The 60,948-nt window shown below is 52.4% G+C and overlaps 1 protein-coding gene across 5 annotated transcripts; it reads right to left on the bottom strand.

The window, feature by feature from the left end:
- Window positions 1-6,621: 6,621 nt before the first annotated feature.
- Window positions 6,622-53,464, bottom strand: ADCYAP1R1 (ADCYAP receptor type I). Of its 5 annotated transcripts, XM_044246321.1 has the most exons (17): window positions 53,356-53,464; window positions 52,354-52,459; window positions 37,922-38,029; window positions 35,776-35,796; window positions 34,712-34,753; window positions 32,267-32,379; window positions 31,530-31,627; window positions 30,915-31,047; window positions 29,844-29,997; window positions 29,364-29,424; window positions 28,769-28,838; window positions 24,456-24,547; window positions 21,608-21,691; window positions 17,570-17,653; window positions 14,359-14,488; window positions 12,949-12,990; window positions 6,622-11,421 (listed from the first exon to the last, which is right to left on the bottom strand). In XM_044246321.1, the coding sequence occupies exons 1-17, from the start codon at window positions 53,404-53,406 to the stop codon at window positions 11,233-11,235; spliced, it is 1,578 nt and encodes a 525-aa protein (XP_044102256.1). In that variant the 5' UTR covers window positions 53,407-53,464; the 3' UTR covers window positions 6,622-11,232. The 5 variants fall into 5 exon arrangements, with proteins under 5 accessions (XP_044102256.1, XP_044102258.1, XP_044102257.1 ...); XM_044246323.1 differs by lacking the exon at window positions 17,570-17,653; XM_044246322.1 differs by lacking the exon at window positions 21,608-21,691.
- Between the last annotated feature and the right edge of the window lie 7,484 nt (window positions 53,465-60,948).

Below are 60,948 nucleotides of genomic sequence, written 5' to 3'. Positions count from 1 at the left end.
CTTATCAAGGGGGTACCCTCGGAGAAATCGAAGGGGAATGAGGAAAGCAGGGAGCAGCACAGGAAGGACCTGGGCAGAGATGTCTTTTCAGCTGAATTGGTCTCCTCCCAGCCCTGCAGGGAGCTCTGGCATGTACCCCACCCCACGGAGCTCGTCCCACCCAGAGGTTAGGGGCCTGGGCTCTCCTACCACATAGGCCACCCCAGTTGGGAAGTGTGGAGGGAGGGTGGTGTTACCCCTTGGGTATCCGTCAGCGATCATCTGGCGAAGGGGGCAGATGAGTGCCATGAACAGCCCACACCTGCAGCCGCTGAACCTGGGTAGGCAGAAATAACACCCGCCAGGGCACGTCTCCCTGCTTGCCTTTCTCCGGCAGATTTATTAACTTCCTCACAACCAGCAAGCTCCTAGCAGTCAGAGTCCTTATCTCTTTCACTTTGGTGTCCTTGAGGGAGGACGTAGGAAACACCTCAGTGGCAATCTGAGGAACGGATGAATGAGTCAATGAGTACATTCATGTTTACGATTGAGTGTGAAAACCCTCGGGCCCCTATTCACTTCCTAAGGGACACCAAACATACATATGTTTCTTATATTTATGTGGTTTTCAGAAATAAACTTTCTGTATGATGGGGAGTGGGCGGGGGGTTGGGGGGGGTAGACGGGGGGTGTGGGGAGTAAGCTAATACTTCACAACTGAAAATGCAAGGGGTGAAACCCACTGCCAAATCTTCTTTGGGCTACATTCTCTCCACAGACGATTTAAGATGTAAGTTTTTCCTCCTGATGTTAATTATGGTAAATATTTTAGCTTGCTCTTGCCCCTCATTATCTCATTTATGAGTCACTGTGTGGAAACAAGCCCGGATGGCTGAGAAATAGGCGCTGGGAAGGGTTCCTGCAAGTTCCAAAAGGGAGCCCTGCGCTGCCTTGCTGATAATTCAGTGACCAGCAGGGGGCAGTGCAGAACCACGCACTGATTTTCCTCTCGCCATTTTGGCTAGAAGAGTTGGTTCTGAGTGCCTGGACTTTTTATATTTGCTGTTGCCTCACCTGCTCATTCAGGAAATGACAGGTTGGGTCATGACTTGTTTTAAGTATTTCTCTATTCGAGATGCAGACGTATGAGGAGGGAGGGCCACCCACTGGGTCATTTGCAGAGCCCAGGACACCTATCTTCTGCGCTCTGTGCTTCCATGTTGCCTGCTCTGTGGGACAGTCTTGGATTCTGTTGTTGCTGGGAGGACTCAGTCCAGCCTGGATCTCACTCTTCTAGCCTTTCCAATGGTTCTGTGAGCCTCTAATGCCCCCTGTTAAAACTCCCCATACTTGGAATGCCCACAATAGCTTCTCTTTTCCTGACTCCCTAATGATGGCCAGTGACATTAAAAGCTGACCATTCTGTACAAGAACTCTTCAAGACTCCTCCCCAGTCTGCCCATCTGTCCTCATCTCCATGAATAGAACCCCCACCCCAGCCATTGCTCCAGCAGAGAACCTAATCATTGTCTTTCCCTTATCATACCCAACCCAAAAGCAACTCCCGTCGATTTAAGCTCCAAATGCCCCCGATTCAGTCATTTCTCACCATGTCTAGTGCTACAGCTCCACTCCAAGCTACAAGATCATCCTTTGCATCTGGACAATGGCAGCAAAACTCCAGATCAGCCTACATCCTGTTCTCTACAAGGCATCCAGAGTGGTTTGAACATATAAACTGCACAACCTAACTCTCCAGCTTAAAACTCTCTCAAGATACTCCATTGCACTTGAGAAATATTCCAGATTTTTTTTTTTTTTTATCATGGCCTACAAGATGCTACTTGACCTGGTCACTGCCTGCTTCTCAAACAGCCTGACCCTCCCCCTCGCTTGCTGCCCTCATTGCTTTATCTTTTATATCTCTCCTTATTTCCATCACCTGGAGATCTCCTTTTCTTTTTTCTTTTTTTTTTTAAATTTCTTTTCAGGGTAACAGAATTCATTGTTTATGTACCACACCCAGTGCTCCATGTAATACATGCCCTCCATAATACCCACCACCTGGCTCCCCCAACCTCCCACCCCCCACCCGGTCCCTTCAAAACCCTCAGATTGTTTTTCAGAATCCATAGTCTCTTATGGTTCATCTGAGATCTCCTTTTCTTATATTGGTTCTGCTAGATTTCTAAACATATACATAAGTGTGTGTGTGCGCACGCGTGTATAATACAATTCTTTCAGAATTTCTATGTATTTGAAATTGAAGTTTGCTTAACAGTCTTTTTGACCAGACATTCTAGCCACACTGGTCTTTTTTCTGTTTCTAGAAACACCGCTTTGTCTGCACCTACATCAGGATTTTTTGCACCTTTCAGAATATTACTCTTTTGATCTTTGAATGACCATATCCTTGTCATTTAGGTCTCAACTCAATTGTCACCTTCTTGAGAGGCCTATCTGGAGCATCCTATTAAAATCTTCTCTATCCCATTACCTTCTGTTGTTTTCTATATAGTACTACCTGAAATTATTTTATTATTTGTTCGCCTATATACTTTCTGCTTTCCTGATTAGAATGTATTCCCTGCAAGAAAAAAACAAATCTTCTTCTTCACTCATGGTTTTATCCCAGGCATCTAAAGCACATAGAACTTAACAGACTTGCCATTAATATTTCTGGCACGAGTGCTCAAAGTCAGTGCGACTTAGTACAAAATTCTATGAGAAAACATCAGGGAGGCATTTCACCAGATTTGGGATCATGGGAAGCTTTTCAGAAGGAAGTGAAGCAGTCTTTGCTAATCCTATTATCTCTGCTTCTAATGGCTTTCCACCCCACCCCTCTCTTCATAGCGTTTGCTCATCAATACTTGGGCTCCAGAGCAATTCTTTTGGAAAAGTTTACTTACCAAACCCCTCCCCCAGCTATTATCAGGTGCCTGTAACAGTACAGATACTATATGTTACAAGACACTGAAAACCTGACACCATCTCACATATTGGGGAGACGGTGAGAATTTGGGGGATCTAGCTAAAGGCAAGTTAAGTTAGAGATACATTCAGTTTGGCTTACAATTAAGTAGCATATTGTTGCTTCATTATATAGATTATTACTAAGTCATCTAGGAATGCTCCTATATTTCATTCAGCATTACATTGCAAAAACAGAGGACTAGAGATCACATCATAACATGAAAGTGTCTGGCATTGTGATTAATTGTGGAGAAAAAAGGTTTGACATATATGGAGCCAGGCACTAGTCTATGAAAATAATCTTTCAATTTATCAGGTATGTGAAATTTTAAATGGGAGATTCTGTTCTCATTGGTACTGAGTCCAAATTATCAATACTAAAACACAAATTTTGATGAACCATGTGACTGAATTATATTTCAATTATCTTTATAGAGAATGATAGAAAAATTATTATTCAATAAAGACAGAATCAAAGAGTGAATTGCAAAAAAAAAAGACAGAAGGGCCATAGAGTAATTAATACACATTATAAATTTTTTTTTTTTGGATTTTGAAACATTTGTGATAGTTGTCAACTTTTCTCATTCTCAAAAGAAAAAGTCATTTTTATACCAGTTTTAATTTAAATCTTTGCTTTTTTTTCTCTTTTATTTTTTTAATTAACATTTAATGTATTATTTGCCCCAGGGGTACAGGCCTGTGAATCATCAAAAATCTTTGCATTTTTTATTAAAGAGGATCCCCTCCCCCAAATTTTGTGTGTTTCACACCCTAAAAATCCTAGATCTGCTTTTGTTCAAGTTGGATAAATTGGCCACACAAAGATTTGGCTCTCAAGTAGGTATAGTATCTTGGAACTGTCTGTGGTGCTGGACCTGAGGTTCACTCAGCTTTCCCCAAGGTACTTATTGCACAAACCCCTCCCCTAACCCACACAGGCCTATGCCAATAGATTGTGCCTGGAAATGAAGAATCAACTGAGGTCATGGTTAATGAATATGAACGAGTGCTTTTGCCCATGGAGAGAGTGTCTAAAAATAAGAGGGTTGAGGAGGAAACCACAGATGACTCAAGTGTCAAGGAAACCCAAAGGACCAAAGGACAGGGACACCAAGAGGGTATCAGGTCAAGGAAAACATTGAGCACCAAGCCATGCCTGAATCTAGATCAAGTGCAGAGAGGAAGGACCCAGAGTGAAGGAAAAGTAAAGAGAATAAAATAAATCAGGGGTTGGACTATCTGGAAGGAGAACAAGAGAGAATGACAGAAAGGGGTGGCCTGAGAGAAAGCCTGGAAGGCCAGAACAAAGACCTTCTCCAATGAGTTGGTGGGACTTCACTCCCAAATCCCCATGTGAAGGTCTGTAGGAGTTGGAATAGATGTAAGCGATGGTTTTGTACAAGTCTTCTGGCATCCATGAGTATGTGTAACTGACTATCAGAATATTTTTTCAGTTTCCCTTTGCTTCTGCTTTGGAAAGGAGACTCAGTGTCTTTGGATTCTGGGGCTATTTGGAGAATGAAAGAAGGTCAATGTCTAGCCTTCCTCAATGGATTTCATCCAGCTTCACCTGCTGAGACTGGGCCCCCTAAGCGTTTGGATGCTGCTGTGGGAATTGTGATCTGGAAGGCAGTGGAATCCTAGAAGCCAGCCAATTTCCATGGGAAACATGAGAAATGCTCAACGAAGAACCAGACCAGAGCTGGCTGGGCCAGCACTGATGCACATTTATTACAGTGGTCTGGGAAGAAAAGACGATGGCCTGGGAAGAAAAGTCAATTAAACCTTATGGTGCTGATGTCTGCGCTGGTCCTCCGCCTCTAAGGAAGTTAATCATTGTCCAGGTCCAAGGTTCACAAAAAGGGACAGCGATGTCTAGCCAGTATCCTCAGTAGAATATCCAGAACAGTGGTTCCTAAAGTATTGTCTCCAGACCAAAAACAGCCATAGCTGCAGCACCTGGGAACTTTTTAGAAAGGCAAATTATCAGGCAGGCCTTACCTCAGACCTACTGGACCAGAAATTTTGGTCCAGCAATCTGTGTTTTAACCACACCTCTGGTGATTCTCACGCATCCTAATGCTTGCAAACCACAGGGAACCCGAGAGGGATTGCTCATGCTACCATTAGCAAAGAGCATCATCAGGAGTAACCAGGGTTGAAGGCATTCTTTTAGGAGGCTTGGGAGAAAAGGGGACTGGAACCGTTGAGAGATGTGGTGGAAGGGATAAGAGAGGATTTAGTAAGTGTTCATAGACTGAGTAGTTTGATAATCTTCATAGCTGCAGGTGCCAAGAAATTCAAGTCTAATACAGAATTCAAGGCTTTCAGCTTACTTTTGGCTCCTTATCTTTGCTTCTTGAATGTGACCTCCCTCTAAGAATGAAGCCTATGGAACCTCAATGTATCATGGTCAAACCGGTGAGGATATTTTTCTAGACACTAGAGACGTCTTCTGCCTGAGCGGTCAGCCATCTGACACGCCAAGAGATCGATTTCCCCCTGTTGAGGGTGGGTTCCATTTTGGAAGCAGCTTAAGGTACCTGCTAAGTGGGTCGAGTGATATAGCTGGTAATAACCTTTAGGCGTTAGGTGGACCTGGAGAGGAGAGAGCAGGGGCAATCTCAGGAAACAGAAACACCTGGGGAACAGCCCCACTAGACACCTGGTGCCTTTGGCAAGTTGCCTATCAAGTTTGTAGGGCTCCCATGTTATCTGGTTGGGATGTATCTTTTCATTGTCTTGACTTTGTCCTCGTAGCCCACTGATCACTGGCGGGAGCTGGCTCCACAACAGGCCTGCTGGGACGGGCATTTGTTATTTTAAGGCTTTCTAATACTATTGTTAAGTTCCAAACATCTCCAGATTTAGCAGCCTGAGTTCCCCAACGTAGAATCTGGAAACGTGAAATTTACAGCCTCCCTGGCAACCAGAACACAGCTAACCTAATGGACTTGTGTGGGCTGCTGGCCGCAGCAGACAACAGCTTCGTCACCAGCTCTGCAGCATGCTCGGGCTTGAGCCACCTTTGCTGGTTTCTGCAGCCCTGAGAGAATTCTAGGAGATGCCCTGTATGTTTTCCCTAAACCCCATCTTTGCTCTGTCAGCCAAAATTACCTTCTGTTGCTAGCAACTGTAAATTCTGACGAATACAAGAATGGGCACTGGAGGATATGACCATCAGTAGAAACTCAAGGAAATGGAGGTTACCTGGAATTGGTTAACTGGTCTGGCGTGGGCTGATGGCTCAGAATACCCAGATGATGGGGTGGGACTCTGGCAGCCAAGATGCATCTGTACTTACCTAGGATGAAGTTTTCACTGTAGACCAGCTCCGAGATATCCGGTAACCACGCACATAAACATCAGGCCATAAGGCATCGAAAACCTGGGATGAGCTACTTCCATTTCTAGGAACTCAAAACATCCAACAGGACTTGTTTCCACTAAGTTTGCATGATGCTCGGAGATCCTTTTGAGGCCACGACTTTGTTTTTCCAAGCCCGTAGTTCTAAGCTCATTCGTGCTTGTTCTCACACCTCTCCCTTGGAATCCAGAAGGCCACAGGATTGTGTGGACTGGATCACTCGGGGTGATCAGATTTCCTCCCCTTCCACCTCCTCTCCTCCCTGCCCGCCACTTCTGCCAAGTTACAGCCACCAGGAAAAATGATAAGACATTTATTGAGTCATCTACAGCACGGTGACATCCTTAAAATCCCGGACAAGATCGTGAGCACAGCGTTAACGGCGGCAGCGGTAGCAGTGAGGTCTTCGGGCTTGTCTTTATTGTGGGAGATGAAATATGGGAGTGGGGGTCTGGTTCCATAAGTGAGCCTAGAGCCACATCTGGGATGCTGGGGACTGGCCCACTTCAGCCCTCGGCAGGGGCAAACCACACAACACAGAAATAAGACAAGACACAAATGGCCAAGCACAGACACATCCCAGGACCTCACATATTTAGGGAAAGAATAAAAGAGCCCATAGCCCACTTGAGGAATGTCCCAGAACCTTGAAGGATTCCCATGGAGGTGACAGGGAAATCACCACCCACGTGAAATTCTCCCCATCCTAAGCCCAAGAGCAAACTGAATCCATTGACAGAGATAAGCCTGGAACCCTGTGTCCCTCACAGCCCACTGGCCTCCCTCTTGCCCCCAGTGCTGGTGGTTTTACAAATGGGGCAAAGGTTAACCCAGGATGGCTCAAAGCAGTTGACAAATAGCACAGGGTCCCTTTCAGGGGTCTTCACCCCAGTACCAGCCCATACCTGTGTAGTACCCAAAGCCCTTTTACACACAAGGATGTCTCACTTCAACCTCATCTCTGGGCTGGGGAGCAGACTGCAAATCATGTCCTCCCATTTCTCAAATTAGGAAGCAGAGGCTCAGAGAGGCGGAGTCTTGGGGCACAAGACTCCAAGAAAATCCCAGGCTAGAACACGGTTCTCCCCATCCCACACTGACTCTATTGCTCTTCCTGCGATTTGAAATCCTAAACACTTCGGTAGCCAGAGCTACTTTCTTACACGTGTCTGAATGTTTTCTGTATGGATGCTCTCGTTGGGCTCACATGCAGGGCTGGGCACATGCTGGTGGGCCCCTTGCCTCATTCAGGCTTGTGAAGCATCTTGGATCCCAGCACAGTACAGGCACTGTGCTAAGCCTGCCAGTAAGGGATTTCTCATCAGCCCAATGGGGAGGTTTGACCTGCAGATCTCTGTTTTTCTTCCCAGCTCTAGTGCTTTGTGAGTCTTCCTAAAGAAATGCAGGGAAGGGGTCAAGGCCAAACAGCAGGTCACTGGCAAAGCTGAGAGAAATCCAGGTTCCCCACTCCCTGCTCAGAGACCTCCTCCCAGGCTTCCATGGTCACTGAGCTCAAGGAGGAATTTATGATGGCAAAGCACTCACTGCTTTCACTTTGGAGTGGTCTTGAGGGGATCAAGGGTACTCACAAAATCACAAAGGAAGCTTCTGCTAGCTTTCCTTTCAGGAAGGGCAATGGTCAGAGGGAGGAGGTGAGTCAGAACACTTCGTGGGTGATGATGTGTATTTCAGGCCTTGGGCCCGGCTCCAGCTCGCTGTTCCCCGAAGAAGCTGGTTTGGGAAGGAGTGAGGGTAAGAAGAGGAATCACTGCAGACCACTGGCTAGGTCAAGGAGAGTCACAGGGCCACCCAATGAGACAGAAAACGTGGCCTAGCCTCACGTATGGTAGGGAGTTAAGAAGCCCCCAGTGCGGGGACCACCAAGAAGCTACTGAACCCCCTCCCACTCCCAAATCGCACACTCTGTCCTCTCACAGGTTCCTTGGCAGCCTCAGCATCCCTAACTTGGATTCCCACTTCCCCCGGGGTTGGAGACTCTCTTCTAACATGGCCTGTCCCATGGCGGAGCATTCATTAAAAAATCTGAAAAATCTCTTCATTCCAAGAACTCAGCCTCCCCTGGGTGACTGTTGACCTTTAGGATTACATAAAATTAGAAAAAAACCCTCCTGGTAATGATCTTCTAGAGTCATGAAGATGGAGAACTCTGTTCCTCTCCAGAATGACCATTCCTGAAGACCTCAAATCCCTCCCAGCTCACAACTCTTTCTTACCCCTTCCCGGGGAGGCCAATGTAACTCTGCCTGAAGCCCATTCCCAGTAAGTAGATGGCTGGTGTTTAGACAGAGAATTCCAGAGATGCAATGGGCTCTACAGATCACCTAGTCCTACTGCCCATTTTACAGATTTGAAAACAAAGACTCAGAGAGGGAAAGGTTTTGTCCAGACCTTATGCTATCCATCCCCCTCCCCCACCCACTGCCTATGACCCTGCAGGCCAGCTGCTTAACCTTCTGGAACATTCGAAATACATGGGGTACATCTGTTCACAAGATGGACAATATTTCATCCAGATAGAAAAATAAACCAACAAACCAACAGGAACCCGGAACCTCTACAAGGATGCACCCCAGGGCTCAGGTGGCAACACAGCCTATAGGATTCTAAGCTGATGATGTCTTTGCTGTTTTATGAGGATATCTGTATAAAATCAAAGTCTCTTTTTCCACAGTGAAGCAGAGCTGCTGGTGGGGACTGGGACGAAGGAATGAGGTCCACTCAGGGCACCACTCCTAGGATCTGGAGGTAGCCACTGTCCAAGCAGCCTTGGCACCCTGCCCAGGCTAGGGACATGGCTGGACCTACACATCATGCCCGAGGCCCCTGTCCAACTGTCCCTGGCATGATCCCTCCCTCCAGCCCACCAGCTCCCACTATGGTGTCCCAGTGGAAGAGACAGAAGTTTCTTTTCTAAGAAAGGGAAAATAAATGGCGTTCTCCCCTCCCAGCACATATACACGAACACATACACTTCAAAGCCTTAGATGATACATATTAACAATGATGCATGCCCTTTTATCTGCTTAGCTTTGAAAGCAACAATTGCTGAAGTGCAGAGATTGGAGAAGCTTTGGAAGCCACTTCATCTCACATATGTAACAACTGAGACCCCGAACAGGAGCTCTGTGTCCATAGTCTGAGCAGAAGAGGCCCAGTGGGGGGCAGATTCTAGGTTTGCCAAAGACCCAGGGGTCTACAGTGCTTCACTGGCCAAGGACACAGGGCTCATCTCTAAACCATGCAACTAAGTCCTTCTCCAGTCATCTAGAGGATCTCTCCAAACACGGACCCCAAGGTCCCCCAGGCCCTGTGCTCCTCATAAAAACAAGCTAAGCAACATTCCCTCTCCACCCAAGTTCCCCAAGCATTCCAGAACACGATCACGGAACAAGTCTGCAAACACACTTGGACAGGAACAACACCAAAAGTTGACATGGAATGAAATGGGCCCCCCACATGGGCCACGGCACTCTAGCACTTTCTCCCACCTTCCCTCACGATCTGGTTCTACACCATTTTGAATTCTTAGACTGTGGCCAAGCAACTTGCAACTGGAGAACCACAACGGGAGCTGGGGAGCTGCCATGCCTTCAATCTGTGGCTTCTTCTAATAGGCATGGTGGGTGTGGTTCTCCTCCCAATATCCTAGGCCACGCTAGCATCTGTGGTGATTCAATGTCAAGAATACACAGAGGGAAGTCTTTGCAAAGGTCTCAGAGACAGTTCAGTAGCTGAGCTCAAGCCCAAGGAACTGTTGGCCGGGGCTTTTCATTGTCCATGAGGGTGGGGGGCAGGGGAGTTATGAGGGCCCTGACTCAGGCGCAAGGAGGTAAGGTGATTCGGGATTCATTGACATCACAGGAAGGCGGCTGGTTCATCCTATTCATGGCTTTGACTTGAGGAGAAATAAGGAGGGGGAGGGTTTAGGGGCTCCTTGTGGTAGGTAGGGATGGGAAGCAGTCTCTCTGAGGCATGAGTCTCTCACCTCCCGCAGCTGATGCCTAGGGATGGGAAGCATAGAAGGGAGGCTACCCGAGGAACCCCCACCCACCTCGAGTGGGGATCGAAGTAATGGAGCCAGTGAAGGTCTTCTTCCACAGGCCCCCAAACTCCTTCCATCTCCTTTCCGATCACATCCACATTGCTGGATCTTGGCAATTTTTCTTCTACCAAATGAAGAGCACCAGAACATGCCGGGACCCTGAGCCCCACACCCAAAATGAAGTCTCTGATTGGAAGAGCCCTGGAGCTGTCCACTGCCCTGACACCCAGAAGCTGGGTACCTGGACACCAAGGTGCTGGGGGCGGAGGATGGGGGAGTCCCTGCTCAGGTCTCACCTCCACTAAAGGATGCTCAGAGCACCCAAGCTGGATCTCTGGCAGGCCTCAGGGACTGGGCCCGGCCTGAGAAGAGTGTCAGGTGGTGAGCAGACTCAAGGAGTCCACACTGAAAGTTAGACACTGTGGGGGCTCTCGGGCAGGCCCCTCCCTAATCCCCCCCTCCAAAGCAAGGTCTATAGGTCGTCAGCCTCAGCTCACAAGGCCTCATTCACAAGGGCAAGGAGATCACTAAGGCTGGTGGAAACAGGATAGGGTGAAGCTGGGGACTTGCCGGAGGTGGTCAGGGGGTGGGGATAAGACAACTTTTCAAAATTGGTAGAGTATTTACAGGTTGGGATCAGGGCCCAGGGGCCCAGGGGGGTGGGGGGACAGTGCCAGATGGGGAGGGGCAATACCCGGGTTCGCCCTGCATCCTTCTCCCACCTCGGGGAGCCCGGCCTCCAGCCCAGGGCCTGCCTGAAGTGAGAAAAGAAGCTGAACATGCGTGGGCCGGCGCCCGCCTGCAGCCCCAGCCTGTGTGTGGAGAGAAGGAGGGGAGGACAGGCTCAGGTGGCCAGGTTGTCAGCTGGGAGTCCGGACATGCGGATCTGGGAGCTGCTCTTGCTCAGGATGGAGAGTTGGGTGCCCCCGTTCACCCCGCTGCTGGCCAGGGACGGGTGCCGGTGCTTGAAGTCCACGGCAAAGTAGCGGTTCACCTTCCAGCTCCTCCACTTACGCTTGATCTCCGCCTGCACCTGCAGGGAGCAACTGGGATGGTCACTTCCAGACAGCCTCTTCTACCTGACTGCTCTGCCGAGCTCCTCCCCGGCACCCACTGCCACCTCCCTACAATACCCACAGATTCAGACGAAGGCTTGCAGCCCTCTAGGCCAGCAGTGGGGAAAGGAATGCCTCTGAGGAGCTGACTTTTGCTCCCTTCCCAAGGCACTGCCTGAGCAAGGAGCTCTAATGGCTTCTTGTTCTCAGCGGGCTTCTAGTCCTGGGCCTTGGTATTCCCCAGGCCATTGCAGGCTCACAGGATCTTTCGGGGAATCTTAAAAAGCAGTCGCTTGGGGCAGACAGACCAGGGAAGGAGCCCCTCTCTCTCAGACCATTAACAGTGGGCTGCGCATCAGAATTACCTAGAGAGCTTTACAAATCCAGAGGCCACGACCACAGCCCAAAGTAATGACATCAGAATCTCTGGGGTGAGGCATCCATATGTTGTCAAGTTCCCCAGGGATTCCAATATGCAGTCAGGCTCGAAAACGGCTAACTAAGGTGCTGTCTGAGTGAACACACCCCCCATGTTGCCGTTAGCCTGGTATGCACAGGGCATGGCCAGCTTCAGCCTCTCTACACCCTCCCCAGTTCAGCATCTCTGTGTGGAGCCCAGACTGCACGCCTGCAAGTGAGTGGTCCCAGCACCCAGCCCTCCAGCTCCAACTCCCACCTTCCCCACTGGTCTCCTGGCCAGCTCCCTGTGCTCCCAGCCCCTGCCTCCCCTAGCGGCTCGCTGCTTGGCGCTGGCGCCTCTCCTTATCTGACCTTGCCGGAGGCTGTCTTGGCAATCTCCGAACCCAATCTTTGTGTTTCTCAGACGCAAAAAGGGGAAGAGCCTGCTGTGCTGAGCCAAGACCCAAGCACAGGTACAATGACTCCTGGTCACTCCGCACACCCATCCCACCCACTCAGCCCCCGCTCCTGTCCCAGCACCTGTGTTCTGGGCTCTGTTAAAGCATCACCTTCACAAACAGGAGCAGGAGGCCCTGAGACCATAGCTCTGGAAATGACACGCTATGAGAAGGTGCCAGGCCTCTCCCAGGGTTTCTCGCAAGTTCCAGAGTCCACCCCACTCTACAGGGGATGGGTTTGGGCAGACAGGCAGGCCTGGTGGAGGCAGTGCTGAACTTTGGGTAGCTCCCCACTTGGCACTCCTGCCTGGCACAGCCTCATAAACTATAGGTACCATTTTTTGTGCCTTTCTCTTTCCATCTCTCTTTACTAAGGTGTGTGTTATAAGCAGGGTTGTGCTCAGCAGGGGATGCCTTTACAAGTCCACATGATGCTTTGCACAGCAGGCGAAGTGAGAGAGATTCTGGCCCAGGACAGAGGCTTCCTGGAGACTCTAGCACCACTGCCTTCCCCCTCCTCCAGGTGCTGGGAGCCTGGCGTGGCCCTGGTCAGGAGCATCAGCTCTGGTGGGCAGCAGGCTATGCCCCTGTCTGCTCCCCAGCAATTTCCACCTCCATTGCTAAGAAGCCAGAGGGCCAGAATCTTACCTCGCCATTCAGAAAACAGTAGAGAACAGCCACCACAAAGCCCTATGGAGAGAAAGCAAAAATAACCTGAGAACACTAGCAAGGGACCTTGGGCACAGTGAGGTAGGAGGCAGCAGAAATGTGGAATGACCCCAGGAATCAGAAACACACCTGGATGGGGGGCCCTTGCCCAGGAATCTGCAGTAAGATGGGAAACGTTCTGCTGCACCATGATGGCCATGCTCAGGAGGCCAAGTGGCTACAACCTGGCTTTGGATCTCACATTCCCTAGGTCAGATCCTTCCCATTCCCAACCGCCAGCTCCATCCCATGTGCTGCCAAGAAGCCTTTCATGGATGTCCCCAGGATGTTCTCAGGCTCCCTAACCAGCCTGCAGGACCCTGAGGGTAGCACCCCTCCAGGATAGAATGGACCCATGTCTTTATCCCCACCCCCTCCCCATCCCACACTTCCTTGGTCAGACACTCTTAACAGCACACAAAACACCATGACTAATTGCCTGACACAGAGGAGGCAATATTGCCGGCTCCCCTGCATATGGCCTTTACATGTACTCTTTGCCTTTAGAATTCCTGTGCTAAGACGGGTACCCTGGGCTCTGACTCCGAGGCTGGGGCTACAGCCACACAGCTCCCAGCCATGCCAAGCTAAGAACCATTAACAGGGAAAATACCTTGAATCAAAACTGGGGGAGGGAGAGTAAGAGTAAGCTTACTCTTACTCTTGCTTACAGAGTAAGCTCCTGACCCTCAAGAAGCTGGAGCAAACAGCTGGGTTAGGGCGAGGTGCTTTACCAGGGGACACTCAAGTTTGCCCCTGGAGCCCCTTCACGGACCCACTTGTGCAGTCGTCCATTAATTTACTCACTAGGTACCCTCACACCCACTTGCTCACTCCTTCACTCACACGCTGACAACCCCATCCACTTATGCCTTCAGGGAGGGAGTCATGGTCCCTCTCTATTCGCTGGATCATCTGTATCTCTCTTTGCTCATCCACCTCTTTAGTTCTCTTTGGCCAGGTCCTGTGCTGGGGACACCAGAGTAGGTAAGACTGAGCTCCAGGGCTCCTAAGAGGCGTGGTCTACAGGCTGGAGTCAGGGTGTCAACACAGAGGTCTCCGGAGAGCACCCTACTCCCCGCCCCCCAGGATGAAGGGGAGGGGGTACCCAAGGAAGGCCTTGCTCAGAACCCCCAGAGGCAGCCGTGGGAAGATACCAGCACCTGTTCTCACAGGAGCCCATGGTATAGACAGCAGATCGGGCTCTCCCAGCTCTCTTCCTTCTACTGCTATTCCAGACATGGAAACACAAGGCTGGGTCTAGGTTACAGAACTTAGAACCACCAGCAGATTAGAGACCGGGGCCCTGGATCCCCACAAGAACCCACCTGCCCTACCCACCACACCTACCTGGAAGGAGCCCAGCCCCAGCTCAAACACAAGTCTCTCCCTCTTGCTGACATTCTCCGGGGAGAAGGCGAATACCGTGTAGTGGATTCCAAACAGTGGGATGAGCAGCAGGGTGGACCGGGCTAGCCGTCTGTTGGGAGAGAGTGAGAGTGCTTGCTCTTAGTGTGGCCAGGCCTTGACACTGGAGCCATGGAAGGCAGAGAGGCTAAGTCCCAGCTCCCTGCTCTCCCCCAGAGCTGGGGCTCCTGTCCACAGACTCTCTCAGGATTCTCTCCTGAGGGCTGGGGGAGAGGGTGGCCAACCCAGCAGGACTTCCAGAACCCCCTGGGACGTTTTGGGTGGACATCCCATTCCTCTAGGCCATCTCAGTGTCCTGTAGAACCACTAAATGTGAGTGTGGGGTTTACAGACACCCTTAATGGAAGGTACAAAACCCTTGGCAAAAGGGAGATGGGGACCAATGCGGGATTTGGAAGGTTTGTGACATCATGGACCCTCAAGCAAAGCAAACTGTCCCCTGCTCTGGATGGTAGCTCCACATGCTTGGAAAGAACAGCCCCTGGGGGGCCACGGAGGCAGCGGGCTTTTCTGAGCCTGGGGTTGCCACACACATGGGGAGTGATGGGGAAGTGCTGATGAGGGAGGGGGTGGGGGCACCGGGGGTGGACCACAAAAGGAGAGACCCAGGAGGGATCCAAGGAAAGACTGCCTGCCTCTGGGAATCAACAAGCACTGGCTAAGCCAGAGGAATCCACCACCTGGGGAACAGTCAAGGGAGAGGAGGCTGCCTGCTTGGAATATGAGGGGAGAGAGAGATGGAGCCAAAGGGCCCTCCTTGCATCCTGAGGCTGCTCTTCTGGGATTCCTCTGCTTGCCGCTGGTTACTAGGCCCAGCAAGGTGGGGCTCTGCTCTGAGGGGTAGGGGCACAGAAGCCACAATATGACGTCCAAAGGGTCCACACTGCATGTGCTTGTGGGTCCTATTCTGTCGGAAGGGATGTTCCCAGAGGGTCTCCAAGTGGGACCCCAGCTTTGCCCACCACAGGGTACTGGCTCCCTCTGGATCTCCTGGAAGACCCAGCCCTGCCCTTGTAGGTGCGGTCTGCCCCCTGAGCCATCAGAGTGGGGGCAGTAAGTGGGAGGTATGGCTCCCCTCCTTCTCAGTTCCTGTCCACGGGGGAGGACATTGAAGGGTGAGGAGGGTAGCCCTTTGATTTGGGGGCATTGCATGAGCCCTGCCCTCTTCCTCATCCTAGTCTTTCTGGGAGAAAATGTTCTGTTGAATGTGGGGGCTCCAGATTTCAGGAGGTGAATCCATGGGGTCTGCATGAGGCCCTTGGCTTCCCAACTGAGAGAGAAGGAAGGAGAGAGAGGAAAGGGAAAAAAGAGAAGTAGAGAAGGAGACACAGAGGAAGGGGGAGGGGTACCCTGGGAAAACCTTCAGGTGGACAAAGGCTGAGCCACGGAGGCAAGAAGCACCATGTGTGCAGATGCCCGACCCTTCCACCCCTGGCCACAGGCAGCCAGTTCTGCAGGACCCGGGTGCCCTGGACCAGAGCTGGCGCCAAAAGGATGGGAGTATGTCCCACCCTGAGCCCAGGTGTCCTCGAGGGGGCTGTCCTCTCTCAGACTCTGGATCCTTGAAGATGCTCTTGGTGCTTCCCTTATCGGTTAGCTTCCCTGGCCAGCTCGTGCCAGGCTGTGGGCTCACACTCAGAAGGTTCCTGCCCAGGAAGGGACAAACGAACACACAGGCCATGGGAAAGCCTCAGAGTTCTGAAACCTGAATGTGACCTGGGGCTCGGGTCCTGCGCATCTCTGTGTCCCCCGTGGTAAGGGGCAATGCATGGCTGAAGGACGAAAGCCTGAAAAGAAGTGGCAGGTGGCCTGGAAATTCAGGCACGTGGGCACTTGTGGACCCCTTTATGACGCTGCCGGGGGGGGGGTACCTCACAAGCAAAGTTTAAGTGAAGGGGCTTGGGAGGAAAGTTGGCCCTCAGACACGCCTATGGTTTGTGCCCTCTTCCTCCCTCCCTCCCTCCCTGGGCCTGTTTGCAGGGATCCATCCCCACAGTTTGAACGTTCTTAGAAACCAAAAGGCCAAACCTCTTCAGCTTTTACACGGCTGTGGTTGGATGGTTCCATGTGTGAGAAGCAGGGACCTTCCAGACATGAGCTCGGGCCCTTCCCAGTCCCTGGTCAGGTGGGAAATGGCAGCAAGGGTGACACGGGTGGCCCAGCAGCACCCCTGGAATGGTTGGGGACTTCTGCCAGGGCAGATGGTCACCACTTTGGCAGACAGAGAAGTGGGGTGCAGACGAGGAGGCCATGAGGGCCCAAAGCTCTGGGACCAATATACTTCAGAGTGGACCAGAGGCCTTGGAATGGGGACACATGGTGTGAGCCTAGGGAACCCTCTGAAGAGAGTCACAGAATCACCCTATCTGATCAAGTCACAGAGACTGTGACACAAGCCTCAGCCTCTGTCCTTCTGCCCCCAAGGAGGCATTGATGGACAGAGGATCCCTAAAAAAACACAAGGAAGAATTGCCAATGGTCAGAGCCACCCAAATTACGGTGGGCTCCCCCGCGTCAAGGGATTTCCAAAGGAAGACTGATCTTCAGTTAGAAATGCCCTGGGCCTTTGTGCTGAGGACTCCCTGGGTTCAAATCCTCGCCCTGCCAGGGATGGGACCTTGAGTGAGTATTTCCCCTCTCTGCGTTCAGTTCTCTCATCTGTAAAATGAGGTTATTACAAGGACCCCACCTCAGAGGGTCACTGTGAGGATTAAGCCTCTTAGCATAGGAAGTGTGAGCAAGGTTCCTTGGGGGTGAGGGTCCAGTGTATAGGAACTCGGGCTCTAAGACTCTTAGAACTAATTTGGCGGGTGCAAAGACTGAAGCCCAGAAGAGTGGGGGATTCAAGGGAAAACCACGCACCGTGGCAGCAGCAAGGAGGCTGCTCCCACATGGACCACAGCTCCGTCCCCACAGCGTCCCCCCTCCCCCTCCCCCGACGGCTTGAGGTTGCAGAGAATTCACAAGACACACAGACACCAACATGCAACAGCGGAGAAACCACTGGGCTGGAGGTACAGCCTCGCTCTCCGCTCTCGGACAGCTAGCAGGTGCAAAGCTCCAGGCGGCAGCGGCAGCATGCGGCCCCCTCCCCTCCGGGACCCCCAGCTGCAGCCACGCCGCGCACACTTACAGAGTTATGGTGGACAGTTCTGACATCTTGCAGGAGTGCTGCTGAGCCCGCTGTGGCTTGCAGTAGCATTTCTGCACGCAGCTGCTGGGTGTGACAAGATCAGCACTTCTGTCAGCTGGGGGCATTGGGCAATGAAGGAACTGAGGGGAACCTAGAGCGACTCGAGGCTCAAGGGAGGGCAGAGGAGCCCAGGTGCAGAGCCAGGGCGGGGGCAGTGACACGGAAGAGAATGAGGAAGCCAGGGACCAAGATGTGGTCAGCTCTGGACATAGAAAGGCATGCCCAGACGTGGACAGGTGTGTGCACAGAGACATACGCACACAATGAGCACTCACACCGGGTCCGCAGCAGGTGAGGGGAGCTGGAGGGCGTGGGTGTTCTGAAGGCGGGGGCGGGCCTGAGTCTCAAGCAGGGCCCCCCACCCCGGAAGCTCTCTGCTGAGTCAGCGCCAGGCCTGGAGCACGGCCTTGCCAGAGGTCACGCAGCAAGACGGACAGCTGGAAACCCATGCCGTGGACCTCGCGTCGCCCAGCCTGGGCCGACCCAGCCCAAATCAAGCCCATTCTGGGCTTGGGTGTCCACTGGTCTTCTTCCTCTACACCTCTCCCTCTTCTGCCTGGACCTCCTCCTCTCTGAGCTCCCAGGCAGCTTGGCGTGGGCATATAGGGGCAACAGAAGTGGGATGGATGGAAGAGATGGCTAATTAACCTAACTCTGCACTATCCAACAGGACAGCCATGACCCATCTGCAGCTATTTGAATTAAAATTAAATCAAGCTAGAAATACACCTTCCTCAGTTACCTTAGCCACCTCACAAGGGCTCAACAGCCACACATAGCTAGTGCCTCCCATATTGCACAGCATAGTCCAGGGCATGTCCCTTCCTGATGAGGGTTTCACAGCACAATGCTGGGCTAGGCTTCCTGATCAAAGTTCCGCAGGCAGGGACTGCAGGGGTATCTTTTGGGCACTTGCCCATAGCCTGCAGAAACAAGTCATCTTAAAGGAAGGGAGACCCGGGGGTCAGGCTCGCTCTATATTCTGCTGGGTAGGGCAGGCACAGAATTTCCACCTTCTCAGAGAGGTCAGGTTGAATTTCCATCTGTCCCAGTTCTTTACGGCCCCACTTGCACTTAGGTGGGGACAAGCCTTAGACACTTCTTTTCCTTCTCTGATAAACATATAAGACCCAGGTCAAACACTGTGTCACCTCATCAGATAGCAAAAGAGTGGCCTCCTCCACCAACCCTCCTCGGGCGCCACATGGCACGGAGCCCCTAGTACCTGCCGGTGACCTGAGTTGAGGGGCTCTGATGCACATGAGAACAGAGACACACGACGAGACCAGGCCTTGGGCATTCACCGATTCATAATTTATGATTCCATCTCTTTGAGAGGAAGTCTAAAGGTCCTTGACCTGGGCAGACATGTCATTTTGCTAAGGCAAGAATCGGAATCACGTACTTAAAAGATGAGGCAAGCCGAGGTCGCCCCAGGACCCTTGCCTCCTTCAGGTGCGTGGTTCTCATTTAATAACCAGCACATCTTGGTCCGCACCACATGGCAGGGTAGGAACCACCACTGGCTCACCTGACAAATGTGGGATGTGAGGGACAGCACAGTGCTCGGTGCTGCCCAGACCAGTGGAATCAGCACCACCTGCAAGCTTCTTAGAGATGCAGAATCTTAGGTGCCCACCCCCCACCACCTCCAGCACTGCTGGCTCAGAATCTGCCTTTTCACAGGACTCGGAGGTGATCCACAGACAGCTCAAAGCCTGAGAAACACTGTCGTGAGGAAGTCATGTATGTGAGAAGTTTCTTCATGTGTCCTCAGTGAATGTCAAAGGTCTGCTTCATATACATACAAAGAGATGGATAGACACACAGAGGTATGTTTTTCTCACAACTTAAAAGAGCTTAATTGGATAATCAGGAATGGGAGCCCTCCTCATCTCCAAATTTATCTCTGCCTGGCCCAGACTGGAAGGCTGGCTACTTTCTCCTACAGCCAGTAGCCTGGTTGGTGCCCAGGAGCCTGAAAGCCCAAACCTCAGATGTGGCCCCCTATGTGCCTGTCTTACGCCCTCACCCCAAATTCTAAAGCCTCAGCTGCTCTCCTCTGAGACTACTCCTCCTTGAATTCCCAAAGGGTTATCCCTGCCCTTCCTGGGCCCTGGCCACAGTAAATACAGACTCCTCTGATTTCCTCTCCTCTGATTTCTAACACTAAAGGCCACTTAGTTGCAAGTTAGCTGAGAGCTCAGACCCCTGGTCAAGATGTGGATCTCTGCTGGGAGGGGCAGAATAAAGTCGGGGGGGGCCTGATGCCTGGGAGGGCTCTCGGGAAAAGAACCTAGGGACAAAACTAAGTGTCTTTCTTCCCAAACAGTACTTCTCCCAAAACCTCCCTGGCTCTGCACAAAAGGACCCACGGAAAAGCATACGAAAGGGTGGCAGAAAAGCCAGAGACAGGTGTGAGAAAGGAAGAGATGTCGCAGCCTCTCAGGAGTTACTACAGTTGGTGGAAAAGGGGAAAGGAATCAAGAAGAAGACGTAACCCCAGACTGGCTGGTGAGCTCAGTTCTGATTTGGACCTGAAGGGAGAGAAGAGACAGGCCAGGGTGCTGGGTGGAAGTGGATCAGAAGGCTGAAGAGCCCCATAGCAGGTACAGGGTCCACGCCTACTTCTGGAAACCAGGCAGCCCTGGCCTATAACTTAGGGAGGCAGCACATGGATTTTCAAGGCCTGTTATGGTCACAGGCTAACCTGCATGGAAGCTCTGGTGCCTTTGTGCGCGGCATGCCCTGGGCTATGTGGCCTCCAGGGAACACCACAGAAGGCTGGAGCCCCCCCAACCCCGCCCACCCCAGAGGGCAGCATCGTGTCTAATCCACCCTGCTCCTGGCCAGCAGTGTGGTGCTGGGTCACTGGGCAGGTCCGTGGACATCTCAGCCTGAGCCAAACACTCTCCAAAGGGTCCCTCCTGGCCCTGAGATGCCATATCCCCCCTGGAACCCTGGCCCAGCACCTGGGGAAGCACTGCACACCCCACCGGCACTCCAGCCAGAAGCTCAGCTCAGCAGATCTTGGAGCTCCCCTGCCCGCTCCTACCCCCTCCCCCACCACTGAGGACAAGCTCAGGCTCTGTGCCCCTCCCCAGCCTTGGGGGCAGGCGGGAGTGAGGGCTCCTGAGCTCAAGGCTTTGTCTAGACAGTGACTTGCTGGGTGGTCTCAGGCCTCAGTTTCTCCATCTGCAAAATGGGAGTAACCATTCCCCGCTGCTGATCCTTAACAGGAGTTATGAGGACAGGGTGCTCCCCGATAGGGTAGGGGTGCTTTGGAAGTGGAAAATGGACCTCCCTGTGAACTGGGAGCCTTAGGCTGTGGGCTGAGTTCCTGGGCTGACAGCTTCCTGGCTGCATTTCTGCCATGACAGAGCCTGTCTTTAGAGTCAATGCCGTCCTTCAGACACTGGGTATGACACAGCCCTGCTGACTAGTGACATCACTAGGGACAACCTCCTTCCTTTACCCCAAGAGGCCATGCAGACTGGCTCTGCGAGGTCCCCAAGGGAAGTACATGTGGGGTTTCCCTCCCCCACCTGTGACCTGAGAGGCAGCTTCCAACAGCCGCTGGAAGCAGACCTGGGGAGCCCGCTGGGAGCACAGCCAGCTCCTGGAGGTGGTCTCAGCACAACTGGTGCCTGTGCGGGGACCTCACCCTTCCCTTTCTGAGCCAGCTGGCACCTCACAGAGCTCAGGGCAGGAAAGGGCAGACTAACCCTGACCCCAGCCTCAGGTTGAGCCCTAGCCCCAACCCCAGACCAAAGGGAACCAGAGCACATGCCAAGCCTGACCCAGGCCCACACTCCACACCTGGCCACTGCCCACGGCCTGAGGCCAGCCCCTCATTCCATCAGAAGCCTGAGGTGAGAGTGTGGGTGGCTCAGTGTCGCCGCCCCCTGTGGGCCTCCAAGCCCCCAACAGAAGCCGTGTCTCAAACCCTTATCATCTGAGCAGCTGGAACCAACCTACAGGAAAGGGAGTGAATGCTGGTCTGAGGGCACAGGCAGGGGGTCCTCTCGGGCTTTCTTGGGGACTCTCAGGCTTAAATTTGTTCTGGAAACAGAGGAAAAAACCGGAAAGCTGTTGTGGGCAGATCGGAAGGGGCTTCTTAGCCCCACACATACCTCTGGTGGACCAAGGGGACTCGGGCACAGCCCTGAAATCTCCTCTCCCACCAGGTCCTGGCCCTTCCCCTCGGTCCACCACCCCCGTAGTCTCCCCTCCCCAACAGCAGACACCTCCCGGGCCCAAAGCCCTCCAGGTGGGGATGTTCTCTACAAGGCCGGATCCCACTGGGGCCTCTTCTTCCAGGAAGCCTTGTTTCTCCCCTTTTTAGGGACCATCTCTCGTCTGTAACTTCCTGGAGGATAGGAAAGACAGTGCAGTCAAGCTTAGAGCCAAGGGCCCCTGCTGTCCTAGAGCCACGGCTCCACTCGTTCCTACTGGATTCATTTCACTTCACTGACAACTAGTTCCCTCAGCTGTAAAATGCGGATTATCCTGAACAGTTGGCAACTCAGCCCATCAGATTCACTGGGTGTCTGTGAGCACAAATTGTGATGGTCAGAGTGGCAAGTGTTGCTAGGAGCTCTGCAGTCCCCAGCAGCACCGTCACTTTGATCGTCCCTCCCTGGGTATCCCTGACCCTGCAAATGCTCAGAAATGTTGCTAAATTTCATAGGATCAGACTGATCCCTTATCCCGCGTCAGCCCTCCCTGCTGGCTTGCTTTTTTTTTTTTTTTCCAGAATGGAAGCAAACCAACCAGCTGGTTCTTTCAACATGGGCACTTACATGTAGAAACCACTTTGAGAAATGGTCATCTACACATCAGGAAGGCCCAAAGACTACAGCTCCCAGCCTGTGGTAACTTGAAAGCCCCCCCACCAGCCCCACCTTCTCTCCACCAGACCCTGGGGCTTCCTACTGCCTGGGACAAGATGTCTGAGCTGAAGTTCGGTGTTGGGGTCCGAGAAGTGTCCTTATTTAGGCGGCAGCTGGGCCCCTGTGTACGTCCCTGCAGAGGCAGGGTGAGGGGAAGTGGGGAGAGCCTCCCAGAGAAGAGATCCCAGGAACCAAAGAAGGGAAAACCCTTCCTACCAGGAAGGAAAGAGTGGGAGGAATGAAAGCTACAGCTCAAAAGGAGAGAAGAGGGACCCTTTACTACTGCTAGCCTCCTATGTCTGAAATAACCGTGTGGGTGCAGACACGAGGGCATGAGTGCCGACGGCAGAGGAGAGATGAGGGAAGCAGGAGGGCCCTGTTTCGTGGGTTCTGGAGACTAAGACAGGGATGACCCCTCAAGGGCACTTAGTTGTAGGGAGCCAGCCCCATGGACGAACCCCCAGTACAAGGCCTCAGAAACTTTATGATATATGTATAATTTTTGACGACATAACACATACACATAAGCATGGGTTGGCAAAAACATGAAAAAAAAAAGACAGTAAATGCATAGCAAAAAAAAAAAAAAAAAAAAAAAAGAGGGTCTTTTCTAATGTAATGTAATCATCCTAAATGCAGGGGAAAAAAAGGTTGACCAACCCAGGCCCTGGGCAGAGCCCCCACCCCCACAAGAAGGACTTCCACAAGGAAGAGTGCCCAAGTTAAACCTACAGACCAAGGGCAAGCTCCACCTCCCTGGGGAAGCCCCAAGGAGTGGAAGGATCTGGGGCTGGTCTCTGGGTAGCTCCTGCCTCCCCTTCTATGCAGGACAATGGTCAGCTGCGGAGAACCCTCTGCTGGGTCTCTCTGTGCTGTCCTACTTGTCCACTGGTAGCCATCAGGGTTCTGAGCCTGGGGTTGGGGTGGCTGATGAAGGCAGGACCAATCCCCCACCGATGCCATGAGAAGACCTCGGCTCTTTCTAACCTGCCCTCTTCTTAAAAAACTGAGGAGGCAACACATTTTCTACCTTGCCTATGGACAGACCACTAGACTGTCCTCCAATGTTCTGTACCCATCTGGCCCTTCCAGCCAACCACAGGGGATCGACCTTCCTCATCAGCATCAGAAATGTCCCCAAACCCCATACCCCAACCAGCTGGTCATTCTCGGGATGATCAGGCAAGATGGGTGAAAGAGAAGATGCTTAGACTCAGAACAGGTGGAAGGCTGGGGGAAGGCTGACAGAATGAGTGGGACAAGCTGTTAGTGACTCCAGAAATACTTGTAGAAAGCAAGCCAAATGGCCATGGAAGTGGAGAAAACCCATGCTCAGTGGTAAGGGTTGCCTCCAAACCCCCTGGATCTCAAACATATCAGTGTACGTCTGCTCAGGGAGGAGGAGGGGGAGCTGCAGGAGGAAAACCAGACCCAGAGATAAAGCTGCCCTGAAAGAAGGTAGAAAAGAGAAAGGACTCCCCCCTTCCAATACCCACACCAGCAAAAATGTCCATCTGGCTCGCCAGTCAGGCCTGAGCAACTTGCACACATTGGGCTGTGGTGGGGACATCAGGCAACAGTGCATCCAATAGCATTCATGAACTTCCCACAGACCCAAGATGCCCAAAGGAAATCCAACTGCTAAACAACGAAGGCCCTAATTACCCTAAGGAATCTGGTGTTTTCCACCTTGATTTTGCTAGTGCAACCCAGGATCTGACCATCTCATCCTCTCTTTCTTCCCTCCCACCACGCAGATTAGCAGCTGGGCTGGCTGAAGGACAGGCGGGCAGCTACATTTTAACGGCACTTTAATCAGAAAGAAATCTTGCAAATACCCTGTCCGCAAAATACCTAGGCCTTCTCCTGTGACTCGAGTGCAGGGCCCACACAGCTGTTGGAAGTGACAATGGCATTCACATGAAGGTACTTACAAGTAGATGCTGGACTCATTGCCTCCCATGTCCGGAGACTGAAGTTTCTGCACAAGGATAACGATGATGCCAATGAAGAGAACAAAGTTAACCTGAAGAGCAAAGAAAAATAGAACTGATTCCGGGCCAAGACTTGCCGCAGCCCTGCCTCGGCATGGCCTGTTACAACCTCAACCCTCCCTGATCCAGTCAAAATCCCATCTCGACTTATAATTCAAGCCGGTGGCAGGAGAACACGCGTTTACCTCACCACCTACTAGTGCTAAAATGACAGAAAAGAACAAAGAATAAGAATTTCATAAGAGTCATGAGGAATAGGAAAGATTATCCGGAGTGAGCCAGAAAAGCAGCCAATTTCTGGTAGAGTAAGAGCAAACAGGATCGGGGTGATGGAAAACAACGCCCAACAGATAGAAAAGAGGCTCCCGCAGAGGTGGGAACTGTCCTCTGGAGAAACTCCAAGTTCAAAGAATGGAACATGGGGAACCAGAATGGATGGCCATAAGCATTATTAATTAAAGGAATGCCCGGGAATAGCAATAATAACCTTTACCTTCAGAGAAAGATCAGGGACAAAAATCTCTCTAAACAGTGAGAAAGCGAGGGGGACGGGGAGCAAATAAATGGAAACAAGGCACAAGGTGAGGATCACATGGCAACAGCCTCTGAAAGTAGCCAGAGCAGCTACAGCCGGAGGGAAAAAATGTAGAGCTTGACACTAAAAAATGTAGAGCTTGACACTAACTTAACAATATCTTGACACTAAAAATAATAAATACTGAAGATAAAATAATTAAGCATTCAAATCAAAAGCTAAGGGGAAAGTGCCACACATTTAACTTATATAAGAAGGAAATTAATGAAGATAAAAATTCATTATAAAAAGTTGGGAAAAAGTAGATTTGATCAATAAAAACTTTATTTGGGGGTCTGGTTTTGGTGGTTTGTTTCCACATTCTCCACGAAGGTAGTTCTCTCAGTCTTCTCCCTCACTCCAAGCCCAGGGCCCCAACAGTCCTGGGAATTCAGCACGGAACCTGCTGCTCCCTGCAGACGTTAGTCAGTCCAGAAGGAGAAAATTGCAAGTAAACAAATTTAGGGATGAGAAGGAGAACAAGACAACAGATGTATAGAATATTTTGAATCATAAGAGAAAATCAAACAAAATGGGAAAGTAGAAAATAACAAAATCAAATCAAGGAGGTGTAGAAAATCTGCAAAAAGTAATCAAAGACATAAGCATTAAAAGGCTTCGGGGCCAGTTAACTTTACAGACCAGTTTCATAACACCGTTAGGGAAGATGTCATTTACAGGCTATGTCATTGTTGAAAAGCAAATAAAAAGACAACCTCACAAGTTGCTTATTAGGCTAACAAAACTCCACTACACATCCCAGACAACGGGGCAACTCAGTGGCTCAGTAGTCAAGCATCTGACTTCGGCTCAGGTCATGATCTCATGGTCCTGGGATTGAGCCCTGCATCAGGCTCCCTGCTCAGCGGGAAGCCTGCTTCTCCCTATCCTACTCCCCCTGCTGTGTTCCCTCTCTCGCTGCATCTCCTCTATCAAATACATAAAATCTTTAAAAAACAAAACAAAACAAAAAAAACAAATCCCAGACAACAAAGAAAGCATACAGATACACATGCACACACAAACACACAGACCCAGAGAACTTACAAAGAGTAATGCAAAAACTATAAATAAGATACTAACAAATAGAATTTATCACTGCATTAAAAGAACAAACAGATCATGGCCTAAAGGTTTTATACCAGAAATGCAAAAAAAACCTCAAAAAACAAAACCAAAAAAGTCAAAATCTAATATTTCTTACACTAACAGATTAAAACAATACGCTACCTTTATCCCCCATAAGACTAGTGAATAGTTAAATGATCAAAGCATCAACAAAGACATGAGAAATGAGCAATCTTGGATTCTGCTCATTTGATATCTATGAAAAAAAATTTTTAAGATTTATTTATTTATTTATTGGAGAGAGAGAGAGAGAGAGAGAGAGAGAGAGAGATCACAAGTAGGCAGAGAGGCAGGCAGAGAGAGGGGGAAGCAGGCTCCACGCTGAACCCAATGTGGGGCTCAATCCCAGGATCATGACCTGAACCGCAGGCAGAAGCTTAACACACTGAGCCACCCAGGCATCCCATCTATGAAAATGTTAAACATACACACCCTTTGTCCCAGAAATTCCACTCCTAGAGATTTATTCTAAAGACATATTCATACACACAGATATGCACGAATATATCCATCGTGGCATTGTCCATAAGAAGAAAAACTGGAATATTGTAAAAGTCCATCACTAAGGGAAGAGACCACTTTAAAAAAATGTTTCCAAAACACATTTGATTTCCTAATTTTTTTAAAAATACACACTAAAATAAGCCAGAAATAGAAACTTTCCTAATTTAATGAAGAATAACTGCTCAAAACTATATAGCAAACACCATCCTCGTCCAGACCAAGGAATAGGGGTGCCTGCATGGCTCAGTCAGTTAAGCATCTGCCTTCGGCTCAGGTCATTATCTCGGGGTCCTGGGATCGAGCTCTGCATCAGGCTCCTTGCTCAGCAGGAGGCCTGCTTTCCCTCTCTCACTCACCCTGCTTGTTACTGCTCTCTCTGTCAAATAAATAAATAAAATCTTAAAAAAAGAAAGAAAGAAAGAAAAGTAACCAAGAAAAGAAAAAATACACAAAAACAAATTGCTTCCTTATGCACCAGCTGTAACCCACTAGAACATACAATGACAGAACGAGTCCCAGACACAATACAAACCCAAACTGGAAAACACTCTAAGATTTTATTTATTTATTTGACAGACAGAGATAACAAGAAGGCATAGAGGCAGGCAGAGAGAGAAAGAGGGAAGTAGGTTCCCTGCTGAGCAGAGAGCCCTATGTGGGACTCGATCCCAGGACCCTGAGATCATGACCTGAGCTGAAGGCAGAGGCTTTAACCCACTGAGCCACCCGGGCGCCCCTGGAAAACACTCCAGAGCTAAACTGAACAAGATGATGGAAAAGCTGTACAAAATGACTCCAAGGGAAAGACTGAATCAATGGAGAAGAATCAGGCCATGTTCTTAGAGAGGAAGACTCCATATTTTAAGAAAATCACTTCTCCAAATTAATTTATAGATTTAATGCAATTTCTCTAAACATCTCCACCACCCTCTTTTTGCAGCTTGACAAGGATACTTGACAGTTCACCTGAAAGAGTGAATGTGTAAGAAAATTTTGAAGGAAAAAAAGAATGAAGAAGAGGATATTATAACATATTTGATTTAGACATCGAAACCTGCCACCAGGTTATAATAACTATCACAAGGAGGCATTCACTGCAGAAACAGCCAAATAGATTAGTAGCATAGCACTGAATACCGGTAGAATATACTGAATATTCATGATAAAAGGACATTTCAACATAATTGAAAAACGATGGTCTATTTAATAAAAAGATGAGAGGGTAGAATATCTATCCACTGGGAGAAAAAATAAAAAAACTAAAGATGATTAGATATCATTTCAGATCAAAGAAATAAAAATTCATCTAGATTCGGGACAAATATATAAAAATCCAACCCATAAAAATGTTATAAAACAACTAAGAATACTTCTATGTCTTAGGATGGGAAAAGGCTCCCATAATAAGATACAAGTTTCAGAACTTATGAAGACAAAACTTGACAGTTTGTATAAAATTATGCAGACTTGGAAATATACTTGCAACATACTTAACAAATAAAGCGTTACTATCTTTGAAACAATTAGGAAGATAACTGAGCAAAGCAACCAAAAGAGAAATGAGCAAGAGAAATAAACAGATAATGACCAGAATAAAAGCAAATTGTCAATAAATGTCTGGGGAAAAGTACCTCACTGCACTAGCAATATGGAGAAATTCACATTAAAACAAGTAGCTACCATTATTCCCCAGAAGCTTGTGCAAAAATTTAGATGATTGATATTGTAAGCACTGACAAAGAGGTACTCTTTCCCACCCAACAATTCCATTTCTAGAGATTTAGTCTAAAGAAATACTCATGTTCAAAACTATGCACAGAATTGCTCCTAGTAGCATTTTTTCATTATGAGGAAAAAATGAGAAAATATAAATGTCCAACACTAGTGGACTAGCTACATAACTAGTGTCTCCATGTTGCCAAATATAATGTAGCCAGGAAAAAGGAGAAAGCCAGCGTTCTGAGCCAGTGGCCTCTGTATCTGTCCCCTTCTCCTGCCTTCTGTCCAGGCCCCTGTCTCTTCCCCATCCTTGCCCAAGGATACTCACCATTATGGAGCCAACCACAGGGCCTTTGATCACCCACCACAGAGCCGTGTTGTCATTCATATCCCAGCAGCTGAAAGACAGAAAGATGAGAGATTAAGCTCAGTGCTGGGATGCCTACAAGCCAATGCTGACAGCCCCACTGTGGCCCTTTTCCCTTGCAGCTGTCTGAGGACGGGCTGGCTGGAAAAAGAGTTTTCAGGCATGCTGCAGACTGGAGCCCAGCTCTGGTTCTTCTAGTGTCCTGGTCCTTCCGTCTTAGAATCACCAGTGGGCTCCTGGGCAAGGGCCATGCCCTTCAGGATTGTGAAGGTGCGACCTCACCCTCAACAGCCTTCCTCCCCTCCCCGAAAGGAAAACAGGACGCTCCGAGCTGGGCCCAGCCATGGAGAGGGCCTCTGAAACCTTGCACATTCTCACTAGGATCCGGCTGAGATGTGGCTGGGTAGGTCCATCAGTGGTGCAATCAGGGTACAGTCGGGGGAAGGCGATTGGGGTGCAGTCAGGGGCTATTAACTGGAAGTCAGGGGAGCCACTGAGGCCCATCTGTAAGAACCTTCTCAGGGCTCTGGGCCCTGGCTCTTGGGCACGTACTCACCCTGTGTCATCGAAGTAGAGCCTCAGCATAGCCCACACAGACACACACACAGTTGGGGTCCCTGGGAGAACAAGAAAAGAAGCCAGTGACAACGAGAAAACCAACAGGCCCTGGGGTCCCCTCAGATTTGGGCTCCCAGGGGGTTTCTAACCCATGGGGCAGGTCTCTCTTTCAGACCTGGAGTCTTGGGGACCCTAACTGTTCCTCACACCTCTGCCTCTGCATGTCCACGTATCCCTCAGAACTTTGTCTATCTCAGTTCTCAGAAGAACTCCTGTGCATACCATGTCTTTCAGACAGTGGGCTTTCAATGGGCAGGAAGAGCAAGGAAGGGTCCAAGAACCAGAGATGCCATCAGCTGCGGACAGGGCAGCACCTCCCTTCCCTGACCTAACATTCCCTGACAGCAGGACCAAGGACATACCTGGCCATGAGACCTGAGCCATGTGGCCTGAGCACTGGCCACAGTCAGTGACCTACCCCAGCCTATGATGGTGTACCAGTAGAAGTATCTCCTCTCAGGAAAGAAGGTCTCCACTAGCAGGGTGAAGAGGTACAGACCCTCGATGAACAGCCAGAAGTAGTTCGACACGACACAGTAGTGGAAGAAAACCATTATAGCCTTGCATTCCACCTGCAAAGAGGGTGGGGAAGGTGAGGGAGGCATGAAGCCCCCACTGCTGACTCCCACCCAGCCCAGCAGGAGCACAGAGAATCCTGGGGGTCCTTCTGCTCAGGCATGCTTGGGCTCAAGCATCCCACAGATCTGCAAGACTCAAGGTTCCTGGATTTGAAGAGTTAAAAATGGCAGCACCCTATGATTCTGAGTTGAAGCTGTCCACAGAGGCAACTCTAGGCGTGTCAGAAAAGGATGGGGGAAGGACAAGCAGGGGGCCCACTCCTCTCCCCAGGTTCATTCTCCCCCAACTTTCCTGCTCCTTCTCCTCTGCTTTTCCAACCCTGCATCCTCATCAGTAGGGGAGTACAGAGGACCCTGCAGGAGGCTTCTTAGTCAAATGAAGTTTTTAGACATCAATGGGGAGACTCCTGGTCCCAGAAATCTCAGACAGAGGGGCCCACCCCGGCCCCTCCAAGTGTGCTCTCTTGGGTCAAGCCACTGTGCTCTGGGTTGTTCTTTCCATCTTGTTCCACCAAAACCTATATCCTCTGCTTACCTCCAAAGGTATGAGAACTGGGGAGATGCTCTGGAGAGATCCCAACCAAGCAGCCCCTCGGCTCTGTCACCAGTTAGTGAAATGACAAGAGGTCAGGCACACCCTCTCTCCTTGGGCCACCTGACCCTCCACATTGGCTCTGCCATGTGTGCCAAGTACACTGTGTGTCAAGTACACACACAGACTAAGGGACAGGAAATGACATCGAGCAGGGGTCTCACTGGTTGTTAGCAACTCATGGTCCTTCCTGGATTTCTGTGTTCCCTGGGGACAGTCACTGTCCCAGCAGGAAAGTACCTGGATGGTAGAGGGGGTGGGGAGGTCACAGGGAAGGGGGCCCTGGAAGGGCTTTCCTGCCAGGGTTCCGCACACTCACGGTGGAGATGAAGCAGTGGTTGCTGTCCTGCTCTGCGTAGAGGATCCAGTCTTTGATGAAAACAGAGATGGCCCTCAGCATGAACGACACGAACAGGTTCATGTGGATGAAATTGCGCGTGCAGTGCAGCTTCCTAAACCAGCAGGCCGGGGGAAGAAGAGGCCTTGAGGTGAGGAGCCCCGTGGAACCCCCTCCTCCACTCCAAGCTCTGCTCTGGGCCAGCTCCATGGCTCTGACTCGGGGGCTCCCCACCTTTCCACCTCTCTACATCCTCCCTCACAGCCAGGCCGTTGTTGCCTCGCTCCATGACTCTGAGACACCAGACTTTCCCCTCCCGTGGCCTCTGTCCCTTGGACCAGGAAGACAAAAGTGAGGCATGGGGGTCTCCTGCCCAGGTTCCCCTTGCTGCGTGGCCCTGGACACATCAGTTGCCCTCTCTTGGATGGAGTTTCCCACCTGTTAGTGTAAGGGTGGGGGAAACACCTTCTAAGGGTCCTCCAGGGCTGATATCCAGGGGAGAGGGTAGGTAGGGGTGGGTAGGATAGAGCCAGGGCTCTGAGCTATTGCTACTCTGAATGCTGCTGGTGTGTGGGTGGCGGGGGTGTGGGGTCTTACCGGAAACGACAAAGGATGACCATGGCAGTGGTGAGGGTGACAAGGGATGTGCTGTAACCAACTGTGTACAGGGCCTTGACTGACAAGTAGTAATAATCCTGGAGCAAAGCACAAAACATCCAGGGCTCCGCATGGAAGCTGCTCCAGCTCCCAGCTCCCTGAGACCAGGGCCTGCCTACTCTGGGGGCCCACCACCCAGCTCCACCTTCCTTTCTTCACCTCTAGCTGATCTCATATCCTCCTCTCCCCCCACCCCAGGGCCTTGACTACACTGTCCTCCACCCTCTCCCCATAAGCTTCCTCCTCCCCTCCACAGACTCTCTACTCTGTCAATGCTCAGTAAATGCTTGCTGAGTGCAGGGGCACTGACCCACCAGAACAGGCATCAACCTTGGCCTGGAGAAGTGTCCAGGAGGCCCCCAGCTGGGCCCAGCTTCAACCCTTCGGGTGCTGGGCCACAGGAAGGATGAGCGGCCTGGAAGAGTAGCCAGGAAGGTAGGGGACATGTGGTGGGGGCTGGGGGCACTCAGGAAGAAAAGCAGATGCTTCTTGGCCCAGAATGAATGAACAAAGGCCTTGCCCTCTGTGTGTCTGGCTTGGGTATGCAGCAGGTGCTCCCGTGCTTCCTGGGGAGAGACCTGCAGGCCCAACAGGAGCCAAGGTCTTTGGTGGGAACACCTGGTCACCAGCCTCCGCAGCCCGACCTCTGCCCCCTCCACAAAGGGACAGCTACTCACCTGGTCCCCGGACTCGTATTCATCATAGTCATCGAACCCACATGCATCTACGTAATGAGGGAAGGGCTCTGACCATCCATCCTCTGTGCAGTTCCGGCTCACCACCCTTATGTCTGCAGCAGAAGAAACACTCAGCGAGGCACGGGAATGATTAAGAAGACCCTGCAATTCTTACTTGAAAATTACTTCTTAAGTGGGAATTTCTAGAAGCCGCATATGCACATCTGGGAAGCACGGTGGTTGAAGGTTCATGAAATTTTCCACGGTCTGAGGGAACATAGTGCTTGCTAGTGACCTCTAGCTCAGCCTGGACGTGAAGGACACTGGGGAGGACAAGGCACAGCTGATCTCTTAACAAGGGCCAAGAGGACCAAGCCTCCCTCTCTTCTGGACCTGGGAAGTGCCCCTGGCCCCTACCCCAGGCCACGGGTCAGCACTCGTCAAACGTCAGCGAACAGGAAAGAATGACAGGAGATCACTATGGCAGACTCCAGCAGCCACCACTCTCCAACCCAGGAATTCTGGTCCAGGAATCAGCTCAAGTGACCTTGGGGCAGGAGTGCCCCTCAGACATTGGGAGCTCTGTGCCTTACAGCAGCTCCAGAGCTCCCGCACCAAGCCATGTATGGCTTGTTTGATTAACAAGGACCAGACTTCCATTAACCTAGCGCCAGATCTTATTAAGATATGTATTCAGGTTTAAAAAAAAAAAAACAACTTTTGTCTTCCCAGGTTTAGAGGTCTGTTTCCTCTCACTAATGTACTTTAATTTCCTTTTGATAGACTTTAAAGGCCATTTTGTAGGACACCAAAGGGGAAAGAGTCATTTACGGTCTGTAGGGTGGAATTTAGATTGTTTTTTGCCCCGCCTGGGGCCTTTTAGCCTTTAATGATTGCTCATCTCATCTTCCCCTCTCCAGACTGTCTGCAAGGGTGAACCACAGATGTTCCGTGGAGGGGAGAAGGTCAGAAGCCCCCTATTCCTCCAGCCTTGGACTCTGGCCCTGACCAACCCTGGTTCCCAGACTGGCTTCCTGGGAGTTAACCCGGTATATCACGACATGTGGCAATGGTTCTTTTTTCACAGGACTCAGGGCCCAGAAACTTGTGTACAAGACACTTCCACAGAAGAGGGGCTCCAGCACCCGTGTTGCTGGACAGTTCCCCCTGCTGGGGCCAAGGCCACCTCTGGGGAAGTCAGGAAGGAGGCAAGGGCAGAGGCCAAGACAGGAAACCCCTCTGCTCTTCCAACCCTGCACCCTCGCCAGTAGAGTTGGAAGAAATGAGGCCAATTCTTTTTTTACCAAGAGAGTCAAAAACACACTTTCTGGGACTCTGGGAAGAAGCAGAGGGTGAGTGATCCTGCCACAGAAGACAGCTCTGCCCGGAGTGGGGAGACGACAGGTCTCCATCGCTTCTCCAATTCGAAGTCCTATGACATAGGACAAGGAGGATGCCTGGCAGGCCCAGGGAGAGGAGTTGCTTCCGTCCCCCATTTTGATGCCATATTCCTCCTTCTTCCAGCAAATCCATGTCAAGCTGTGACTGGCGACCTCCTTCCAAGTCCTCTGAAAGTCTTCATGCTCCAGGGGAGTCATGGCCGTGGCCATGGGCCTCCTCTCCTCTGTGCTTTGCCCACAGCAAGGTGGAGGGAAGAGGAAAGGGAAGCTGCTTTGAAAAAGCAATTATTTAAAAGTGTCCCGGAGGTAGAAGCCATTTCCTTTCTCTTATTTTTCTCCTTTCTCCGTTTCTTTTTATAAGACAGTGTGGGCACAGAACCGTATAAATCTTTTTGTTCAGAACTATTCCACGAATTTGTCACGCTATTGTTCTGAAGGAAATCTCTAGAAGACGGAGTACTCTCTAGATTGTCAGAACCTTACAGTGACTGCACCCACTTCACTAGACTTTTACCCCAGCAATTCCATAGGAGCACAGGGTTTTAGGGCACTGGTTCTCAAAATGGGCACCCCTACCCAGACAGGCCCCTCAGCAGCACTGGGAAGACAGGCTGGAAATGCACATTCTCAGCGCCTCCCCGCCCCAGGCCAGCTAAATCAGAGACTCTAGGGGCAGGGAATCAGAGTTTTGATGAGCCTCCTAGGTGACTGAGGTCACAGTTGAAGTTGGAGAACCACCGTTGCCCCTGAGGGAGTTCCAAACTTTCAGGGGCCCTTAAATCTAAGGTGTCTGTATTTGGAGTCCCTAGTGTGGCTTTGAGAGATCTGTGCTCCCAGAAATCATACACACAATGCTCTGTCTGGGCCCATGAGTGCAAGTTTCTGTGGAGAAAATCCACACCTTTACAGAGAAGGAAAATGACCCACTATAGATCCCACAGCCACAGAAGCCCCCCCTGCCCTGGACCTGGGACCCTCAAGCTCCCGTGCCAGCCCATGTCCTCCCTCCAGCCAGGCCATGGTGGGCCCCAGTTGATGCCCTCACCTGAGAGATCCAAAGAGTTACTGTCAGGGAAATCGAACTCTCCTGCAAAGCACAGAAGTGGTCATGAGTCAGCACGCGCGGCCCTCCGTGTACCAGAGCTATGCGTGGTACACTCTCTACCCTGGAAGGTCAAGGCCGTTCCAGGTCTGAAGGACAGAGGTGGGGTCTCTGCCAAAAGGCTGCAATGCACACAGGAGCCGCACCCCTCTCCAACACAGCGTGCCCTCCAGCATCAATCCCATTTGCTTTGTACTGCTGTGATGCTAAGGACGGCCCATGACTCAGTTCTCCCCACTGGGCCACAGGAAGTGGAAGCAGAATAGAGTCAGGGAGGTGGAAGGGCCTCCAGACTGGGAGAGGAGTACAAAAGGATGACTGGGTCTTTTCCAGAAAAAAGCAGGAATAGCAACATGGGTCCTGGGCTTGGGTTTCTTCTTGGGTCCACAAGCCTCCATCTCAGCCCCAAACCTGTCTCATCCGAGGGGGCACCCAGGACTTCATCCACGGACATTTTTTCTCCTCTCTCCTGATTATTCCACCTCCATCCTTTTCTCATGACAAAGCCCCTGAAAGCAATGAACCCTCATTTCCATTCCACTTCTAAAAACCCTATTTCCAACACATAGCTGACCTTCCAACCCCTACCCCCAGGAAGCCTCTCTTGACCTTTCATTATCCTGCCTACATGCTGCACAGCTAGGTATCTCCTGTTCTCAAGCTTGCCTTCCATTCCTACATCAAGGCCACTGAGGATGTCCGCATCTACATGGGCTCACACGTACATTCAGGGCTGTACCATGCCCATTTTCTATCCCCACCACGAGTGTGTCTCATCCTCCCAAATCAGTGCTGAGCGCCCTGAGACCAAGGGCTATGTCTTCCATGTGCCTGTGTCCCCCACCTCCTTGGATGGTTAAGGGCAGGGGGTGGGTGTGGGGGGAATCTGGTCCCTGTGGAGCCTCTCATTCCACCCCCACCCATTCCCAGCAGTCAGAACTGGGCTCCCACTGGATGGACAGATGGACAGATGATCAGCGGTCTCTCCTCTCCAAGGTTCCTCTTACCAAAGGTTTCTAGCTTCCACACTGAAACAGAGAAAGAGAGAGAACCCATAGGTGAACCAGGGAGCTAACACTAAGTCTGTTCTCACAGGGTCCTGCTGGTTTCCTCTCTCCTCCACTCCCCATGCCCAAGCTCTGCTGGGGACCCAGGGACATGAGGACTGTAGGCTATGGGTGGGCCAGACACAGGAGACTTCTACCTCTCCCTTCAGAATAGGACCCAGCGAAGGAGAGATGAGCCGAGGTGTTTGAGAGAAGGAGAGATCCGTTCCCCCCTATCTTCAGTAGCCTAGGAAGCAACAACTACAATAGTGAGCAGATTCAGCCCTGGGAGCCATGAACTAGAATAAGAAATGCCATTTTCAACTTTCTAAGCAAGTCTCACTAATCCAGGTTTGTGAACGGAGATGCTAAAGGGCCCTGCCTTAATGAGCCATTAAGAATCAGGTGTAAATAACACATTCACGGTGCAATTGTCAGAGGGAGGGGACACAGTGTGAAGGGAAGTTTTCCTTGGCATCTTAGTTCACCACTGATTCATTCTGCCTTTTTGTTGTTGTTGAAAAGCAGCCGTCTCGCCATGGCACCTGACCCAAAGCAGACGTTCAAGAGACCTCAGGTAAATGATGAATGAGAGGAGTACATGAACAAAGGAAGTGAGGAAGGCAGTTTCCACAGGAATGCAGCAGCGATGTGGCTGAGTCACCGGCTGCCACCGCACCGATGTCCCCTGTGCACACTCTACCGCTCACTCCTGCACTGCTTTGCCTCTAATTCCAAATTCACTTCCTGTCTGGCTCTGGGGCACACCCAATCCCCCAGCTGTCAGGATGGGAGAGCCAGGGGCGTCCTCCTTCTGGACTGAGGGATCTGGAGGCGGGAGGTGTGGCTGAACACCCCAGAAGGGGAAGTAACAGGGAGGGGGAGCTAAACCCTGCCGCCCTTGATCTTCGGATGGGGCCCCACACCCCAGCATACGGCCACTCTCTGCCACCTCCCACAAGCACCTGCCCCTCCAGGCAGGGTTACAGTTGCTGGCGTTCTGGAAGTAAAATAGAATGTGCCTCTGCCTCTGATAGACAGGTCAGAGGTTGGAGATAGGCAGGACTCCATAATGGAGTGGAGCTCAGAGGTTCTCCAGTTCTAGAAGGACCCTGGCCTAAGCCTTAGGCAGGCAGCCTCAGGAAGCTGAGGGTCAGGTGGCAAGGTCATGTGCATGAGCACACAAGTGACTCAGATGCCTCTCACCCCCTCAAGAGGCCCTGCCCTCCATCCTCCCCTAAACAAGGCCCCATCCCTGGGCTCAGCAGTCAGTGGACATGTTCTCAGGACATCACCTGCCTAGGGCCCAGCCCTGCCTAACTTGGTGTCCTGCTTCCCTCCACAGCCACAGGAGTGGGGTGGAGGAGCAGGGCAGGGCTCTAGGCCCTTCCCAGGGCTTGGGAGGCCTGGCTAGGAGCAACCTTCCTCAGGAGTCTACAAGGTTCCAGCTGAAAGGTGGAACTGGCCTAGAGAGCCCAGTGGACTCACACCCAAAGAAGAGATCTGCATGAATCCATCTTAGTCAGACCCCTTCCCTTGGAGATGCAGTCAGTAAAGCCTTATGCCTTTGTGAGAAGCACCACCCCCCTCTCTTGTACCTCCATTCCTACATCGTGAGTCACACAGCTCAGCCACTGCCCAACCCTAGGACTCTCAAATGGGTCTGGGGCCCCTGAATATCTCCACAGCTCATCAGTGCTCCACACCCCCAAGACCTCAAACACAGGCATGTCCCAAGCAGAGCTCTTTGTGATACCATACCTAGTTTCTAAGTGGGTATGTGAGTGTGGACATGGGGGAGTGTCTTGTGTGCAACTGCCAGAGAGCATCTCACTGTGTGTCCTTCTCTGGACACACAGCCTGGCCTTACCCACAAGGTCCCATCTCCAGGGCATTCTGGGAGCCATGTCTGTGGGCGCTTCCATGTCCCTGTGTGGACCAGGGTCTGTACTCTCATGTTCCTGCTAACATGGGAGCTCTGAAACGGGGAACATGGCTGCAGGGGGTCCCAGGTCCTGGGTACTAGTGTCCCAGGAAGGCCTAGGGCCAAGTGTGGGGTGAAGGCTAGACCAATCATGGCCTAGGGAAGCCCCAGGGGGAAACTCACTTTGGTCTGGGTTGAAGATTCGGAAGAATTCAGGGCAGCTGACCAGGACCATCTCACCCACATGGGCAGGCTTCCAACACGTGAGGTTGTCCCACATCCCAGGGCAGCCTATGGAGGAGAGAACCATAGTGAGAAGGGGCCCAGTCCCACCACACCAACCACACTCACCACACTCATGCAGGTGGGCACACACACACACCCTGGTGAGTCAGGCCCCTGCAGGGGAATGGTAACCGTTTCAGGGAGAGAAGGTGAGGCTCACTGTGTGAGGCAGGGCTCAGCCTCAACCCTGGAAGACCCCTCAAAGAGGAGCTGGGACATTTCAGAGGCTCCTGGGGTGGAGAGGGAGCTCTCACCTGATTCTCCATCTCTCACAGCCCCATGGTGCCAGGAGGACAATGGGGAAGGGAGAAGCGGGCCCATAGCAAGCCAGGGCAGGATCACCACGCACGAGATGCTGGGGGGTCCTTGGAGCACCCCACTATCTCTCCACACCAGCTCCCCTAGTCCTCCCAGCCTCCAGCATCATGATGGGGTCCAGCTTTAGCTCAGCCTCCTTGGTGGGCCCTCCCTGCCTCTAGGGGAATTCCAGGAACTGGCTGGCCTCAGGATGCTGCTCCAGGCCTGCCCCTGCCTTCCAGAGATCAGGGCTCTGAGACTTGGAGGGGGTGTGGCAAGCGGTCTGACAAGGAAGAGGGCAAAGCTGGCCAGGCAGAGGCCTGCGTGGCCAAGGCCTGGGACTGTGAAGGGACTCAAAGCCCAAAGACAGAAGAGGCCAGTGCAGTAGTGGCACAGGCCCAACTCAGACGAATGCTGAGGGCTGGAGGGGGAGCAAGGGCAGACCAAGGGGTGTTTAGGAATCACCCAGACTTGGTGCGTCGCCGGACACATGCTGCCAGGAACAAGAGAAAGATGGCAAGCTTGATGACCAGGTACTAATTTGGGGGCTCAGCGGACCCTCCTGCCCCTCTGCCCACCCTGTACCCTCTGTCTCTCTCTCCTTCCACCCCTGCCAGCCTTTCCTGGGAGGTCTGGGCAACCCCATGGCTGCTCCCTCACCTCCCTTCACGCTCCACCCCTTCCTCTGATGCTATCCCTCCTCTCCAGTGAGGTGCCTCTGGCCACCAGCTGCTCACGTCTTCACCCTCCTGATGGGTCCACCTTGCCCACCTTAACTGAACGCAGATATACCGGTGGCCACCCTACCCCCAGAGCCTCACTGCTCCCACCTTGGACAAGATCACTGGCTCATGGACTTAGGGACAGAGCTACAGAGACAACCCCGGATCCTGAGAACTGTACTCCCTGAAAATAGGCTGGATATCCCCACCATGAAAGGCCCCAAGTAATCCAAACCCAGCCTGCCCAAGACTCCACTCAGCATCTTCCACTACAGCCCTGTTTCCTGTCTCAGCCCCAGCTAGACAGACTTGAAGCCACTTCAGCCCGTCTGGCCAACTAGTCATCTTCAGACTTTAGCAAGCACCCTTAACCCACGTGATTAACTAAACCTTTCTTTGTACACCTAGAGATGATGCATTCTTTCCTAGAAGAGAACACAGCCCTTCTGCACCAGTCACCAGACCCTGCTGTATGACCTGTGGGCACCCCGATAATGTCTGCAGCTGGCTTCTGCACGCAATCAAGAAAGGTTACAGACCACTGCCCTCCCGTAACTACCCTAAACCCCTTTAAATAAATCTCTGGGCCAAGCAGTAACCTCGGAGTTGGCTTTTGGACAAGACTGCCGTCTTCCCAAGTGGCAGGTGTCCTGAATAAAGCTCGTATTGCTTTCCAATCAAAACTCATCTCTCAAGTGTTGGCTGTTCAAACAAAGGGCAGCCGAAGTTGGGTTTCGGTAACAGACTGCCCTTGCTATGTCTCCTCCTCCTTCTTGTGCCATATCCAGAGGGCCATCATGTCCGTTTGGTCTGTCTGACAAATATATGTGGACACTCGTGTCCTATTCTCCATCCCCTCAGCCCACTGAGTTAAGGGGTAAGCTACCTTTCACTGACACCGTGTTCTCCTCACTTGACACCACAAGGCTGTGACAGTGACCTTTTTGAAAGGAAGATCTGGTCAGGACATCCAGCCCACCTGCAGTTGTGCTAACCTTTCAGAGGACCTACCACCTCATGTCCTCAGCATGGCCCCCAAGGGCGCAGCCCTTGCTTCCCCCTCTGGCACACAGGGAGAGGGTGAGGCCCTGGGACGGCAGTTCCCCCAGGGAAAGGGCATGAAGTGAGAAGGGCATGAAGAAGGGAGCCCCAGGGAACCAACCACACATTTATCAGGTGGGCAGAGGAAGTGCGAGAGGTGATGTAATTCCCAAGAAGGGGAGCAAAGGTGGAGGAGGGCAACCGCCACATGGAGGGTCCGACAGCAGAGCGCAATTTCAGGAAGGGACCCACATCCTGCTGAGGGGTCTAGAAATATGGGCTTTGGAGAGGGCTTCTTTACCAGATCAAGGACAGTCAGAGGGTGACCGACAGTGTCCCACCGCCCAGAGCTGTTGTGAGGATTAATGAATTCATCCATGTAAAGCTCTCGGAGCTCCAGGCCCACTCAATGCATGTTCATTGCTGTTACTGGCATTAATGTCATTATTTCAATTAGGCGTCCCTGAGAAGCATTCCGCTGGGAGAGGCCCAGGGGAGGAGATGAAGCAGAGCCCCGCAAGGTGAGGAGAAATTCCAGTGGAGTGTCACAGAGGACGCCTGGGCAGGCACTAGGCCTGCAAGGGGGCCTACGGCAGACCTCATGGGCTCCCGGCCTGTCGGGGTCCACAACGGACTTAGCCGTGGACAAGAAGGCACCCAAAGCTTCCAAATGCAGAAAACCTGGTCTCTCAGAATCCAAACCCAGCCACTTTGGAATTCACACCCAGTAACATTGGCCTGTGGTCTCCTGGCTCTTGGGATGACCGAATTTGGGAGCTGGAAGCCCCACAGAAAATTCTGAGGGAAACAAACCAGAAAGACTAGGTCACTGGGGCCATGTGAGGGGAGCAGGGTCCCAGGTCTCACAGCAGTAGCCAGTTATTGCTGATTCCTGCCCACCCTTCACAGCAGGAAACCAGCCGGCACGTGGCTGGTTATGACATCATGTCCTTGTAAAGAGACCCAGCAGCGTATCTTTGGCTGCCATGGCCCACGCGGATCACGGAACGGCCGTGGAGCACGGCTGTGTCTGGCCCATGCCCTAGCAGCCCCAGCCAACAGATGTTCCCTTAATGTGGAACATTAGGCCCTGGCCCAGCCAGCTGCGACAGCCCAGCTGACGCTCCTGAGGTCTCAGGGCCCTTCAGATAAACAGAGCATGCTCCCGAGGGTTGAGGAGCAGGGAAAGATGCAGAGCCCCAGACAGCAATGCCATGAGGGGCAGTGGGGGCTCGAAGGTTGGAGATCGGAGGCCTAGAAGCCTGGTTGGGGAATTTGCCCTGCCCCACCTCTCACACCCATCAGGCCCCGAGCCTTTCTGCTTCCTCTGCCCTCCCATGCAACCTTCTCAAATTTGTTTCCTGCTCCTCTGTGGCCCGGGGCCTGGTTCCCCTCCAGGGACTAAGGTTGCCAGGGGCAATTCCTACAGCACCAGGGCAGGTGGAAAGACTAGAATGGAAATCCATAACTCGAGAGCCCAATCCCAGTGTCTGGGTTTAGGAAACCGCATGGTAAGAATTGGGTATTTGGTCTTAGTCCCAGCTTCCAGGCAAAGCACATAAACCTGTGGAATTTCCTGATAAAGATAAAGGGAGTGTCTTCAGTTATTCATAAGGCTCTTCCGACCACACCTGAATTTATGCTAATGAGGTGACTCTGGGGCAAAGATGGCTGGTTGCCAGCAGGTACTTTCAGCTAAACCCACCCACATGGGTGGGGAGCTAAAAATTGGGCTAATCACCAAAGGCTAAGGATTTAGGGGATCATAACTACATAACAGAACTTCCATAAAAGCCCTAAACAATGGGGTTCAAAGAGCTTCTAGGTGGATGAACACATCCACATAGTAGCAGAGAGGTGAACCCCGAACTGCACAAGGACAGAAGATCCTGTGCTCCTTCTGGACCTCACTCTACGACCCCCTTCATCTGGCTCTTCATTATATCCTTTATAATAAACTGGTGAACGTGTTTCCCTGAATTCTGGGAGCCACTACTGCAAATTATTGAAACTGAGGAGAAGGTAGGACAGGGGAACCTCCAATTTGTAGTCAAGTCAGACAGAAGCACGGATAACATGGGGACCCATGATTTGCAATTGGCATCTAAAGTGCGGGAGGGGAGAGTCTTCAGACCGAGTCTTAGCCAAAGGGTCTGTGCTAACTGCAGACAGTTAGTGTCAGAAGTGAATGAAATTGTAGGGACACCAGTCGAGTATTCACAGAAGCCTGGGAAACCCACACGTTCGATGTCAGAAATGCTGTGAGTAGAAAAATAGTTTTCCTTTAGGGGACAATGTCCCTGACCCCACTGGGAGCTCACAGCCCTCTGCCCACCCTCCTGCCCTGCATCATAGGGTTTGCAGGAGACCGAGAGGGCCACCTTGGAGCTTCCTAGGATGCTCCACCTCTCAGAGGTGGCATGGGCTCTAGCTTGTCTCCCCTCCTTGATGGGGCCTGCTCTGAATCCCCCCCAGAAACCCCTTCCAGGAAGATAAGAAGGACAGGGAAGAGCCTTGGGTTTCTCTGAGGACAGCAACTCACTTTCCTTCCGCCCCCACAGAACACATCCAGTCCTCTATCTCCATCTGTTTCAGACTCTAGTCCCAACAAAGCTTAGTGTTGTTGGGACTGGAGGATTTCAAGACGCCTTTTCTCCTTCTCCTCCCTCTCCTCCTTTTACCCTATTTTTCTCACTCTCCCTTCCCCTCCCTCTTATTCACACATTTATTCAAGAAATTCTGTGTCCATTATGAGTCCAATGCTGCAGAGCAATACAGGAGTGAAGAAATACAGCCCCGGTCTCTGCCTGTACAGCGCTTACAGCTCGGTGGTCTAGGGAAAGATCTTGCTCTTTAGGCTAAATGCTAAGAGAAGCCCTTAGATGATGAACTACCTTCCTATTGCCATTGCAACAAAGCCAACTCAGTGGCTTAAATGCCACAATGTCTCATGTTGCAGTTCTGGAGGTCAGAAGGTCTGAAACTGACCTCCTTGGGCTTAAATCCAGATGTTTGCTGGCCTGCATTTCTTCTGGAGGATCTAGCATGAATCCATTTCCTTATCTCTTCCAGATTCAAGACATTCTTTGCCAGTGGCCCCTTTCACCACCTTCAAAGCCAAGAGCACAGCGTCCTCAACTCTCTCCTTCTCTGACCCTCCTGCCTCCATCCTTCCCTTATGAGGACCCTTGTGATTACACTGGATTCACCTGAATAATCCAGGATCCTCTCCCCTTCTTAAGATCCTTAACCCAATTACACCTGCCAAGAACATTTTGCCATGTAAGGTAACACATTCTCGGGTTAGAGGGATGAGGATGGGGCCATCACTGCTTTGCCTCCCTTGGATGCGTTTCAAGACAAGCTGTCCCCTAATCCTCCTACACTGTTGGTGGGAATGCAAGTTGAGGCAGCCACTCTGGAAAACAGTATGGAGGTTCCTCAAAAAGTTGAAAATAGAGCTACCCTATGAGCCAGCAATTGCACTACTGGGTATTTACCCTAAAGATACAAATGTAAGTGATCTGAAGGGGCGCATGCACCCGAATGTGTATAGCTGCAATGTCCACAATAGCCAAACTATGGAAAGAATCTAGATGTTCATCAATGGATGAATGGATAAGGAAGATGTGGTATATATATACAATGGAATATTACACAGCCATCAAAAGAAATGAAATCTTGCCATTTGTAATGACGTGGATGGAACTAGAGGGTATTACGTTAAGCGAAGTAAGTCAATCAGAGAAAGATAATTATCATATGATCTCTCTGATATGAGGAATTTGAGAGGCAGGGTGGGGGGTTGGGGGGTTAGGGAAGGAAAAAATGAAACAAGATGGGATCGGGAGGGAGACAAACCATAAGAGACTCTTAATCTCATGAAACAAACAGGATTGTTGGGGGGTGGGGGGTAGGGATAGGGTGGTTGGGTTATAGATATTAGGGAGGGTATGTGATATGGTGAGTGCTGTGAATTGTGTAAGTCTGACGATTCACAGACCTGTATCCCCGGGGCAAAAAATACATTATATGTTAATAAAAATAATTAAAAAAAAAAAAAGACCAGGAGTCCCCTGATCTGATTCCATAGGAATTCCATAGGAATCAGATCACGTGTGGGAAGGTAGAACATTTCAAGAACAGTCAATCAAACACGGAGACCTATCTGTTAGGATAGGGCAGAAGTGCAGGGGAGGGTCTGGATTTGGAGCCGGGACAGCCAGGAAGGAAAGTTATGTCATGTAGGGAGGTCTGGAGGCAGGACTGAAGGGCCCTGTGACAAACCAGCTGTGGCCGGCAAGCCTGCCCGCAACTGTTGGGGGCTCACCGATATCACATGACTGAGTTCACACAAAGGTAAGTGGAGGTTATGGACTGCTCTCAGAGGCATCCCTCACAGGCTCCATGTCCCTTCTCTCCCTCTCCCCTCTCCGCAGCATCCTTGGAGGCGCCAGGTTGAGGCTGGCAGCGTTCTAAGATGGGAGGAACCCGGGGCTCTGAATGATGGTGCAGAGTCAAGCTCTGAGTCCCGCGTCTGCCAACCACACCGCCCTGTGACCCGCATAAGCAATGAAGGCTACCTGACTGATGCAGTGAAAGGGAGGCGGGTACGAGAGATGGCACCTGGGTTTCTGGCTTGAAATGTCGGTATGGCTGGAAGGGTCAGCCATTCCCCACAGTGGAAAGAACCTGATTGAGAAAGCAAATGGTGGTGGGCACGAGGCAGGCTGGAGCTCAAGGGTTTCGTCTGGAGAGTGTTCAGTTTGAGATGGTGCCAAGAGTCAAGTGGAGGTGGATTTCCCACAGGCAGTTAGATGAAAGTCCGGAGTGCAGATGGGGAGTGGGAAGCTGGGGCAGGAGAACAGGAGTGGTCAGCACAGGGAACAAGGAGTGCCCAGCACAGGGAGGGATGCTAGGTAGAGTCACGGATCTGGACAATGGGTCTAGTGAGAGGGTGTGTGGCAAAGAGAAGAGAAGAGGATACGGCTTGTTTCTGACAGAAGGAATGCAGCATCAGAAGAGGGGCGGCAAAGAAGGCTGAGGATGGGTGGCCGGAAACTGGGGACACTCAGGCCAGGTTAGCAACACAGCAGACAGGAAAGCATGCTTCAAGGAATACATGGTCAAATACATCAGTCGCTGTTCCCCTCCTCTCTGCGAGTCAAGAATCAGAATGGCCTCTCTCCCCTGGGAGATCTCTCTGCTTGGACATCCCCAAGCACCTCTCCTCTAGTTCCCCAGTTCTACATGAGGCCCGTCTCTGCCCTCCTGGCTCAGTCTGTTCCCCAGCCCCCCCAACCCCCCACCCCCCGAAAACCTGAAAGGCTCTGTGGAACCTGGTCCAAGGAATCCAGGTGCTTCAGGGATCCTGCTCGGGGCAGAGCGCCGTGCACACTCGGCATTGGGCGGCGGGGGGGGGGGTGGTGGTGGTGGCTGCTGCTCATACCAAGACACTAAGACACAAAGCAGCCAAGGAGATGCAGTGCCTTGTGACAGCAGGAGGGGAAAAGACCATTTGGGCACACTGAACAGTGAGAGAATACAAGGACCATTAGCCTCGACTGGAACAAAATAAGGAGCTAATCGTAGGTTGTCATGGTGATGATTTTGTCCAGTTCTACACAGTGTTCAAAACCCATGAGACCAGGGGCACCAAAGGGACTCAGACAAAGACGCAGTCCTCCCTTTGAGGATGCTCGGGTAGTGTTAGAACAAGACCCTCATTTTAGCACAATTCAAGGGAAAAAAAAAAAAAAAGATTCCATTTACTGTAATTGACTTTCCAGCCAATATTTCTGATCCATAAAATGGGAACCAGCTGTGGGCTCGGTGCTGGGTGATGGGGAGGTTGTTGGGGAAGGAAGAAAATGCAGTCCTCCCCTCTGGAAGTCAGCGGGCCTCAGAGCAGGGACCCCGAAACCAGGAACGCCACAGGGAACTTGCCAGAGGTGCAGCTGTTCAGGCCCCACCAGACCCACTGAGTCAGGAACTCTGGGGCTGGGTCCAGGAATTCTGCATTTTAACAGCCTTCCAGGAGGTTCTGAGGCAGGCTGGGGTCTGAGAACTACGGGGCTAAAGGAAAACCAGTTCGAACAGAAATGGAACCTTTTGTCGGAAGCGAGGGTCCCCATGGACCCTCTCCCCATCCCATGTTGAATGCCTCTTCCGTCTCAGAGCAGCTGGGAGATGTGGTCAAGAAGGGCTGGGGAGCCTGGGCCCGGCCCTCCTCCAGGCCTCTCCTGTGTGGTGAGAGTGGAGGTGGGAGCTGGGGCGAAGCACTCGGCACCCCCGGACAGGCCTCATAGGCCGGGGCAGAATAGCAACGAGCAGGCGTCCTCATCTTCCTGCCCAATCTCCCTCCTACCCCAGCCAAAGCCACCGCAGGCCTCTTTCATCTTCTCCAGAATAGGGGGACCCCCAAGGAGACCACACCCAAGCAGCCCCACTGAAATGCGGGGAAGACCTCCAGGCTGATGGAAGCCCGCAGCCCCGCAAAGCGGAGGTGCTGACGGGACCCACCTCGCACAGGCAGGCCCCTCGGGCTGAGCACAGGGAACAAAGCGGGCCGTGCCTGTGACTTGTGGGCCCGGCACCTCTTCAGAGTGGAGATCCCGTTCCCACGCACAGGACTCCTTTCTCCTCTCTGGGCACAAGAGCACCGCCACACAAAAGCACCCCCTGGCTGGGATGGCAGACCTGGGTCCCGTCCCAGAGCTGGCTCTGGCACTCCATGTGACTGAGCCAGGGACAGCCACCTCCAGCCTCAACCTCTCTCTGGGTCACATGACAGAGCTGGACTCGGTGTTGTCTCAAGTCCCATTTAGCATTCAGGGGCTTGGGATGAGGTTCAAAACCGCCAATCAGGTCGCCTCAGTAACGGTCCCGAGAAACATCTTTAAAACACACCCAGGATGTTGTGAACAAACCCCGCAGTCAGCAAGCCTGCTTTCACTCTGCCGGCCTCACCTGGCATTTGTACCCTCTTCAGCTGGCTGCCGAGCGCTGGCCCCACTCCCCACCCTCATCCGGCATCTCTCTGCCCCTTGGCTTCCACCCCGAAGGCCACTCTGGCCATTACCATCCCATGTTCTCTTTGGGGTGTTCCAGTGACAGACAAGAGTTGGGGAGGAAACAGTTACCTTCCTGGGAGCCCTCCCCCCGCAGCCTGCCCTTGCCACAGACACTGTAGCGTGGACACAACTCAACCCGGCAGATCGGTGGCCCCATTCCAATGCACTTGCTTCACTGGATTTAAAAGATTATAGGAAATATACGAAATACATAGAAATACATTTTTCAAATACAGCAAAGCATGACTGTGAGTTCATAACTCATGGTTACTAGAGCAAGAAGAGAGTTTTCCTTTTTTCTCTTTCAAGTGCACTTCAGAGGCATCAGTCGACCTCTGGCCAGAGTTCCATGTGGTGCATGTGCTTAGGGGCAGAAGGGGCAGGAGAGGGACAAAGAAGGGGTGCAGGGGGAGGGCTGGTCTCCCAGGTCACCCCAGTGCAGACCGGCAACACCATGCCAGGCGCCAATTCTCCGTGACATTCATGTTTGACTCTTGGCTAGGAACGAGCCCCCAGCCTGGCTTACCTGAACGCGGGGGATTGCTCTCTTGTCCAAGATGGCACGAGCATCAGTGGCTGCTGTCCTCTGGCCACAACAATGGCTCTCTAACTTGGATATACTTTAGAATCATCTGAAGGCTTTTACCACAGACCTCCCCACCAAATGCTGATTGCATTCGTCTGGGAAGGGCCTGGCTATCAGCATCTTTAAGTGCTCCTGGGGGTTCTAAGACGCCTCGCAGAGCAAGGAGATCGACTCTTGCCTGGATTTCACAAGCAGGTTTAATACGAAGCCAAGAAGCCTGGCTCGACGGCAATGACAAGGACGCCCCCAAGGACCTGAGGCTCGTATGGAGCATGTGGGGAAAACAAAGGCCCTAGCAAACTCTACCCTGTCTGACAGCAAGATCAGTGCTCCCCCAGAACTTGGCAATGGAAAGATGACCAGAGGCCGCCTCCTCTGAGACCCACAAGGGGTTCTTCTAACCTCAGCTTGTACAGAAAAGCCCCTGGTGACCACTGGACACTCCCAGGACTCCTGCCTGCCCAGCCCTGCCTCCTTCCACAGCACTGGAGCTGAAGCCTCACACCCTTAGAAACACAGATGCCCTTTAGCCTTTCCAAGGCCAAGTGAAGTGCAGGCTTCTAGGGGGTGCACTGAAGCCCCCCCCCCGGCTCCTACTTATCTCTCCAGCCTCATTGCAACTTCCTCTGCCAAGTGATATTTCACTGCACAAGGGGGAAGGCTCAGTGGATGGTCTCGCTCTGCTCCTCCTCTGAGCCACAGTGCAGTGGTCAGCAGCAAGGGCTACAGAACCACCAAACGCATGTCCCAGCTCCTCCCTCCCTGGCTGTGTGACTTACCAGGTAACGGGCTCGCAACCCGATTTCTGTGAGTCTGAGAAGCAGCAGCTATAAAATGGAAGGGAAAACTCTGCCCAGCCCATGGGTGGCTGAGGTTTCATGAGCCACCCTGGGCAGCTCCGTGGACGGGAAGATTCAGAAACTGTCCATAGCGAGCTGCTACAATCCCCGTCCTCCATACTCACGGCTCCCTTCCTCCCTCTATCAGGTCGTCTCCCACCTGGAGCTCTTGCTCCCCTTCCCATGCTTCTCCATCTGCCCTCTGCAGCCTGGATCTGGTTCCCAGCCCCTCCTCGAGTCTTCCAGAAAGCCCTTCCAGATTGTCCCAAACTGCAGTTTCCTGCAGAGAACTCCACAGTTCCCCAGAGCTCTGATCTAATGGAAGACGGAGACCCTAGAGGCACTCCACGCCCTAACACGACGACTCTCAGTTACTCTAACATCTTCGCTGAGTACTTAGCAAATGCCACATAACACCCTTAGCCTTTCCCACGACTGGAATTTAATGCAATAATCCTACACGGTAGATATTATTTTTTAATCCTCCATTTTGCAGACAGAATAAATGAAGGGGTTAAGTGCCCTTTGCAAGGCCATATAGCAGGTGAGGGGGGCTAGGGGCTCAGTGTCTCATATCCTTCTTCCAAGGCAGTGGATCCCAGAAGTTGAGGGTACAGAGTACCCGAATACAAGTTTCAACTCTGCATATCATTTAACTGTCTCTAAGCAGGGGGCATAACCTCTGCGGGCAGCAGTTTCCTCATCTACAAAATAGGGGTGATAATAGACCCCACACCTAAGGAGCTGCAGTGGGAGAGGGAGAAAAAAGCACTAGCACAGTGCCTGGCACATGGTAAGTCTATATAAATATTGACTATTAATATGATCCATCTCACCCGCTTAATTAATAGAGCAGGTTCTGAGGCACAGAGAAAGAAAGGGCCATGGAGGTGGCAATCCAGCTAAGCCCTCAGTCTCCTCTTCGTTTCCACCTGCTGGTTGCCTTTTGGCTGTGCTTTGTCCTACAGAGGTAACGTCTCAGCTTTGTCCTATAGAGCCCCACCCTATGACTCAGAGTAGGAGGATAGGAAGAGGTAGGAGAACCTCTCTTTAGGCAGACCGTGGAGGGTGTAGACTCCTCTCTCCTCTGGGCACTCACAGAGTTAGAGGAAAGCTTGCTTCCAGAAGATCCCTCCATACCCTGCCTCTTGCATGCCTGGCCTGAATGCCCCTTCTTCCTTGAAGCCCTCCCTGATTCCATCACGTCCACTCACCCTACCCAGCACAAAGTACTTTCTCCTTCCACTGAATTCCCACAGCATCAGCTCCACCTCTGCCAACTGGCATGACCTCTCTGAAGTAGCCAGGGTGAGCAGGGTGTAAACCTCTGTCTCTACAGTCCCCTGCCTGTGGCCTTGCCCTATTCTACCCAGGCCAGACACTAAGATCCCAACTTGTCGTGTGAGTGAGTGAGCAAATGAGTGGGTGAGTGAATGAATGAGAGTGACTGAGAGTGCATGAATGGGTAAGTGGCTGAGTGAATGAGTGGGTAAGTGGATCAGTGACTGAGTGAGTGAATAAGTAAATGAGTGAATGGGTGAGTGAATGAATGAATGCGTGAGTGAATGAATGAATAAATGGGTGAATGAATGAATGAGTGAGTGAATGAATGAATGAGTGAGTGAGTGAGTGAATGAATGAATGGGTGAATGAATGAGTATGTCAGTAGATGAGTGGATTTGTTCCATAGGCCTGGGGTCCCTCACCCAAATCCAGGTCTGAGGGGGACTTGTGGTCAGCCTTGACTCACAGGGCCCCTGGGACCCTCAGCCAGACCCTCTTGATAGCCCACCCCAACCCACCGTAATTCAGGGCTCCAGACACAGGGAGGTACTCTTTCCCCTCCCCACCTCTTACTGCTGGGGTTCCCTCAGCCTAGAATGTTCTCCCTGCTCGTCTATCTTTCAGCTCTCATCCTTCAGCCAGCAAGTGCCTGCTTATACCTAAGCTTCGCTCAGGGGTTTCAACCTAGCTTCTCATTGGAATGGCCTGGGGAGACTTAAAAGATCCTGACTACAACGGACCACAGTGCTGATTTAATGGGTTTGGACTGTGGCTTCAGCAGATTTTTCTAAAAGCTCCTGGTGATTCTAATGCGCAGCCAGGTTCTCAAATCCTTGGTTTGAGAACCAAGGATCTGGTTTAAATACCACCTTTTCTGTGAATCCTTGCCCACCTTCCCCAAAGAGAACTCCTTTCTTCCTCTTCTGAGCATTACCTGCTAGTGAGGACCCCCTCCCACCTCGCACTGTCCTGCCCCCTCCTGGGAGGGTGTCCAACCTTACATCCATCTCGCTCATGCCTCTGAGAGGACACCCTTGTGGCCAGGCCCTTGTGTCCTCTCCCACCCCAGGGCTCCCCAAACTGCTGTGCAATTAACCCACACGCGGCTCCCCAAGTCTGGTCCCCACCCCACCTCTACCCTTCCTTTCTGGACGCTTCTCACTACACCACCCCAAGTGTATCTGAGACCCATGATGAAGGCGCCACGGCCCTGGGCTGGGAGGCAGGACACCTCAACCTGCCACTCACTCCAACCCCTGTGTGGCCTAACGAGTCACTGCTACCCAGGCTCCCCTCTTCCCATCCCCTCGACTAGAGGTTTGGACCAGGTACCCTTTTGGTCTCCTGCCACTGTGTGCCCATCTGGGCCCCCTGCTTCAGCTTCCCTGGGTGGTGGGACCTAGAATCCACTTTCGGCCTCGGTTAAGATCGAACCAGAACTCGGCCCAAAGGGAGAGGCGGGCGTGACCGGGAGCTTCATTACCAGTTAATGCTCACTGACTGTACGGGGAGCTCAGCCCGCAGGGACCATTACATTTAACTGGGCTGCTGATTAATCAAGTACTTAAACAGATGGTGCTCAGAAGAGCTCCTCAGAAATGGGGAGGATCCAGAGGGAAAAGTCAAGCCCTCCAGTCAGGGAAGGGAGCCCCACCCTCCAGCAACTCAGGCACAGGTGAGGTTGGCAAGGCCACGAGGGAGGCCCCGGCCCCAACTCTGCAAGCTCCCACACACCCCACTCTGTGGGCCTGAGCAGCCCATCTGCCCAGCGAGGAGTCTGCAGGAGAGGCCTTACACAGACCTCTGGTTCTCAGCCAGGGTCCCTGCCATGTCCTTGGGACACTTGGAAAAGGTGTGGAGGATTTGAGGTCATCAATGGGATTGGGGATGTTCTGGGCATCTAATAGGGAGAGCTATGATTGCTAAGTGTGCTGCCGTGCATGGCCCCATCCAGCTCCAGGAAGCAGTATCCTCCCCTCTCCGAGTGCTAACAGCAGCCCCAGGAGAACATTTCACCCAGCGGGCTTAGGAATGGGGTCCCTGCTGCAGCCTTGTTCTCTGGCTTCTGGTGGAGTGAGCATAGGAAGAGGGAAATGACCCCGCAGTGCCTGCCCTGGGTTAACCAGGTGCTCTCCAACTCAGCCACTGGCGACAGCTGTGTCCCTGTTGCCACCAGGCCCAGGCTGCTTGCTAACAAGCTCTCTAATAGCCACTCCCGCCCAGACCCCAGGGGATCAGAGGCGGCCATGTCCAGCCACCCAGAACAGCCTCCTCCAGAATGAGGCATCCGGGGTAGGAGGTCCCAAGGAGGGCAACCCCAAGGTCACTGCAGATCCAGGACTCCATCACCCTGCAGGGTTTCCAGAAGGACCCAGGTACTTGTACCCTCCACCACTCTCTACAAAATGGTCAGAGGCCCAGATGCCAGTTTCAAAAGCCTGGCCAGGCTGTGCTGGGAACTCGTTGACCTCCTCAGCACCCCACTCACCTGGGGAGGAGTCATTCAAGCCCATCAGGTCGTTCGCCCTCTGGATCTTCTCCAGGCACATGGCTTGCTCCTTCTTGAAGATGCAGTCAGAGTGCATGGTGGTGGCCTGCGAGGGACACACGGGACACATGGGATGGATGGGAGGAGCAGGCAGGAGGTTCACAGACAAACCCTGCTACCTAAGCCCCGGAGTGATGTGGGGTATGAGGGTGGGGCAGAAGCAGAAGAGGATAGTGCCAGAGAGATTTCGGGGCCAGCAGAGGCCCCAAATATCATGAGGGCTCTTCTCCTTCACCAATTCAATGTGTGGCCATTGGTGGCTTCCAGCCTTCCTTGGGTCTCAGTTTCCATGTGTTATAATAATATTAGCAAACATACATGCAGCACTGTCCTGTGCGTGTGCATTATTCTGTCTTATACACACACACACACACACACACATATATATATATATATACATAGCTCAGGAGCTCTACAAAGTAGGTGCTTCTCATCATTCTCCATTCAACAGATGTGAACCCTAAGCACAGAGATGTTAGGTAACTTTCTCAAGGTCACTTAGCTTAGCAGACTGTGCAGTGAGGATCAGAACCTAGGCAGTCTGGCTCTAGAGACCAGGGGACTAGCACTGTACTTCGGGGGAGCAAGCAGGGGTGGGAGAGAGAAGGGGCTGAGAGAACTCATCTTCTCTCCCCTCTGGGGGCTCAGGAGGCATGCACCCCCAGGGGCTGTGGGCAGAGGAGCACTGGTTGCATTCAGCGGGACCAACAAGCTGCTCTCATTCCCTCCTGCCCCTATTTTACAGAAGTGGAAACCAAGACTCAGAAAAATCACATGTTCCTGTCCAAGGTCCCACAGCTGGTTAGTGGTGGGCACTGGATTTAAGCGTAGGACCAAGTAATTTCAAAGTCCACGAGAGCTGTGTTCTCGTGCTGGGGCAGGGACGGTTCCTTGAGGGGACGTCTGTAAGCATGCCTGGAGGGGAGAGTCCTGGGCCCTTACCATAGGCAGCAGGAGGAAAGCAGCCAGGGAGGCCTGCAAGATGCTGGCCATGATGCTTCTCAGTCCGGACGGAGACTCAGGCCAGCTATGCTTGCCTCCCGCTCAGAGCAGCCGCTCGCCAGCCCCACGGTGTCTATGGGCTGGAGAGAAAGGAAGGCATGAGTCCTGTGGGTCCCCTGGCAGGGACAGGTCTTCCTCCTGACACCCCCGCTTATCTACAGCAAGGCTCTCAGCCTATCAGGGTAAGCCCCCTCCCTGCCTTGGTCTATGCGTTCCTTACTCCTCTAGCAAACAAATATCCACTGAACACCTACGCAGCGCTCGGCACTGGGGATACAATGCAGGGCACAGGGGCTCAGGCCCCCATCAGGCCACCAGAAGGGTCTGCATGGCTTTCTTCTCTGTAGCAGACAACGGTCTCCCCCAGCTCCCTCCACTGTGACAGAGTTTTCGCCAGCATGCCCACCTAGAGAGGACCTTACTCGCTCCTTCCCACTTGCAGGTGCGGGCTTTTGACACAGGCCCCACCTATGGAATACGGGGGGGGGGGACAGGTGCCACCTGCAGCACCCGTTCTCCACTTCTGCTCTTTCGCCCTGCCTGAATGCCAGAGCCAACCCCTGGGCCGTGGGAAGCCCCACACTGAGAGGAATGGGATCACCGCGAGTGCCCCACCAGCCTGGGAGACCTCCCTAGCTCCCGACTGCTACGTGAGAATGAACTGCTCCTTGACTCCCGTGCCCACCACAGAGCATCGCTTCATTCCAGCTGCCGGGCCAGGGCTGCTTAGACGTAACCTCCTTTCACCCCGCCTCGGCCCACTGGGCCTCCAGGAGAAAGCAGTGGTTGCTGAAGAGCATGCTCCAAGGAGGGCAGGTCCCTGAGGACGGGGGCTGCCGGTGGGGACCGGACAGGGGACCGGAGTCCAGCGGGGAGGGTGTGGGGGCCCTGGCACATTCTCGAGGGGGAGAGTCTGGTCTGCTTCTAAAATCGATGGTTAGCACACATTCCCTTCACCCCAGCAATTCCGCATCTGAGTATTTACCGAGAAATACTTGCACTTGTCCAAAAAAAAAAAAGCACGTGCAACGGCAGTCACTGCAGCGTCACTTAAAATAGCATCCACAGCAGAAGAGGAAGCAACCCAGCATCCATCAAGCAGACCCTGTTAACAGGCCCCAGCAGCCATGCAAGGGAACACCACACAGTCATTTAAAAATTATTATTCCCATTCCTATTAAATCATTATTAAAAGGATTCAGTTGGCCGGGGTCAGAGCCCCCACCACAGGTGCCTGGGCTCAGAGACCCATGGCGGGGGGTGAGCCCCAGCCATTAGTCTCCATATACCACTCCCCACTCCCTGCGCAGAGCTGCCGTGATCCTCATTCCTTTTGTGCCCTTGGCTCTTTGCCACCCGTGTGTCCTCCCTCCCTCTCCCCTAGCTTCTCTAACCTCACTTTGGTGACCAGCAAGTATCCAAAAAGGAGAAAGCAAACAAGCCGCAGGATAGCTCCACCAAAGGGGGACCCTGTCTTACCCACCTGTTGCTCTACTCCTCAGGGCCCACCCAGAGATGCTGAGGAAGGCCTTGGGTGTCCCCAAGAAATGCTCTGAGAAGCCCAGGGGTCCCTGAGGATGCTGATGCAGGCTTTCCCCTGCGGGTCAGGAAGGATGGGCAGGCTGGGGGAGCTCTGGCCCCAGGATCCCGGCACCCCGAGGCACCAACTGTGCCAGACTCTTAGGCCTGGGTTTCTATACAGGACTCTCCACAACTCTACTGGTCACGGGCTGCTTCTGGCATGACCAGGCAATGCTGGTCCCCAGGGGGCTCGGTCAACCCCACTCTCCCTGAGGAGCCTAAAGCCCTGTGTGCTGATTCCGGAGCTGACCCTCTGACCCACCAGGCTGGGGCAGAGGAATGCCCAGTCCCCTGCCCACAGCAGAACCTGCAGGCTGTCTCTCTAGGCCAACGGAGGGCTTAGAGAAGCCACTGCAAGGCATCGAAAGCCTGAGATCCGCAGCTGACTCCTCCCCACCTGGGACAGTATCAGGCCAAAGGCCGGTGAGATGTGAAGTCAGGTGGGCCCCCACCCACAACCATGCCGGGTGGCTCTGGAACCTCCGTCAGCCCATCTGGCAGGGCCACCAGCAGCCTCAGCCTGCAGGCGACGCCTGGGCTCCGGCCCCTGCACCCAGCCGCAGTCTAGACCCTCGACTTGTGTGGGTCTCAGCTGTCTTAGCCAGAAGGAAGGTGACTCCTCCTCTTAGCTCCCTCCTGGCCAGCAGGGCCCAAACAAGAGCCGGAGAAGGAAAAGGGGTACATAGCCTGTGTCACCAAGTGGACACAGCGCTCCTTCCTCAGGGGCCACCTCTCTTGTGCTCCCAGCAAGGTGCCACCAGAAATAGAGCCAGTGGCTGTCTCTGTCCCTTGGGGGAGACCTCTGCCCTGGGGCACAGAGCAAGGTTCCTGGAGAGGACATGTGGCAAGAGCACTCAGCCATGAAATCGGGCCTCCCTGCTCTCAGCAACACCCTGAGATGGCAATGGCACTCCCTGCCTCTTTCAGGACGGGGACCCCACAAATGGAGACTTGCTGCCCCCTCTCTGGCCCCTCTTAGCCCACACTCCGCCCGGACCACCCATCAGAACCACTGAGGAGCATTTAAATATACCCCCGCCCAACTGAACCACTGCCTCTGGGGCGGGGGCCCGGATATCAATGCTGGTTTTGGCTCTCCAGGTAACTCTCACGGAGAGTAGGATTTTAAAATCCCCGTTTTGACCTTTATTAGAACTCAGAGAGCTGGCCTGGGAGAGCAAGCAGCTTCCATGCCTCTGGTTGCTCTAGAGGCAAGTGGGGGCACCAAGCAGGCAGAGAATGAATCTGTGTTTGAGAGCTGGCTGATTTCTGATTATCTCCTCTCTCTCTCTCTCTCTCTCTCTCTCTCTCTCACACACACACACACACACGCACACACACAAATACATAGAAACAGGTCCACAGAGAAGAGCACAAACATTCGTCAACCCCACAGAGTCAAAGAGAGACATTTATCCCCAGGGGGCATCAGTGCCCTGCCAGGCATGGAATACACAAAGGTAGAGACCCCTTCAGGGGCCGACAGACAACTCCGCACACACTCACACACACGGCCCTTCGCGGAAGCACAGACGCACACACAAAACACAGAATAAAGACACGTACAGATGCAATCAGACGGCAGTGCCGGGATTCACCTGTGTTCGTCCGATCCCCGATCTATGTAGTAACACACAGCCGAAGCGGCAAAGGCATTCAGACACACAGAGGCAATGAAATACGTCTGGACTCAGGCCCGGGCGCATACACACACACATACGCACATACCCACGCGAGCACGCACACGCTCACGCACTGGCACGGGAACGCCAGACTCGCGGGATGCCCCTGCCTGCTCCCAGCAGGCCCGCTGCTCTGATGAAAAACAAGCCAAAACAGAGGCCCCCGCCGGACCATCCCCCAGCTCTGCTTTGTCACTAGGCTGCCTGGGCCAAGAGGGGAAGCAGCCCAGTGATGCAGGGTGGAGGGGCTGGGGTAGGCTCAGCTCAGGGTCTCATCTGGAGCTAGACCCGGGCTCCCCATGTCCACTGTTGCCCTCTTTCTTTTTTTTTTTTTTTAATTAAGATATAATTGACATAAAACGTTATCTTAGTTCCAGGCACACAATGTAAGGATTTGGCATTTGTATATATTATCACCACAATAAGTTAACATCGTCCCCACACGGTAATGTGATTATCAACATGAGAACTCTTAAGATCTAGCCCACTGGACTCACCCGTGAGAGAGCGCGTGGGAGCTCTGGGGCCTTGATCTTTCCACACCCCCACCCTAGCTGGGGACCTCGGGGGTCACCTTCTCTAGCTTCTCCAAGACGATAGTCTCCTCAGCCCCTTCTGGCACTTCTGCCCGCCCCGCTGTCCATGCTCTGACACCTCCCGGCCCCATCCTAGTTGGACAGCGCTCAGAGTTTATGGCTGGAAGCCACCTGCCCTCGAACCTGCTCCCCTTGTAAACTATAGGCATGTGCCCTGAATGCATCCCCTGGGCCTGCCACCTGCAGCCCAGTCAGTGGCTCCTCCTCCCCCTTGTCCTGGCTGCCTTCCTCCTCAGCACTCCCCCAAAACGCCCAATGACCCTCGCACAGGACAAGGCTAGGCACGGCCACTGCAGCCTGTGGTTGGGCTCTCGCCTGCCCGGCCCTTTCAGCCCAGCCACGCAGCTGGTGCAGGACGACCTGGTCACCACTATTCTTAGGCTCACTGTCTTGGGTCCAGGCTCTGCTGGGGCAACTGGCTTTTATAACTTATCTGAGAACAATTAAACTCGACTCCCCGGCATTTACGGTGATGGGCATGGAGACCATTCTGCTGGAGTTTTTTTGTTGTTGTTGTTTGTTAAAGATTTTATTTATTTCTTTGAGGGAGAGACAGTGAGAGAGAGCATGAGCAAGGAGAAGGTCAGAGGGAGAAGCAGACTCCCCATGGAGCTGGGAGCCCGATGCGGGACTCAATCCCGGAACTCCAGGATCATGACCCGAGCCGAAAGCAGTCGTCCAACCAACTGAGCCACCCAGGCGCCCCAAGCCTTAGCCCTTCAGACTAGCCAGTTTTTCCTGTGCTTCAATTTGACTGTCTGTAAAATGGAAAGAACAGGAACGCCTATGTCGCGGAAGTAAACTACGGAGCACACAGCACAGCCTGGTTCCCAGTAGGGCCGTGTGGGGATTAACTGTTATAATTCTTAATACTCTGTTCAGGTTTGTGTACCTCTTGCTGTCACCTCCATCCCCATAGCCCTGCATCCCTTTCAAAATGGCAGCAGTAGGACCGCTGCACCTTTATTTGCTCAGGACTAACATTTATTAGACACTCAGTATGTGTCAGGCACTCTTCCAAGCGACCAATTTGCATTAACTCCTTTCACCTGCCCAAAACCTTGAAGCAGTTACTAGCATTATCCTCATTCTATAGCTAAGGTAACTAAGGCACAGAGAGCCCAAGTAACTTCTCCAAGTCACACAGCAAATATGTGGTAGAGCTGGGAAGGGAACCCAAGCAGGCTGGCTCCAAAGCTTATACACTCCATCCTTACACTCCCGCCATTCTCTGTCTCTCATAAAAAGGAAGATAAGCTCAGAATTCATTGTATGTTATTAGTGATCCTTCTCACACCTTTGGGGATTGGTCAGACCTGCTGGTACCCCCTGCCCATACTTCTACATCTGAAATATCTTCCTTGGAAAGAGTTCATTATAGACACACCATTTCAAACCTGAGACAGATTTTCAAGGCCATCTTCCATTATTACTACTGAGTTGCCTGTGGGGAGACTGAGGCCAGAGAGTGGAAGATAGATCCCAAGGTCACACAGCCCAGAGGACTGGAGCTCTGCCAGTCAGGAAGGGATGTGTGACGGATACTTGGTCTAGAGGGGAGTCGGCTCCCCTGTTTACACTCAGGAGGCCCTCTTTGGGCCCCACCAGCCCAGTGACTGATAGCAGCAGGAACAGACAAGAGCAGCCGTGTCCTCCCGTGAGCCACTGCACCAAGCAGACAGGAAGACAGCATCATCAGTCAGCACACCGGAGCCAGCGGTGACTCACTGGGCTCCCAACGTTCCCCACGGAGTGGGAAGGGACTCTGACACCCTCCAGCCACTCCCCAGGCCCCACCACCTGCAGGACACTTTCTGCTGCACCCCAGCTAGGGATGGTCCCGCCCCTGGGATGGGGTGTCACCCCCTCTGGCGGCTGGTTGAGGGCCCTCAAGGGAAAGCTCTGATATCTTTCCACCATGTCCTTCCGGGCCAGCTTTTGCTGGACACCCCTGCAGTGAGAGGGTAGCACTCCACCTTCCCTTTCCCTTGGGCCACATAGCTCTAGGTGCTTCTTCTGCCCTCATGGGGCTGAGGCCAGCCAGGCTACCCCCTACTGAGCTCCTCAGGCTACCCAGCATCCCTCCCTGTCACCAGGCAGTGCCAAGCCTAACATGAGACAGATGACCCATGAGAAATGGATCACCAGCTTCCCTTGCTCACCACATACTCCTTTTTAATGCACCTAAGCAGGCTGGCCCCCCACTTCCTCCTCTCCCTCCTAGGGCAGGAAACCAGGGAGGAAGACAGAAAGATAAAACGTTACCCACCCACCCCACCCCTGCCAAGTTTATCCTCAAAGGAAGGGAACTACACTTTATTGGGGGGGGGGGAGGAACAGGGAAACCTCTAGAAACTTTTTCCTCCTCAACAGGGTCAGAGCTGATGAAGGACAGAGCCTAATGCCTAGGTAAAGGGCATCCTGTCAGTGGCAGATTAATCATTAATCTGATGTGCCTCTGGGTGTTCAAACCTTCCCCTTCCAGAGCCTGGCCACTGGGGTGGGTGACAAAGCCCAGGTCCCCGGAAGGATCCCTCATGATTCCACCCACAACCTCCACTGGGACATGTGGGAAACCGGGGCTAAGGGGAGGGAAGGGCTGGGCTGGAACTCAAGAGTGCATGCTGGCAGGGTTACCCCATCGCCCCTGACAGGGTCTGAGGTCCTGAGAAACCAGGAGGCTTTCCCCCAAGGTCATGCAGCAGAGACCTTCCAGCTGACTGGTCCAGGCAGCTCAGCTGATCTGGAAGGGGTGCGGGGAGTTCAATGCCAGGGAGAGACCCGCCCCCCTCCACCCCTCAAGAATGAGAGGCCATTTTCTGGATTCAGGGTAGAGGTGATGGTGGCTTGGGCAGGGGAAGGGCAGCTAGAATGGAAATAAGGGAACAGAATCTAAAAACACAGGGAAAATGGGAAAGGAAATTCCCCTTGGCCCACCTCGGGGAAAACGGCAGGAAGGAAATGTCAAAAGGGAACAGGAGAGGGAGGAAAAAAACAAAGGCAAGACCTGGTTCACCACACAGCCTTAAATCAGAACCTGGGAAATGTGGAGAAGCCTACAAAGGAGCTATGTTTTTTGTTTTTTGGTTTTTTTTTCTCAGCCAAGCCTCTGCGGTGCCCATTTGTCAGGGCAGGGTGGGGATGAGGAGCTATGGGGGGAGGTTGAGGACAGTGAAGGCAATGCATTGCCCTGGGATGAGAACATGCAGGTACTCCTCAAGGTCAAAGCCACCTCCTAACACCATCTCTAGGAAGCCCACCCTGTTCTGCATCTGCCTCCACTGATCTCGCCCTTGTCTGAGAGCCACCAGCCCCAGATAAGGAGACCCTCCCTCCTGCTGGGGCCGTTTTGGGTCCCGTTCTGCTCACTGTGAGTTTCAAATCTTGCTGGAAACATGAGACATGTCCAGGGGTCCCTGCATCTCCCTCCTGGTGGAGGTGGGCACGGACCTGGACACAGAGGCTGAATGGGAAAGGGGATGCAGGACCTATCTGCTGAGCTGAAGGGACATGATGTCATTTCATGTCCGTGAATGTTATCTTTCCAGGTGTCCATAGAGCAGATTTACCCCACAGACACAGCGAAGGCCTGTCTGGGTGGGGTGCTGAGGCCAGGCAGGGAGCCTCTCCTGGCACTGACCCACTAAACAGATGGGCACTCCGAGCTCCGGGCA

The sequence above is a fragment of the Neovison vison genome, chromosome 4 (assembly GCF_020171115.1).
Source record: "Neovison vison isolate M4711 chromosome 4, ASM_NN_V1, whole genome shotgun sequence".
Classification (NCBI taxonomy): Eukaryota; Metazoa; Chordata; class Mammalia; order Carnivora; family Mustelidae; genus Neogale; species Neogale vison.
Note: the sequence above shows the minus strand (reverse complement) of the source record. Positions and strands in the feature narration are given on the sequence as shown.

Excerpts from the sequence above, each read along its gene's own strand:
- ADCYAP1R1 (XM_044246321.1), bottom strand. The coding sequence starts at position 53,406 with ATGGCCAGCATCTTGCAGGCCTCCCTGGCTGCTTTCCTCCTGCTGCCT. Across the intron at positions 31,628-32,266 it reads AATACGAGTCCGGGGACCAG|GATTATTACTACTTGTCAGT; the intron begins GTGAGTAGCTGT and ends GCTTTGCTCCAG. Across the intron at positions 12,991-14,358 it reads TGGGGCTGGGCTCCTTCCAG|GGCTTTGTGGTGGCTGTTCT; the intron begins GTAGGTGTGGTG and ends TTCTCTCCATAG.